The sequence below is a fragment of the Phacochoerus africanus genome, chromosome 16 (genome assembly GCF_016906955.1).
Source record: "Phacochoerus africanus isolate WHEZ1 chromosome 16, ROS_Pafr_v1, whole genome shotgun sequence".
NCBI classification, from domain to species: Eukaryota; Metazoa; Chordata; class Mammalia; order Artiodactyla; family Suidae; genus Phacochoerus; species Phacochoerus africanus.
This window is the reverse complement of record NC_062559.1, coordinates 52695529-52767617: the sequence shown is the minus strand read 5'-3', so window position 1 is coordinate 52767617 and position 72089 is coordinate 52695529.

The following is a 72089-nucleotide window of genomic DNA, read 5'->3' as shown; positions in this document are numbered from 1 at the left end:
TATTCTTGATTAAAACCTCATGAAACTTGATAGGTTGATTTTAAGTGTCAGTGAAAGAACAAAGGACTAAGAATGGCAAAAACACTTGTGAAGAGAAAGATTATGAAAGACTCATTACAAAACTATAGTAATTAGGCAATGTATTATTTATCCAAGAATAAATAAAGTAACCAGTGGAAGAGAATAGAGAATCCAGAAAGAAATGCACCAATATTTACAGACTTTTGGTATATGGCAGAATGCGGCATGTCAGATCATTAAGGAAAGAGGGACGTTTTACAAATGAATATGGAGAAGTTGCACAGTTTATACCTCAGTTATACACAAAGATCAACTCCAGTGGAATTAAGTGCCTAAGTCTCAAAAGCAAATTTTAATTTAATTTAATTTAATTTAACTTTTATGGCTGCACCTGTGGCGTATGGATGTTCCTAGGCTAGAGGTCAAATTGGAGCCACGGCTGCTGATCTATGCCACAGCTTGTGGCAACACCAGAGTCTCAACTCACTGAATGAAGCCAGGGATCAAACCTGCATCCTCATGGACACTAGGTAGGTTTCTTCACCCACTGAGCCACATTGGGAACTCCTCAAAAGCAAAATTTTAAAATGCTTTGGAAGATATTAAAAAGAAATCTTTCAGACTTTTATGAATCCTTAAGCAACTACAAGAGCATAACTATAAAAGTGAGTATTTTTTTAAGTGTAACTTTATTTAAAATTGAGAGCTTTAGTTCATCGAGTAACACCATAAACTTGAAAAAGTTATTTATAACATAGCAGTAAAGAACATATCAAAATATGTAAAGAACTTCTGTTAAGTAAATCATGGAAAGAAAAACAACTTAACAGAGAAATATAAATGTATTTAAGCTGACATTTCATCTAAAAGACATACATACAGCTGACGAAACACCTAACAAGGGACCCACATTCACAACCCATCAGGGAAACACCAAGAGTGTTTAAGGATATGGGAAAGTAGGAAATCTTACACAATACTGGCAGAGAAGTAAATTAATACAACCACTTTGGAAAACAGCTTGGTACTATTTAATGAAACTGAGGGTGTGAATTCCTTTGACCCAGCAATTCCACTCCCAGGCATATGTGTGTATTTACAGACAGTCCTTGCTTTGCATAATACTGTGTTAAGTGATACTTTTGCATATTAAAGCTGTCTCCTCACTTCACAAAGTTCCATGGCAACTGAAGTAGCATTGGTAACAGTTACCACAGAACCTGCAAAATGAGGACACAGTTCAGATATGTACAAGTTTCAGTTAACATGGTTTTGTGCAAAGCAAGTAGTGCCTGTGTGTGTACATATGTGTGAGTGTGCATACACTCCATGGGTGTGGATTCATAGGAGATTTATGTATATGTGTGCCAAGATAAAGGACAAGAAACAAATTACAATATTGTGAATAATATCTAAAACCTGGGGGGGAATCGATATGTTCATCAAAAGGAGAAGGATGACTAAATTGTAGTCCATTTAGACAATTGCACATTACACAGCAGAAAAAAGGACTGCGCTATGGCTACGCAATAATGCGGATAAGTCTTAAAAGCACCATTTGAACAAAAGAAGGAAGACAAAGAAATCACATAATAAAAACCAGTTTACATATAATTCAAAAACAAACTGTTGTTTAGAAATGGCAGTAAAACTATAAAGAAAAATCTGAAAATGATTATCACAGAAGTTAGAATCATGATTATTTCTTCTTGGAAGGGAGGCATTGTGCTTAAGAAATCACAGAGAGGTTTCTCTGGCTTTGGGATTGTTCCATTTCTTGTCCTAGGTGTTAGTTATATGTTATACTATAAAGTGTGGATTGTTCTAGAAGTTGTTGCAACCACAGAATCTTTTAATTTAAGTGAATGGTTTCCTTTGCTGTGCAAACGCCTTCAAGTTTAATTAGGTCCCATTTGTTTATTCCTGCTTTTGTTTCCTTTGCCTGAGGAGACAGATTTAAAAAAATATATTGCTGCAATTTATGTCAAAGAGAGTTCTGCCTATTTTTTCCTCTAGCACTTTTATGGTTTCCGGTCTTACATTTAGGTCTTTAATTCGCTTTAACTTTATTTATGTATATGCTGTGAGAAAATGTTCTAATTTCTTTCTTTTATGTGTAGTCGTCCAGCTTTCTCAGCACCATTTATTGAAGAGACCATCTTTTCTCTATTGTGTATTCTTGCCTCCTTTGTCATAGATTAATTTTTTGTTTGTTTGTTTAGGGACGAACCTGCAGCACATGGAAGTCCCCAGGCCAGGGACTTGAGTTGGAGCTATCGCTGCCGGCCTACACCACAGCCACGGCAACGCGGGATCTGATCCACATCTGCTACCTACACCACAGCTCATGGCAACACCAGATCCTCAACCCACTGAAAGAGGCCCAGGGATCAAACTCACGTCCTCATGGATACTAGTCCGGTTCATTACTTCTGAGCCACAGCAGGAACTCCTGTCATAGATTAATTGCCCAGAAGTGCATGGATTTATTTCTGGGTTCTCCATTCTGTTCCACTGATCTACGTCTGTGTTTGTGCCTGTACCATGCTGTTTTGATTTCTCGGCTTTGTAGTGTAGTCTTAAGCCAGGAGCATGCTACCTACAACTTTGCTCATTTTCCTCAAGATTGCTTTGACGATTTGGGGTCTTTCCTCATTCCATATAAATTTTAGGATTATTTGTTCTAGTTATGCAGAAAATGTCATGGGTATTTTGATGGGGTTTCATCAACTCTATGGATCGCTTTTGCTAGCAGGGACATTTTAACACTATTACTTCAACCAAAAGAGAAGACAACTACTCAATGACAGAAAATATTTGCAAACAATACGACTGATAAGGGTTTAATACCCAATATATATCTGCAGCTCATACAACTCGATATTGAAAAAACCAAAAATAACAATTAAAAGTGCAGAAGACCTGAAGACATGCAGACATTTTTCCAAAGAAGACATGCAGATAACTAACAGCTATATGAAAATATGCTCAACATCATTATTCATCAGGAAAATGCAAATCAAAACCACAAGGAGCTATCATATCACATCTGTGAGAATAATTATCAGCAAAAAGACCACAAATACTGGGTTGTGATGATCGTGGTACAACCACAAATACAGTTAAATTCATTGAATTTAAAAAGAGGACACAAATAATAAATGTTGGTGAGGACGTGGAAAAAAGGGAAGTCTGGTACACTGTGGATGGGAATGTCATTTGGGAAAGCCATTTGGGGAGGCAGTGTGGAGGTTCTTCAGAAAATTACAAATAGAACTGCTATGTGATTCAGCAATTCCCCTCCTGAGTATATAGCTGAAGAAAATGAACACACTAGTTTGAAAAGATATACAGACCCCTATGTTCATAGCCACATTATTTACAACTGCCAAGATACAGAAGCGACCTAAGTACACATCCACAGATGAGTGGATGAAGAGCAGGAGCTATACAATACGGGTACATACATATAGTATATACAATCACAGTGGAACGGAACCTTTGCTCAGCCAGAAAAACAAGGGCGTTTTGCCATTTGCCACAACATGGATGGCCCGTGAGGGTATTGTGCTTAGTGAAATAAGTCAGACAGAGAAAGACAAGTAGTGTATGTTATCACTTATGTGGGGAACCTAAGAAATGAAACAAATGAATGAACATAACAAAACAGAGACAGACTCACAGATACAGAGATCAAACTAGTGGTTACCAGTAGGGAGAGGGAAAAAGGGAGGGGCACAATAGAGGTAAGAGATTAAGAGAAACAAACCGCTATGTATAAAATATAAGCTACAAGGATATATTGCACAGCAGAGAGACTATAGCCAGTACTTTATTATAACTTTAAGTGGAGTATAATCTATAAAAATATGGAATCGCTGTGCTTTAAACCCGATAATATTGTAATATCGTATTACTATACTTTAATAATAATAATAAAAGAACCATCAACTACGATTTAGGTCAATCCTCCCATTCTAATTCTAAATGAACAAACAAAACCCCAGGAAGCTTTGAATTCTGTTATTCACAAACTTTATGACTATCCAAAATACTTGAAACCATAAAAATAGATTTCTGGTTTCACCCTGGAAATTCCAATTTAATGGATTTCTGGTAGGGGACCTGTAACCTACATTTTAAAAAAAATTTCCAGTGATTTTGATGGAGCCAGTTCAAGGATGACATTTAGGAATTAAAGATCTGGAGTTCCTGTTATGGTGCAGCAGATTAATCCGACTGGTATCCATGAGGACACAGGTTCAACGCCCGGCTTCCTCAGTGGGTTAAGGATCTATCTGTTGTTGCTGCCCAGCTGCAGCATAGGTCGTGGATGTGGCTCGGATCTGGCATGGCTGTGGCTGTGGTGTAGGCCGGCAGCTGCAGCTCCAATTCAACACCTAGCCTGGGAATTTCCATATGTCGCCGGTGCGGCCCTTAAAAGAAGAAAAAAAAAAAAAGAGGAATTAAAGATCTGACTGACAGCTGAACACCTGTAGCAGAAAGAAACTCTGGGCCATTGGACCTTGAAAGAAAGCTTTATAACCATCAACACATTTACACATTTAAAAGTGTTTAAACCAAGTAAAATAAGCGTTTAAAATCCTCCAGAAAAAAAAAAGCTTTTATTGTTGTTTCAGGGGAATGGTCTGCCATCAGATCCACGAACTTTTAAATGTGTCACTTCATTTCTCATGATAGAGACAAATACTTTGGGCTTAAAAAGAAGATATTATTTTATTTTTAAAATTGCAGTTTGTTGATTTTTCTACTAATTATTTCCTTTAGTAAAGCAGCTATATAGAACATTTGCTCAAATAACTTTCATAAAATGTTGATGAGAATTCAAATATGAGCAGGAGAGTTGACTTTGTTTTGTGGGCAAATTAGAAGATAGATTTATTAGATGACAGATTTCTTAAGATCTTCTCTGAGCAAATTTTTTTAAGATTACTTTTTTTTTTTTTTTTTAGGGCCGCACCCACGGCATATGGAGGTTCCCAGACTAGGGATCGAATTGGAGCTGCAGTCACCGGCCTACACCACAGCCACAGCAATGCAGGATCCAAGCCACAGCTTCAAACTGCACCACAGCTCAGGCAACGCCGGATCCTTAACCCACTGGGTGAGGCCAAGGATTGAACCTGCATCATTATGGATACTAGTCAGATTTGTTTCTGCTGAGCCGTGATGGGAACTCCTAAGATTCCTTTTTAGGAGAGTTTTGGTTCACAGCAAATTTGAGGGCAAAGTACAGTTATTTCCCATACAGTCCATGTCCTCACACAGGCATAGGCCCCCCCATTTTCAATATCTCCCATCAGAGGCTACAGTGGGTACAGCTGGTCATGGTACACTGTCACGCTGGAATCACCCCAAGTTCACAGTTTGCCTTAGGGTTCACTCCTGGTGTTAGACTTTGTGTAAGTCTGGACAATTATATTATGACGTGTATCCAGCATTATGGTACCATATGTAAGAGGCCCACTGCCCTAAAGCTCCTCTGTGCTCTGCCTATTTATCCCTTGTCACTTCTCACCCCTGCAACCACTGATCTGTTTCACTGCTGCCCTAGTTTTGCCTTCTCCAGAAGGTCATACGGTTGGAAGCATACAATATGCAGCCTTTCCAGACGGGCTTAATTATTTAAGTTTCCTCTAGGTCTCTGTGGCTTGATCATTCACTTCTCTTCCGTGCCGGATGATCTTCCATTGCCTGGATGTGCAAGAGTTTGCTTATCCTTTCACTTACTAAAGGTGTCTCGGCTACTTCCATCGTGGGGCAATTATGAACAAAGCTGCTATAAACATCTGCATGCAGATTTTTGTGTCGAAGTAAGTTTTCTTTCAACTTGTTTGGGTAAATATGAAGGAACACCATTGCTGGATCATAGGCGGTGAAGGTATACTGCATTTCGTAAGAAACTGCCAAACTGTCTTGCAAAGCGGCTGTGCTGTTTCGTGTTCTTACCAGCAGGGCGGGAGAATTCCGGCCTCACAGTTATTTTCTGTTGTCTGTGTCCTGGATTTTGGCCATTCCAGTAGGTGTGCAGCGGTGCCTCGTTGTTTTAATTTGCGTCTCCCTGTGTGGAGCGTCTTTCACTTGCTTCTTTGCCATCGGTCCATCTTCCCTGGTGAGGTGTAACTAATCTCTGTTAAGACCAAGTGCCACTCTCCGGCGACCATGTCATTCCGCCAATTCTTTTGCAAGATAGAAATGTGCAAAGTCTTTCTAGGAATAAAACCCAAAAAGAGTAATTTATCAAGAGCTGGGAAGCTCCACTGGTTGTCCTGATAGAACTGCCAATGACTAAGGGGAGATTCTGTGGGACATATAGTAAAGGCCCTGAATGGTGCTTTTGCTGCCAGTCTCCCCCTCCTCTGCTTCCTTAGAGTGTCTTGAGCAAAACACGGCCATCAGTCATTTTTTCCCCCTTTGGCCATGCCGCTGCATGCGGAAGTTCCAGGACCAGGCGTCAAACCTGTACCACAGCAGTGACCTGAGCCATAGCAGTGACAACACCAAATCCTTAACCTACGGAGCCACCAGGGAACTCCCACAAAGCTTTTTTTTTTCTTTATTTTACTTTTGTTAACACTTCTTAGTTGGAAAAAATGTGGACTCCCTAAGTTCTCTACCCTAAGTTCCTGCATCTCCGGTGGTCCTGGAGGTATTTTACTGTAGCCATGAAAGGCATTGACCTTGGTTCTGATAGATTTGGTTTGAATTTGAGCTCTTTTGTTTCCTAACACCCCGACCTTGGTGAAGTTACTTAACCCTCTTGTCTTTGCTTTATTCACCTGTAAACTCTGGACAACGCTCTCTACCCTGAAGTGATATGGTGAGGATTAAGGAGATTGCACACGTGAAGAACCTAGCCCTGTGCCTGACAAGGACTGAGACACACACTGCCACTACTGCTGGGTCCCACAAAGTTCGGAAAGTTCACGGGCCAGCGCTGCAACTGGTTGACCTTCCCAAAAGATACCTCTCTCAGCCTGACTTGAAACAACCGTAATGGTGTTTCCTCTGGAGCTCAAGAGAACGGGGTTGAATTTCTGGGCACATCAGTGCTACAGAGTAAGGGAAATAATTACCCTCTTGTAATGGACGTTGCTCACGCAACGTGGTGGGTGTAGTGTCATAGTTCAAAGAGGGCACCCATGCTGGTTCAAAGTTTGTGTTACGGGTGTGTGATCTGAGCGTGTGCATTTCCTTGATTACCTGAGCTTCTACGCTATATCGGGAATAATTTCCGCCCCATAAAAGATGGGGGCAGAAGCCATAACCATTTGCTACCTATATATTTCTTTCTTTTGTCTTTTTTCTTTTATCTTTTTAGGGATGCACAGAAGGCATTTGGAAGTTCGCAGGCTAGGAGTCCAATCAGAGCTGCAGCTGCTGGCCTACCCCACAGCCACAGTAACGCCAGAGCTGAGCGGCGTCTGTGACCCACATCACAGCTCCCGGCAACACCAGATCCTTAAGCCGCTGAGCGAGGCCAGGGATCGAACCTACCACCTCACGGTTCCTAGTCGGATTCGTTTCTGCTGCGCCACGATGGGCACTCCAGCTCTATTTCTACTCCATACCGCATCGCAACAACAGTCTTAACTCCCTCCCTCTGATTGAGGCAGTTGGCTTTGCCCAATACTGGTCCGTGTGCTACGGTAACCTGACTTACAAGAAATTATAATCCAAGAATTTGTCTCCCCCCAAATTAAACCAGTGTCTAACGCCTCACATGCAGCCCACCCTCTCGGATCAGTGCTGAGAAAGAGTGAAGAGCAGCGAGAGAGACTGGCCTTCAAAACTGAGGAGATTAAATCTTGCTGTGGCTGTTTTCTCCGTTGTGGCTGGACCTGCTTGTGCTGAGCAAAGCTTTTCCGACTGACATGGGGGCTTATATTTCTATCTCGAGTCAGCTGGGATTTTACTGTCCAAGGCCGATTCTTGACATTTTCATGCTCAAAACATTTCTTTTGAGGAACGCGTACCTCCTTTGTATTCTTGTTGCTGTTGTTTTATTTTGAGAGCTCAGGAGCTTGCATCCTTGGTGTAAACGCTGGCAAATTTCCAAACTAGGCCGCAGGCTCCCATGCCTGGCCCCATGAGAGAGTCGCTAGACCCCATCAGACCCTGTCTCCACCTCCTCTGCCCAAGCAAACCCCTCTTTCACATCTTCCCATTGCCTTCTTTGGAAACACGTTTCCAGGAACAGCAGGGCCGGATGGAGAAATCAGCTGGGAGCTTTATGCCTCATTGACAAGCAAGGAGGTGGGGAAATCCTTCCAAACTGAAATGTTAACTCATTGTCTATTGTGGTTACTTGGGACTGTCCTCAGGAAAGTTTCAACGGGTGGGTAAGGAAGTGGGATGTCTTTCAGCTTTCATGCTTGTGCAATATGATTTCAAAAGAAATAAACAGAGAAAGCTGATATGTGTGTGTCTGCGTGTGTGTATCTGTGTTCACAGCAACAGAAAATCATCAGGAAGGAGCTGGACATGGAAGAGAAAGTAAGTCAGTGGAAGAACCATCGTGGCACATATGCTCACGAGCACGACCCTGGGCTCTTTCCAGAGTGCGTGTCTTCAGCGTCCCCGCAGTTGGAGCCCAGACGGAAGGCAGGAGCTGCCTGGTGACAGGGTGTGGGATGAGGGTGCATTGCAGACAAGTTTAGGGGAAGGATGCTCTGGGGTCCACATGAAAAATGGCGCACGGTTGCCCCGATCAGTCTAGGAAAGGGAGAGTCACTCTGGAGGGGTGGCTGATCCAAGCCCCCCTTTCCCTGCGCCACGCCACCGAGGGTAGTGTGAGCACATGTGCAGAGAGAAACTTGAATTGAATACAAGTGAGAGGTGACGGAAGCCCTGCTGACCTCTGTTTATTCAAAGTGCGAGGAAGGAGACTCGGGCCTGGCCCTAAAGGGAATTCCCTGGGTTAAAATTCATTGTCTCCAGGCTTCTAACTGGCCTGCGACATGGAGCAGAGTGAGGACCCATCTGGATCCCTCCGGGCTTTGGGGCCACAGGACAGTCACCAAGGTCAGGAAATAGCCAGCAAAAGAATCCATGTGGCAAAGCACTCAAGTCAAAGGAACCCAGCTTTCTACCTCCAGGCCCTGATGCACGGCCTCCCAACTCCTCCTCCTTCCCAGCTTCCCCTCTCCAGAAACTTAGCAAGTAAATCTCAAATAAATTTAAGATTTCTGCCTTGTGCCTTTTCCTCAAGCTTCTCCAGAAACTTCCACAAAGGCAAAAAGAAGAAAAGTATAAATTCTACTGTCTTCTAGTGAGTACCCTCACAGCACAAAATTTGAACCGCGATTTTAGTGTCACTTGGGAGCTTGGTAGAAATGCAGCATCTTTGGGAGTTCCCTGGTGGTCTAGTGGTTAGGATTCAGCACTTTCACCACTGCAGCCCAGGTTCAATCCCTGGTCTGGGGACTGAGATCCCACCTAAAGCCACTGCATGTTGTGGCAAAAAAATAAAGAAAAGAAACAGAAAAAAAAAAAAGAAAAAAGAAATGCGGTATCGGAGTTCCCGTTGTGACACCGTGGAAACGAATCCAACTAGGAACCATGAGGTTGCAGGTTCGATCCCTGGCCTCACTCAGTGGGTTAAGGATCTGGCGTTGCTGTGAGCTGTGCTGTAGGTCGCAGACATGGCTCGGATCCCGCGTTGCTGTGGCTGTGGTGTATGCCAGTGGCTACAGCTCCGATTAGATCTGTAGCCTGGGAACCTCCATATGCCGAGGTGCGGCCCTAAAAAGACAAAAAAAAAAAAAAATAAGAAAAAAGAAATGCAGCGTCTCTGCCCCTCCTACCTACTGACTCAAAATCTGCATTTTAACAAGACCCCTAGTTAAATCCCATCTGAGAAGCACTGTTGGAGTAGCTTCTCCACACTGTGCTGAAACCCTTCATAGAACTTGGAGTCTTTGAGCATGAGCCACTCATTCGTTCTTTTTGGGTGATGACTTAAAAATAAACACGGCACTTGTGTTCATCACAACCCAGTGTCAATAGATGGGCTTTATTACAGGTGGGCAAGGGGACCCAAGCTTGTTTCGGTAACAAAAATATTTGCTATATTTATTTTTGGTTCGGTAACAAAAATGTTTGCTATATAAATCAATATGGTTCAACTCAGGACGTCAACAATACACTCTGGGTAAAGAAGCCATGTGGCTCTTCTGAAAGCTCTGCAACCTCTTAAAAATACATGTCTGAATGCAGCATCTTCTCAATCAGTCAGGGAGAAGAATCCCCATTATCATGATTGCTCTAATAAGGAAAACAGAGCAAAGGCTTCGTGTAATTTACACCAACCAGACCAACCGACATCTTCTGGGCTTGCTTATCTAAGAAGTCCATTCCAGGTGAAATAAATTCAGCTGAAAAGCGCTCATGCTTGATTGTATAAAGTCAGTTGTGCATTTTTATTTCATTTCATTTAAGTCGCTGACAAGAAGACCAGATGAGTTAAGAGGCGGGAAAAATGATAATTAGGAGAAGGGAGATGGAAGCAAGCAGAAGTAAACTTAGTCAAAAGGAGAGAAGACTTTTTTTCTGACTCTCCTGTCTCCAGGATTCTAGTTCCTTAAACTGTAGTTATGTTTATCAATGCTGCCGTGAAATATGAGATGTCCCCTGTTGCCATGGAAATCGGATTGTTCCAAGAAGTGTAAGGCTGGGAAGTTAGCAAAGCTGCATCAGGACCTCTCAAACCGAGAGCATGATGCTTGATGCTTCATGACGATCCTCTTATAAAGGGGGAATTCCGATTTTTCGATCTTTCTCAAAGGCGAACAATCTAAGTCCTTGGCCTAATCGAGTCCAAATAATTCCTAGGAAGTGGCATCCTAATGAACCTTTCTTCTGAACACTGAAGAATTTCCAAGTAAAAGAATTTGTACTGGGTAAGACTTCTGAAGGCTTAACCAGCCTACAAAGAGCAACAGATCTCTTGGAATCCAGGGTGTCTTGAGGACCAATCTACGACAAAATATCAGCATGTTTCATAAAATCTTTGGGACCAGATTCTAAACTGTTTTTCAAATTTCAGCAATGTGTGTGTGAAATAAGCTTCATTTAGTCATAGGTTACAGTTCTGTTGGCCATGAGTTCCATGTTCATTAATCAATAATATATATTAAATAAGATATCTTTAGGAGTTCCCTGGTGGCTCAATGGGTTAAGGATCCAGGGTTGTCACTGCTGTGATTTGGCTTGTTGTGGTGCAGGTTTGATCCCTGGCTGAGGAACTTCCACATGCCAAGGGGAAAAAAATGCCAAAAAAAAAAATGTCTTTGAACAGAAACACACTTCAAACAAGTTTACGTATTGATCTGTTGATGAAAATTATGCACCCAGAGGCTTGCAGGACCTAACCTTGCATTTCTCCTGGAAGCAATGGCTCAATATTCCCTAATTCAGTGTTTTCAGTGCTTTATAGACCATGACAGCCACAGACAAGGAGAATCGACTATACATACACACAAGGCAAAGAGGAGAGAAGAAAGCAAATGGTTGGCAGATTACAGCTTTCCCTCCCCACTTTTTCCTCCAAATTTGTATGATTTTTAATTGGCTTTGGGAAGAAAGGTCAAAAAATGAGAGAAAAGTTATAACAAAAAAGAGTACATTTTAGGAGTTCCTGTTGTGGCTCAGTGGGTTAAGGACCTGATGTCTCTGTGAGGATTCAGGTTCAATCCCTGGCCTCACTCAGTGAGTTAAGGATCCAGCGTGGCCACAAGCTGTGGCATATCTCACAGATAGAGCTCAGAGCCAGAGTTGCTGTGACTGCGGCGAGACCTGCAGCTGCAGCTCGGATTTGACCCCTGGCCCAAGACCTTGCACACGCTGCAGGTACGGCCATAAAAAGAAAAAAGAATCCATTCTAATGATTCTACTTGGAAGTGAATTTCAAGCCTTGCACCTCTTACAGTCGAGAAGTTTTATTTGACATCCGTGTCAGATCCCATCTTTTGCTAAGGCTCCCCGTTGGGCGTGGGGAGCACCGAGAATAGGGTCCTGCCACGTCCACCACGCGGGGCCCTCAGACGGACCGACTTTTATTCGGCAGTTCGTGCTGAGAACATTGGGTGATGATGGTGTGTCTTTGATTTTCACAAACTTTGTAAAACCGTTCCTGAAACACACACTTGTGAGCTCTTTTAGCCTGTGAGACATTCCCTTTTTCATGTCAACTATTTTTCCCCCCCAAAGGGAAATTTCATTAACACCAAGCATGTTTTTCAAATTAAGTAAGAACTTGTGTTAGAAGGACCATTAAGATTCCTGTTTGATAATCATTCTTTGTTAAGCTCACAAAGCTGACCGAGGAAGAAAAATTCAAAAGAGAGAAGAAAAGTAAGAGAGAGAGAGGGCTTTACCCCCAAGGTTCCCTTTTAGCCAGACCTCAGGACCTAAAAGGTTGTGAACAGCTCTGCTCTATATTTAGTTTCCCGATATTTCGAGTAGCTCTGAAATTGGAAAGCAATGTTTTTCCACAAGTGCCCTATAATAATTTTTCCTGAGGCCACTCTAACCAAAACACTCCCTTTTTATTCTGTTTTTCCAAGCCTCTGGAGAGTCACACAGTTTCTCCTGCTACAATTAGATCTTCCCTAGAAGGGTGGGGGAGACTGCCAAGCAGGGCGGCTCTGGTCTAGTCAAATCCAGGACTAAATTCATGATGTATGGATGGACGCTGGTCCCAGACGCCCTTTCCTGAGATGAAAGGTGAGCCATAGGGTGGCTTCCCATCCCACAAAATGCAACAATTTCTCAGAACTTCCATTAAACACAACTGACGCTTCTTCCTTGGACGTGCGTCTTTCCAGATGGAAACCCATGATGTCACCGTCACTACGCCCCGTGTGGCATCTTGGACCACGTCTCTTAGTGCCACCTACAGATCCCTCCCCTAGGGTACCCCAGGAGCACAAACAAGTAACAGTTTCTCAGAGGTAGTTTCTGACTCAGAAAATTAAGCGCCAGGTGGAGAGTATCCTCAACAGCAGTCCTGGAACTGCAAGAACTCACACAGGTGCTCTTGGCTGCCACCTGTCCTCCAGCCCAGGATGCGTGTGCTGCCATCCTATTGGCTGTGGACAGGTTGCTTCAACAGTCGTTGCCTTAATTCTCCATCACGTTTCCCCATCCATGGAAATGGAAGCCAGCCAGTCCTCCTTGCTTCCCATGCCCTCACACACTCCAACACAAGTGGAAGGAAGGGAGATACAATTGTGGCTCCCACCTGTGAAGATGTGGGTTTGATCCCTGGCTTCACCCAGTGGGTTAAGGATCCAGCGTTGTTGCAAGTGGCGGTGTAGGTCACAGATGCAACTCGGATCTGGTGTTGCTGTGGTGTAAGCTTGCAGCTGCGGCTCCCGTTTGACCCCCAGCCTGAGAACTTCCATATGCTGCAGGTGCTGCCCTAAAAAGAAAAACAAGCAAACAAACAAAAACAAGTGGAAGGAGGTTATGCCCTTTATCTTGCCTTGGGTACCCAGTGGGAGGTAGCACATGAACACCAATAAAGCCAAGGACAGAAGTGATGGCATGAAAAAAAAGATAGGGCAACAGCTTCTTGCAGGAAGTATGCTGTCAACCCCAGTGACGAGAGTCAGCAGCCAGGAAGGATGAAACTCTAATGTGATCGGAGAGGTTCCTGTGAGTATACGGCGAATGTCAGGATGGAGGCGAACAGACTCGGAAAACTGGAAACGTGGGATCACATCTAAGGATACCTACGAGTCCCCTGATACAAAGGGAAAATCATAGTGGGTAGAAGACCAATGATTTCAGGTGTGTAAGTAAAGGCAATGATGTTTGGAATTTTTTTTTAATGTTATTCTGATTCTGATTTAATGAAAATCAAATCTTATCTCTTCCCTATGTACACCCCTCCAGCATGTCCCAGGGCTTTTTTCAAAATTTATTTATTTATTTATTTGGCTGGGCCGGTAGCCTGCAGAATTTCCAGGCCAGGGATCAAACCCACACCACAGCAGTGACATGGGCTGACACAATGACAATGCTGGATCCTTAACCCACTGGGCCACAAGAGAACTTCAATTTTTAGAAGTTTTTTTGGCAATACCCACGGCTTATGGAAGGTCCCAGGCCAGGGATCAAACCTGCTCCACCACAAATGGCCCAAGCCACAGCAGTGACAATGCCAGGTCCTTAACCCCTAGGCCACCAGGGAACTCCTCCCATTGCATTTAGAAAAGAATTCATTAAGGGGAGGTCAGTTACTTGGAGGAAGAAGTAAAGAGATCGAGCACGGGAAGATCCACCTTCCTTTACGGCCTAAATTTTATTCTTGCCTGGCTTTTTTTCTGGACTCTTGTGTACCATGCTCTTGGTTGGGGACAGAGAAGATCCATGTTCATAAAAGATCCCATCACACAACTGTCCATCTGCTCCCAGGCATCTGACTTCTCCTTTAAACAATGTCGGACCTAATTTCTTAGTGGCGGAATCCCAACATACAGCATTTATTTATGATTCTGTACCCCCCATGAAAAATAATCAAGAAACGCACATACACAAGAAAAGAAGGTATGCTTCTTACCAATCTCATCTCATTCCCTACACGCCAGCTAAACTGGATCTGTTCTCTCCCCAGAACACGCCAAGCTCCTGACTGTCTCAGAGCCCTCCTGCTTGGTTCTCTCCACCAGGCATACTGGGATCTCCGCATAGCTGGTTCCTTTCTCTGGCTTCCATCTGGCCACCCCCACCCCTTGTCCTGCTATAACACAAGCCTCTCCTGGTCCAACCACTGCCACCTCTCCTGCTCCTCACTGGCATATCCCACAACCGAAAATCATCTTCCTGATTCGATTCTTAAACTCGTTTGTTACGGAATCCCCGTGGGTGGATACATAGCAGAAAGGCAACACATATCTCTTGAATGAACACATGATACATGAGGACTGAAAAAAAAATAAATTAATTTCTATTAGGCGAGTGTGGCCTGGGGAAAAGTAAGGGTAAAGCTGAATTAGGAAATAAAAACAAAGAGAATAAGAGTTATTCAAACATCATGCAGTCTGGAATTTTTAACAAGAGGCATCGTGTGAAATCCTAGAAAAACAAGACCATTGCGATACATCCTTGTCACTTGGCACTAAAAGATTTATTTAGAAATGCACAAATTAACCAGTTTCTTAGTTCCAAATCTGACTCATCTCCTCCCAAATGTGAACTGCTTCTTCTAGGAACTTCGCATGTGAACCTCAACCTAAGAAGAATTTTCACCGGCAGACGTCTGATGACTTCCACGCCAGGTCGATCTGAGCAAAGAGATTGCTATGAATATGAATCACCCTTCACGACTTTGTCCCTGAACCCACCGTGGTGCATGAATGAGGGTCCCACTCAGGTTCAAGGAGGACCTCACCCTCCTTCAAGTGGAATGATGTCTCAGCAGCAGGAGAAAAAGTAAAAAGAGAAGTTTGTCCAGTAGAGAGAATCCCACCCCACCTGGGACCAAACTTGCAAAACTTTGGAAATTCATTTCTTTTGACCATTATTTTTTTAAAACTCAGTCTTTAGAAAATATCTTTTCTTAGGTCATTTTTTATTTGATTTTTAGCCAACGACTCAAACATTTTGGCCTCTGTGACAAGGTTCTGAAAATATTTCCTTGACTTTAATTTATTTCAAAATAAATGCATTTCCAGCCAGTCCGCACATGACTCTAAAACAGACTTTATATCTTCAGAGAGGAAAAAGATGCTGGCTTGCATGGACCATCCTCCTGCCCTTTTGTCAAACCCTAAATGGAGGAGTTCAACTTGGGGCGCACTTGGTTAAGGAGACAGCTGCAGTGGCTTGGGTGCCTGCAGAGGTGTGGGTTCAATCTCCAGCCTTGCACAGTGGGTTAAATGATCTGGCGTTGCCACAGCTATGGCCCTGGTCTGGGGACTTCCATAAGATACAGGTGCAAACATTAAAAACCAGAAAAAGAAACTAAATGCAACTGATAGTCATATAAATAATCACAAATTGGTATCTCCCAAGTAAGGAAAATCTGGCTGAGTCTATGCATCAGGGAGTTCCCATCGGGGCTCAGTGGTTAACGAACCCGACTAGGATTGGTGAGGATGCAGGTTCGATCCCAGGCCTCGCTCAGTGGATTAAGGATCTGGCATTGCCGTGAGCTGTGGTATAGGTCACAGACATGGCTCGGCTCTGGCATTGCTGTGGCTGTGGTGTAGGCTGGCAGCTGTAGATCCAATTGGACCCCTAGCCTGGGAACTTCCAAATGCCTCAGGTGAGGCCCGAAAAAGACAAAAAAAAAAAAATATATATATATATATATATGCATCAGTACAGAAGGATATAGACAGGCATGTAGAATTGGAAGCATTCATTTCCGAAGCCTAATGGTGGGATTCATTTAAGTCAAAGGAATAGAGAATTTACAAATACCAGTAGCTATATTCCAGGTCCCTGTAGTTTCCATGGTTAAGTAGGTGGGTTTATTTTTTAACCGTGCAAGTGAATAATATTTAAATTATTTAAAATTTTCATGTAACAGCACCCAGATACCTTATAAGCCCCATGAAATAAATATGAAGCTAGTTATAATGCATTTTTGAAAAAAAATTCCTGTCTTTTGGAACCCGTTTTTTGTTTGTTTGTTTGTTTATTTGTTTGTTTGTTTTAATAATACAGGAACTTCCCTAGGAAATATACACACTTTTTGTAACCCCTTAAAATGTTACTCGTCAAAGCTAACCATTTGGAGTTAAAATTTCCAATGCAAGTACGAAAGCAAGCTGGCGGATTTAATATAATTTATTGAGATTTAAGGAACAAGGAAGAAATGATTACTTTTGCAGCTTCATCAGGAGCTCGTTTCCACAAAACCTCCATCAGAAGCTTTCCCACCGCGTGTTCGTTTCCATTATTAGGAGCTTGGCTGGGATGTGTTTGGTTTGGTACCCTGCCAAGTAATGTTCACTGGGTCTCAGTGGTACTGGATTTGACAGAAAGCAAAGCACAGGGGGGAAAGGTATTTTCAAATCGCTGTTCACATCAAAAATAGAAGACCAAAACTCTCTCTTGCAGAATGAGGAACTCGACTGTGTTTCTTTGCATTCTTCTATGACGGCAAACCCAGGCATCCTGCTTCTCCCCATCCCTTCCAAACCCTGGCTGCGGGAGGAGGGTATTTCTTGTGGCCACAAAGAGGGTCCCTGAGTTCCCATGGCGGCTCAGTGGGTTCAGAACACGACAGTCTCCATGAGGATGCGGGTTCCGTCCCTGGCCTCGCTTAGTGGGTTAAGGATCCAGCGTTGCCACAAGCTACCAGCATAGTTCACAGAGGCGGCTCAGATCTGGCATTGCTGTGGCTCTGGCGTAGGTCGGTAGCTGCAGCTCTGATTCTACCCCTAGCCCGGGAACTTCCATATGCTGCAGGTGTGGCCATAAAAAAATAAAAAAGAAAAAAAAATAGAAAAGAAAAGGAGGACCTAGATTCTGCAAACTCACAAAGTGTGGTCTGGTGGACTCTCTTTGCCACGCCTCCTCCCCACTGCGGATTTTACTCAACTCCGTCTTTGCACTTGGAACAGGCTTTTATCACATATTACATAAGGCGTTGCATGCGTGACCTTTGATTTGATGTTATTTAACTGATGCCAGTGAAGTACGAAGTTGCTGCAGCCCTGGCACGACTATCGGCTGTAAAAGACTCTGCATTATTGCTCATCGTCACCCACTCCCCTCTGCCCGTAAGAGAATCACACATCCCCGCCGCTTCTCTGGGCTTGCAGACCAGTGTGCTTACATGAGCAGACAGAACATAACCCATCACCAATTTCCATGGGCTCTCTTCCCTTTCCCTCTGCCACAAGGATACACCCAAATGAGGGCAGAACCCTAAGCGTCCGTCCTGAAATGAGAAGATACACAGTGGGAGCCACAGCGGATCACTCAGAGCTGCCAACCGTAACGTGAATGAGACCTAATATCGGCTTTTGTTAACCACTGGTATTTCAGAGTTGTTTGTTACTTCAGCAAAGCTAAGCCCTACCTCCATTAGCTCTGCAGTGAGGAGTTGTAGCGCAGAATATGACAAAATATTAATGCTAAATAAATATCCTAGTCTCAGACTGTGAAGGAAGAAAAATATAAAAGTGATCTTCAAGGCATTAGGCTCTACAGACAGATCTGAGTCTAAAAAAAATGCCATTTACTGTACCTGCGAAGCTTTTTTTGCGGGGGTGGGGGGTGTCTTTTTTTGTCATTTGAGGGCCGCACCCACCCTATGGAGGTTCCCAGGCTAGGGGTCCAATCAGAGCTGTAGCTGCCAGCCTACGCCAGAGCCACAGCAACGCAGGATCTGAGCCTCATCTGTGACCCACACCACAGCTCACAGCAACGCTGGATCCTTAACCCACTGAGTGAGGCCAGGGATTGAACCCGAGTCCTCATGGATGCTATTCAGGTTTGCTAACCACTGAGCCATGACGGGAACTCCCTTTTTTTGGGCGGGGGGACTCCTGTGACATGCAGAAGTTCCCAGGGCCAGGGATCAAACCTACACCACAGCAGTAACAATGCTTGCTCCTTAACCCACTGCACCACCAGGGAACTCCTATATCTGTGAACTTTGACAGATGATTTCAGATATCTCACCCTTTGAGGCAGATCCTAAGAATGGCTATACCACAGGCTTACTGAGTCGGTTTAGAGCACTGATCTGTTGTGTGCTGGGGAAGAGCCCAGTGGCCACTGCATAGACAGTGGTGTCATAGATGAGGTTCTCTGGGAACAGGCGCTGAGAGCGGTACCCGCGATACGGCGACGGACGGGTGAATGCACTCCAAGCATCAGCATCCGCTGTGAGGGTGTGAGGACCAAAGACTGGGCGGAGGAGGGAGGTGAAGGGCAGTGGAGCTCCAGCAGGGCCTCAGGGGATGCCACAGTGAGCTTTGGAGCTGGGATGGCCCTTCCCAGATGTCCCAACCTGAGGCAAGGGAGCCAGGCTTGGTGCCATCACATCAGGCCAGCCCTCACCTGGAGGTTGTCCCCAGGGAGGAAGATGATGGCTGTGAGAGGGCTGCTCTGCCAGCCCAGGGCTGTTCCTGGAGAGACTGGCTGTGAGCCAAGCCAGCAGCCCTCCAGCAGCTGGAGGACTGCATGCCTCGGTTCAGGAGGGGCTGTGTGGCCGGGGTCAGCCCGGCTCTAGCACAATCCACCACGTGTGATTACCCCAACTCAGAAGAGCTCCTCCAGTGTCCTGAAGGCTGCCCTTCCGGCATCCTGGGAGGCTGCTGCTCCAGGGAAAGTTACAGCAGGATGGTTAGTGGGATGGAAGACACACTTGCTTTACCTGGTCCTGGGATCAGCACTGATGCTCGCATTCTCTAAGCTCCTGGAAGATGCCTCCTCCTCCAGTTGTTCCCTGGGTGGGGTTTCTACCAGGCCAGGTCGCTACATCTGCCCATTGACTAACACACTGGGTAGAAGCCCACTGAGAAATGCTCTCGCGGGCCATGTACTCAACTCCGTTCAGTAAAACATTACCCATTACCAGGCTAACTTCCCCCTGCGGCCACGTTGCTAAATTCTTCCCTTGCCTGCAGGCCTCCTGACACAAGGACCTGTAGTGGCAGGGCAACAGCTGTAGCATAAAGCTTATTGTCTCTTGCTGAAAACGTTCCCATTTGGGAACCATGAGTTCCAAACCCATAAGGTCTTAAGGTGCATTGATAAAAAGCACAAAGTTCCCTTAGGCATGTCCCTTGGCTTGTCTTAGGAGAAGGTCGTGAATTTTTGGACATTGATCCTTTCGAAATGTGAACCCAGTGTCCCCTCGTCTTGGCTGTAGACCAGACTTGGTGACTAACTCTTAACAAACAGGATGCTGCAGAAGTGACATCAGAGGTTCAGTGATGAAAAAGATAGCTTTGCCCTGGCCTAAGCTCCCTCGTGTTCAATGGGAAGCTGACCAGCAGGTCCGGAAGATGCACAAGCAGCCACTTTGCTTCTGACAAATCTATTTTGTTACCTGAGATCCTGCCACGCTCATTGCTAGCACTTCCATTAACAGCATGTCCCGTGGGTGCTGCTGCTGCTTCTTTTTTTAAAGCTATTTCTTTTTCTTTCTTTTTTCTTTTTTAAAGGCCATGCCTGCGGCCTATGGACATTCCTGGACTTGGGGTCCAGTCGAAGCAGCAGCTGCTGGCCTACACCACAGCCACGATCTGGGACCTACACGGCAGCTTCCGGCAACACTGGACCTTAACCCACTGAGCAAGGCCAGGGATCAAACCCTCATCCTCTTAGATACTGTGTTGGGTTCTTAACCTGCTGAGCCATGATGGGAACTCCCCCATTGGTGCTTCTAAATGATGTTGCGTTGCTTTCACCAGCACGTGCCTTATCACTCTGGGGAATCAACCTCCAAGTTGTCCTAAGGTATAGAGTAGGGGGCTGGGGTTTTGGGCTTTACTCCTGTATGTCCATTTCTCTGAACTCTTTGGTACTTCTGCCTTATGTGTGACCAAAACACCCAAGGTTTCCACTCTGCTTGGTGTGGCCACTGCTTCCTTCAAGCCTCAGGAGTCACTGTAGCAATGTGTTCACACTGTCTCTTAGGAGGGTCCTTGCTGGGGCAAGGCCCCTGCATCCCAGGAGAGGGCTGCTGTAATGAGAAACTCTCTCTTTATCCAAATTCAGGCTGCACCTGCTTTGAGCCAATACCCTCAGCATCCAGCCTGTACCTACACTCCAGCTTCATGCTGGACCATGTGGGCTAGCCCAGGAGCTCCAGGAGGCAGCGTTCCTCTCTTCCTTTCGGACTGCAACACTTCTCCAGCCTCGTTCTATTTTGGCAAGTGATTTTGACCATCAACGCTTGGTCTGGCGGCAGGAATGGAGATGGGGCAGGTCCTAATGGAAGCAGTAGCTTCTCTCTTACCTTCGAGCAAGAAAGACCCTCTAAACTCTTACAGGGAGAAGAGGGGATTTCTGCAGGCCCAACATGTCAGGGGACTTAGGGTAATTCAAGAGTGTAAGTGCACCAACTTGGATGTGCCATCTCAAACCTCAGGGTCCTACTCTGTCCCGAACAGGGCTCTGCCCTGGACACAGCCACGTCGTCAAGTTTAAGAAGCCAGTCTTCTCTGGAGCTCCACTGCTCTTTTTTTTCTCCTAAGGTCGAAATCACTTTTTTTTTTTAATTATAGGATAGTTGATTTACAACGTTCTGTCATTTTCTGCTGTACAGCAAAGTGACCCAGTCATATGCGTACATACACACACACACACACACACACCCCACACACATATGTGTTCTTTTTCTCATATTATCTTCCATCATATTCATTCCTAAGAGCATGGATACAGTTCCCTGTGACACACAGTAGGACCGCATTGTTATCCATTCTAAATGTAATAGTTTGTATCTACTAGTCCCAGACTCCCTGTCCATCCTACTCCCTTCCCCCTCCCCACAAGTCCATTCTCTATGTCTGTGAGTTCTCTTCTAACCCTGGGACTTAACCTCGATTTGTTTCTGTCTGCCATCTACGGACGATGAGGCTCTTTACCCTGTCCGTGAGGCCCTATGGCTCTCATACGCCACTGGAAATTGGTGATGAGTCCCTCCAAGGATGTCACTGCCTTTTCCCAACACAATATCCATTGCGGTGCACGGTCTTTTTACTGAGCACGTTCCTTAAATTCCAGAGGCATTTGCCGGTATATTTCTCTCCCATCCCTGTTCACGCCCAGTGAAAGTCGGAACACTGGTCACCCCGCTGCTGCATGCCAGGGGCGTTCAGCACGCCACTCGCTGCTGGGCGAGGATGGGGTCCTTGTTACGAGTTGGCTGGTGGTGAATCCAGCTCCCAACTCCCACGCGGCATGTGCTCACTAGGCCCCTGGCAGCAACCAGGTCAGTTTCCCAGAGTAGTTGGTTAAGTAGTGGCCCCTCATCATAAGATCTGTCCACCCAAAACCTGTGAATAGGACCTCATTTGGGAAAAACGGTCTTTGCAGGTGTAATGAAGTTAAAGATCTTGAGGTGAGATCATCCTGGATTTTACCCACATGGGCCTGAAATCCAGTGACAAGTGTGCTTTTCAAAACACATGGATGCTGGAGTTCCCTGGTGGCTCAGAAAGTTAAGGATCTGCTGTTGGCACTGCCTGGTGGCTCTGGTCACTGCCGTGGCACTGGTTTGATCCCTGGCCTGGAAAGCTTCCGCATGCCTTGTGTTCGGCCCATAAATTTTAAGCAATTCAAAATAGGGAGTTCCCACTGTGGCTCAGTGAGTTCAGAACCTGACTAGTATCCATGAGGATTCCGGTTCAATCCCCGGTCTCACTCAGTGGCTTAAGGATCTGGTGTTGCTGTGAGCTATGCTGTAGGTCACAGACCCGGCTCAGATCTGGCATTGCTGTGGCTGTGGTGTAGGCCAGTAGCTGCAGCTCGGATTCGACCCCTAGCCGGAGAACTTCCATATGCCGCAGGTGTGGCTTTTAAAAAAAAAGAAAGAAAGAAACCTAAAAGAATGCATACTGTGGCCACATCTATAGAAAACTCTAGAAAAGACACATCTAATGTGTGGTGATAAAATTTGGATCCGTGCTGGCCCGGAGCTGGGAGTAAGAGGGGCACTTCCTCGGAAGAGGCGCGAAGACCCTTTGGGGTGGGAGTGAAGAGCAGCTTCTGTATCGTGGGTGCAGTGGTGGCTACCCAGGTGGACACCTTGTCAAAACTCTCCAAATTGTGCCCTAACACGGGTACAAGAGAAGGGATGTTTTTAAGAACCAGACGACACAGAGGGCCTTTCTGCCACCTGTTCCAGAGAAAACTGGAGCCGTGGGTGGGTGGCGAGATGACTCGTCTTGTCTTAGCTCTCACAGTGGTCCCAGAGCGGCACATCAAGGGGCTCGCCTCCTCACCGCAAAGCTAACCTGGCAAAGCTGCCTCCTGCAATGACGATGACTCTCCAGACTCACGAAGCCACCAAAGGTCGTAAGAACTCGTAACGCCAACATCCTCGTGTGTTTACCTGGGAGACCTCGAGGCCCGTGTCACCACAGGCCTTTTTCCTCCTGCTGCTTTTCTGTGTGGGTCATTCATTAAGCCAGCAAAAGGTCATGAGTCTTACTCAGCGCTGGTGCCAGTGAGTCAGTGGTCATCTTTCCTCTGTTTCCAGCCTCTAGTCTGGGCAGCAACTGCGGTCAGGCCGATGACTGGGAGACTTATTTAGAAATTCCCACCCCCCCCCCACACCCTCTGCACTCATTCTTTGTCTTCCTTTTCTACCGTGTTGCAGAACATCTAAGAATACCCTAAAATAAATTTACTCTGGAAAAGTCAGCAAATATGTTTTCACGAAATAAACAATTGCCATGAAAGCTAACTGGCTTGGGGCCGCAAGAAAGCTGCTGAGAAGTTCCCGTTGTGGCTCAGCGGGTTAAGAACCTGACCCAGGGTCTGTGAGGAGGTGGGTTTGATCCCTGGCCTCGCTCAGTGGGTTAAGGATCTGGCATTGCCGTGAGCTGTGGTGTAGGTCGCTGACACGGCTCGGATCCCGCGTTGCTGTGGCTGTGGCATAGGCCAGAAGCTGTAGCTCTGATTCCACCCCTAGTCCTTAAAAACCAACAACGACAAAAATGCTATGTTTTGTAAATATTTAAAGTAACCTTCACCTGGAAAAAAAAGGACATGCTTGCCTATGAACTCATCCTAGCACTTTGGCCTGGTGAAAAACCCAGTAGTATCTACGTGGCATCTTTGCTCGAGCTGACTTCTAAATTGCATCCACTGAGCAACCAGCTGTGTAAATGCCAGCGTTATTAGATAGAACTGGGGATCCAAATGTCAGGATAAATCATCTCACTCATATGGAAGCGCTCACTGCCCTTGCTCTGCCTGAGCTCATTCTTTGTGCTAAATTGGTGATCACTCTTAGAACGTACTCAGCACCCAGAGGAAGGAAACGGAAGAGGCTCTAGCCCACTGTTTGCAAACCTAGTCTAGACATAAAAAGGATTTCAGGGGGTTCCCTTTGTGGCTCAGCGGTTCACGAACCTGACTAGGATCCAGGACAATGTGGGTTCGATCCCTGGCCTTGCTCCATGGGTTAAGGATCCAGCACTGCTGAAAGCTGCAGCATAGGTCAAGGTATTGAAAGGCATTGCCACGAGCTGTGGTGTCCGTCATGGATGTGGCTCAGATCCCCGTGGCTCTGGCTGTGCCGTAGGCCGGCAGCTGGAGCTCTGATTCAACCCCTGGCCTGGGAACTTCCATATGCCACGGGTATGGCCCTAAAAAGAGAGAGAAAAAAAAAAAGTTTCAAAAATGCAGGTTCCTAGGTCTCACTATGGAGTCCCGGTGACAGGTGCTGAGGGTAAATTCCAAGGTCTGTAATTCTTCAAAGTTCCAAAGGTCACTGTGAAGTGCAGATGCCCTGAGTCCAGTCTTGGTCTTTCTGTGCCTTTCCTCTTCCTAAATGCTGTGCTCAAAGGAACTCTGCCATATGCTACCGTCTACGGGCATGGTACCCAAATGTGTGGGGGTCTTCCACCCCTATCGGTGGGCATCCCTGATTTAGGTATATTTACCTAAAAACAAATTTAAGCATAAGTGCATCATGTCACGTTTACATCCAGAAGAATTTGCCCCCAAGAGCAAGCAAGTCTTTCGGTTCTTCAGACACAAACATTGTCAATGGAAAGACTCGGTTTCCCAAGCTCAGGGTCAGGATCGCAGCTGCATATTTTTCTAGGACAAGACACACACCGTGTCCTTGTACCCTGCGCCTCTGTCATTTTGACATGGCATTATTTTCCGGTGAATGTCAAGATTGCTATTCAGGTGGGAAAAAAATTAATCAAGTGATTTTTGAAGTGAAATTCAAGGGATTTTTTTTTTTTTGAATGGCTGCACCTGCAACAAATGGAAGTTCTTGGGCTAAGGGTCAAATGAGAGCTGCAGCTGCCAGCCTACACCACAGCCCTGGCAACATGGGATCCGAGCCACATCAGTGACCTACGCCACAGGTTGTGGCAACACTGGATCCTTCAAACACTGAGCGAGGCTAGGGATCAAATCGGCATCCTCAAGGACGCTATGTCAGGTTCTTAACCCACTGAGCCCCAACGGGAGTGCCTGTAAATTCAAGGGAATTTTTAACCTTCTTCCTCAAAAGATTTTTCTGGGTTTTGTAATCCAACCATAGAAAGATAAGTACCAGTGTTTACTTTTTAGTACTTGGTGATATGTTTCTAAACAACCAAGACAAGCGTGACGAAAGACAAACTGTGAACACATGCCTTGGAGAAGTCCAGATCGTTGGTCCTTTGGACTTGGAGTCCTGGAGTTCCCCGGTGACTCAACAGGTTGAGGATCTGGTGCTACGGCTGTGGCGAGGGTTCCAGCCCTGCCCTGGGAACTTCCACATGCCGTGGGCACAGCCAAAGAAAAGAAAGAAAAATACAGACTTGAAGTCTTCCATCTTTGAGTATGACACGGTTGCAAAGTTTCATCTAAATTTACAAACTCCTAAGTACATGCCCTCGTGGCAGGGCCCTAGTGCCACAGAGGGCAGCAGCCAGAGCAAGAATCTCCCACCTTTGACCTTGAATGCCTGCCATCGTCCTCCCCCCCCCCCATCAAGGGTCATCCGGAGGAACCGAACAGAGCAGCCCCAGCTCCCCACAGGCCACTGGGCACAGCCTTTCCTTGGGAAGGTCTCCAGATTCCAGGCAGCAATCCTGAGCTCCCTTCTCACTGCTCTTTTGCTTTTTTTTTCCCCCTTTCTGGTACCAAAATACAACTCCCTATTAAAAATAAACAGCACCGCCTCACCATGGATCTCTGTTCCCCTTTACATGGCCTGCGAGGACCAGTGAGTCTAGCTTCCTAGCGTTCTCCACCCCAGGACAGATCACCGGGGCCTCCTGTCCCTCCCTCCCTCCTGGCTGCCTGTTCCTTTCTCTCTGCTCCAGTTTCTACCCTCATCTAACTGCTTATTTTCTGGCCGGTGATCAGCTCCTCTCTCCTTCTGTCTGGGCGCCTCTCTCAGATGCTCGCGTGGCCTCACTTTTTCTGTGTATTTCTGTGTCTCGCTTTTGCCATCACTCCAAGGGTCCCTCTGTTTCCCCAAACACAAAACCAGCCTGAAAAAGTGAACCCCAGGAAGAGTAAAGCATTTCGTCTGTGCCCTGTGCTAGAGACACCCGGGGAAGCCCACAGTCCCTTCTGGCCCCTTCAGCATCTCCTGTCGAGGGGACCCTCTTGAGCTGTTCAGAGAGGCCCAAGCTCCCTCTCCCGGTATGCGCATCCTTAATGCACATCGAAGACAAGCCCTTGGCGTCCAGGCAAAGCCATCTGTGCTGTGTGGAAGATGCTATGGGCTCTAACCTAAGGTTGAACTAAAAAGCACTGGAAATTGTTTAGATCTTTCAGGGTCATTTAGGATGCAGAGCTGCCTGGCCGTGGTTAATGCCGCCTTGCTTGAGCTCCAGTGCTGTTTTTTAAGTCTCTCCTTAGAAGGCAGCCAAGTTAAACACATTTTCTTTTCATCTCTACGTGCGAGTCCAGCCTTCAGCCCCGGGGTCCTCGGTCATTCCTGGTTCTTCTCTGGACTGGCTCCAGTCTGTTGACAAACTCTCCAACTTCCATCCAAAATTACTTCTTAATTTCTCCCCGATAGTATCTCCCCACATTTCCTCGAGATCAGCATTTTATTCTGCTTCTGCCCACACATCGAGCTGACTGTGGGAGCAAAGGAGAGAGGAGAGCACAAAGCCGCTTGGGGCGGGCCAGGCTCAGCCAAGGGCCTTTTCAAGAGGCAGATGCACGCGTGCTCTCCTGCGGCTGGTGGGCTCCTTTGTCCTTCTTTGCTTTTTTGAAAATGACACCTGTGGTTGCGGAGGGAGGGTTGGGCTGGGGGTTTGGGATAGGCAAGTGTTCCAAAATTAGGTTGTGAGGATGGTTGTACAACTATACATATAATAAAAGTCATTGAATCATTAAATTAATACTTATTACAAGTTAATGAAAATGTAATAATAAAAATTAATTAACAATAAAAACAGATAACTAACAAGGACCTACTGCAGAGCAGAGGGAAATCTACACAATATCGTGTTATACCCAATCTGGGAAAAGAATCTGAAAAAGAACTGATTCATTTTGCTGTACACTTGAGATTAACACAACGTTATAAGTCAATTATATGTCAATAAAATTTTTAAAAATGAAAAAAAGCAAAAAGAAAACGTGCCCTTCCTTGATGTTAAAGTCCACATCAGACACTGCTGAAAACTTGCAAAATGCAAATAAGCAGATGAGTGTGAAAACACATGGGCAAATCTGTAAACTACAGATATTTCTGTGTTCTTTCAGTCCCTTGGCTTGACAGATTATTTTTTACTTTATTTTTTTATTAAGGTATAGTTGATTTACAATGTTGCGTCAATTTCTGCTGTACAGCAGTGACCCAGCCATAGACATACTATGTGTGTATATATATATATATTCTTTTTCTCATGCTATCTTCCATCATGTTCTATCCCAAGAGTGGACCTAGTTTCCTGTGCTGTGCAGTAGGACCTCATGGCTTATCCATTCCAAATGTAACAATTTGCATCTACTAACCCCACTAGTCCATCCCACTCCCTCCCAGATTGTTTTTTATTGAAATACAGTTCCTGCACAATATTATTTAAGTTGCAGGTGCACAATATAGTGATTCATGGTTTTTAAAGGCTATACTCCCTTTACAGCTATTGTAAAATAGTGGCTATATTCTCCATGTTATACAATGTACCCTTGGAGCTTATTTCATGTTCCTAGTTTGCACCTTTTAATTCTGTGCCCCTATATTGCCCTCCCACCCATCTCCCTCTCCTCACCAGTAACCACTGCTTGGTTCTCCGTGTCTGTGAGGCAGCTTCCTTTTTTTAATGGCTGCATCCACGACATATGGAAGTTCCCAGGTCAGGGATTGAACCCATGCCTCTGCAGCAACCCAAGCTGCAGCAGTCAGATTCTTAACTCACTGCGCCACAGCCAGAACTCCGAGTCTGCTTTTTTTTTTTTTTTTAATATTCATTAGTTTGTTGTATTTTTTTAGATTCCACATTTAAGGATGTCATACAGTATTTTTCTTTCTCCGTCCGACTTATTTCACTTACATAATACCCATCAAGTCCATGCAAAATTTTATTCTTTTTTATGGCTAAGTACGAATTCCAGTATATATAGAGAGTGAGTGTGTGTGTGTGTGTGTCTCATGTGTGAACGTCTTTTTTGTCCATTCGTCTGTTAATAAGCACTTGGATTGCTGCCACATCCCGGCAATTGTAAATAATGCTGCTATGAATATGGTGGTACATTTGTATTTTCAAATTAGTGTTTGGGTTTTTTTAATAAATAGCCCAGAGTGGAATTGTGGAATTGCTGGGTCATATACTTCTTTCCACAGGAGCTGTACCAATTTACACTCCCACCAACAGTGTCCCATGGTTTCCTTTTCTCCACATCTTCGCCAGCATTTGATATTTGTGTTCTTGATGACAGCCTGAGTAGACAGATGTTCAAAGTGGTTGTTATTTATTTCCCTTATATATAAACATATGTAAATATATGTATTTATTAATACACATTTATTTGTTAATAAAAATGTTTAATTACCTTCACATATTCCTCTTCTAATGCCCTTCCTCTAATGTGGGCCTGTTTTTGACCTGTACCATTTTCCTCTTCCTAAAGCGCTTATTTTTACATCTCTTATGAGACAGGTCTCCTAGCAACAAATTCCCTCGAGGTTTGTTTGTCTAAGAAAATCTACTTCTCGGAGTTCCCATCGAGGCTCAGTGGTTAACGAATCCGACTAGGAACCATGAGGTTGCGGGTTCGATCCCTGGCCTGGCTCAGTGGGTTCAGGATCCAGCGTTGCCATGAGCTGTGGTGTGGCTCGGATCCCCTGTTGCTGTGGCTATGGTGTAGGCTGGCGGCTACAGCTCCGATTCGACCCCTAGCCTGGGAACCTCCACATGCCGCGGGAGCTGCCGAAGAAAATGGCAAAAAGACAAAAAAAAGAAAAAGAAAAAAAAAAGAAAATCTACGTCTCCATCTCTATGACAGTGTTCATGTCTCAGGAGACAAAATAGTTAACATGTCAGAGAAAAACCACACCAACCTAGAATTTTGTCTCCTGAGACGTGAACACTGTCATAGAGAGATGGAGACGTGGAAGCAGACTTTCTTTTTTTAATCTGTGGTTTGGTGTCTTTTTGCTTATACGGTTCCTGAGGAGAATACGGATTGAATTCTTATCTCTGCTCCTCTTTGCAGTAATAACGGAGAATTTATCAGATTAAGGCCAGACACTGTTATGGACTGAACTGTGTTCCCCCCAAATGTATGTGTTGAAGTGCTAACCCCTCCTAGGACAGCCTTTGCAAACAGAGCCTGTAAGAAGGTAATAATGTTAAGTGGGGTCAAGAATGGTGACGTAATCTGATGGGACTGGAGCCTTTTTTGGTTTTTTTTGGTTTTTTGGGGGTGTTTTTTTTTTGTCTTTTTGCCATGTCTTGGGCCACTCCCTCGGCATATGGAGTTCCCAGGCTAGGGGCGAATGGGAGCTGAGCCGCCCGCCTACACCAGAGCCACAGCAACGCGGGATCAAAGCCACAGTCTGCAACCTACACCACAGCTCGCGACAACACCGGATCCTTAACCCGCTGAGCAAGGCCAGGATCGAACCCGCAACCTCACGGTTCCTAGTCAGATTCGTTAACCACTGCGCCACAATGGAACTCCGGGACTGGTGTCTTTTTAAGAAGAAGAAGGAAGGCAAGAGAGATCCTCTCTTTATCTCTGTGGCATACGCACAGAGAACAGGCCAGATGAGGACAAAGAGAGAAAGCAGTCAGCTACAAGCTAGGAGTAGAGGTCCAGCTAGAAACCAAGCCTGATCGCAACTTGATCTTGACATTCTAGCTCCAGAACCATGAGAAAATCAGTCTCTGTTATTCAGTCCACCCAGTTTTTGCCTTTTGTTAAAGCAAACTAAGCAGGCTAGTAGACACCAAACCACAGATCTAGGAACTCAGAGACCATTAAGCAGGTTAAGGGCAAATATATATACGCAACCTACACCCTACACCACAGCTCATGGCAACACCGGATCCTTAATCCACTGAGCGAGGCCAGGGATCAAACCCAGGTCCTCATGGATACTAGTTGAGTTCATTTCCCCTGAGCCAGAGCGGGAACTCCTTGGTCCCCCATTTCAAAGTGCTAAGATTCTACAACCCTTTCCGTGGTCAGGAAGAGTGTGATGGAATCCGAAGTGTCTTACTCCTAGCAGCTTCGCCAGAGTCATTTCCTCTTTTCTCTTGTATCAGGTCAGAACTCCCTTCAATTTTTGACTCCATAAAACCCTACTTCTTCTTTCTCTCTAATCTGAGTCAGAAGGAAAGGTTTTCTTGGGAGAGCAGAGCCAGGAAGTAGACCATTCTAAAAAAGATGTCAGGGAGTTCCCGTTGTGGCACAGAGGAAAAGAATCTGACGAGGAACCGAGAAGTTTCGGGTTCGATCCCTGGCCTCCCTCAGTGGGTTAAGGATCTGGCATTGCCGTGAACTGCAGTGTAGGTTGCAGACGTGGCTGGGACCTGGCGTTGCTGTGGCTGTGCTGTAGGCCACAGCTGTAGCTCTGATTCGACCCCTAGTCTGGGAACCTCCATATGCTGCGAGTGCCGCCCTAAAAAGCAAAAAAAAAAAAAAAAAAGTCAGAATCCAGAATTGGGCAGCTCTCTAGAAACATTAGGCAGTGAGAAAGGAAGCTGGAAGGGTAAGTTTGGCTGCTGCCATTGCGAGCAGAGGGACGGTAGAAGGAAGACTGAGGTTGGAAGGAATTGGGTTAATTTTCCTGGTAACTCAGGAAACAGTACCTCTGTATCTACATCATTCCCTCGTTGACTTGCCCTGGGTTATCAGAACCAGCCATTAAAACTGCTACTGAAACGGCAACATCTATTGCATTACGAGTGGATAAGAAATGAAGTCCCGCTGCATAGTGCAGGGAACTGTACCCAATCACTTGTGACAGAACATGAGGGAAGATAATATGAGAAAAAGAATATATATGTATAACCGGGTCACTTTTCTGTACAGCAGAAATTGACAGAACATTGTAAATCAACTATGATTTTTAAAATTTTAAATAAAAAATGTGAAATTGCAACATCAGTTTGGAAGTCAGACGTTTTCTACTCAGATTTTGGCAAGACCTCCTCCATCCTGGAGTTGGAAAGGGGAGCGGGAAGACAGCTGAGGCTTAGCTAACATTTAAAATGGGAATGAGCCTATCACCCCTGTTCCCTCTGGGTCCTTCTTAGGGTGAAAACAATCTGGTTTTTGGTTCCTGAGCTGACCCTCTATAAATCCAGAGACGCCCCAGTCCCTCAAGACCTCTGCTTCCAAAGGACACCCAGGTGGCTCAACACCCACCTCTTCAATAGGTTTTCCAACTTCCCTCGTCCCCCCACGGTGGCCCTCTCCACGTGGGAAACCTTGCTATGTATGGGTCTTTCATTCTGCTGCCAAAATGGATTTAACTTGTATTTGAACAAGCACACCTGTTGTGTGGTCAAAACACAACTTCATGTTATGACTGTTATTCACCTGACATTATCTCATTACAGTTATTTAGGGAGGTGGCCCTCCATTACTCCTAGATGGAAACTTTATTTGCCCCAAGAAATTTCTGCTTAAATAATAGACATGTAATAGATCTTACGTAATGACTTTTTTTTTTTTTGTCTTTTTGCCTTTCTTGGGCCGCTCCTGTGCCATATGGAGGTTCCCAGGCTAGGGGTCGAATATGAGCTGCTACGCCAGAGCCACAGCAACGCGGGATCCAAGCCACGTCTTCGACCTACACCACAGCTCATGGCAACACCAGATCCTTAACCCACCGAGCGAGGCCAGGGATCGAACCTGCAACCTCATGGTTCCTAGTTGGATTCGTTAACCACTGAGCCGTGACGGGAACTCCCAATAATGACTTCAAAGTCTTGATTCTGAAGTCAGAACATCCAGACTAAGATTTAAGCAAAACACTGAACTTTTTTTAATGCTCCACATCCTCGCTTTAGTCTTGAGAGCTGCAGTTCTAAGGAAGACGTAGGCACTTCTTTTTTTTATTGACACCACCCTCCCCGCAGACCCTGTGCTTGCTGCATGTGTTCTGATCAGGTCAGAACAGACCCTGTGCTTGCTGCATGTGTTCTGATCAGGTCAGAACAGGCAGAGGAGAGTGCAGAAAGCAGAAAGCCTTGTTGGCATATGTACTAAGGAGGCTGAACTTGCCCCCTTGGGCCTGGCAGATGAATAAGGCTGACTCCTTGCCGTGTTGACAATTTCTTTGTTCTCAGGAGTTTCCATCACCAAGGATTTTGTTTATGCTGTTACCTTGATCTTGTAAGACACAGTCTATTCCAAATGGACAACCTCTAGGGGACTTATGTTAAATTTCAGCTTCCTGCTGTGGGGTTTCGTCCCTTTCTTAGGGACAGCTCCCTAGACAGCCACATGCCTGACCTCACTCTCTTTTTGTCGCTGTGCATCTGTCTGTCTCTTTCCCTCTCTCCCTGCTCAGCTCCATGGGAAATGAACAAGCGTCCTTTGCCCCAACAAGGGCTGGGAGCACCAGCAAATTTCACTGCAGCCACTTCCATCCTGTAATGACCGGCTGACAGAGTTCTGGTGATCAGACTCGGGTCTCCCGAATGCAGAGGACACAGTGCAAGCTCTTCAGCTGGTCCATGGAAGCCTCTCATTGGGCTTGTGATGAAGTGGCAACAGCCCATCTCTACACCCCCTCCTATCTCCTAGGAGTGGGGGACCCTGCCACAGGGCGTTGCAACAGTCCTTTCTAAAGAAATATATTTTCAAAACTTTCCTTTTCTCAGTTCCCAATTCTTGTTTTATTTGAAGTCACTGAGGGAATTAAAATACCAGATAATCACCAAACAAACAATCCCTCTACATTTTCCAAGTGGGAATCAGTCACCCTGACATTCCTTGGGTATATGATATCTCTCGAGTTCACACCCAGGTCAAAACTTTGGGAAGAAGAGTCTTTTAATATCTTGATCCTGCTACCAAGGAAGCCTCACTTTTCTCCAGTATCTGAGCTACTTCCTAATAGCCTCTCTCTCTCTTTTTTTTTTAATCAGCTTGGAAGTGGAGGCTCAGAGAGGTGAAGAATCTCTCCCAGGTCATCCAGCCATTAGATTGAAGAGCTGAAATTTGAATCCAAGATGCTGTCTCCATTCCCATGCTTTAAACCTCTTGGCTGTGATGTCTACTGTGGCTCACGTACGAAAGGCATCCTTTCTAACTTGGAGAAAAGCACCTATTCCCCAATGCTGTAAAGATTTGTTGTGTCCCAGACTCCCAGCAGGCATTGAGTTTGACCTTGCCCACTTTTCTTTTGGCTAGAAGGTATCAAGCGTAGTGTCCTGGGGCTGACTCAATCCCAAAGTCTTCAACACTTTGCTACTCAAAAGATGACCCGAGAGCCAGCTGCAATATCTGAGAGCTTGTTACAAGTATGTTAGCTCATTAACCTTCCCTTTGCAAATCTGCATTTTAGCAAACACGTTAAGATTAAAGAGGCACTGGTCCATGCCATGCCTCCCAGGAGATCTAGTGAAACTTCTTGCACATCTGTCTCCCATAACTTCCCAGGTGTCATTGAAGAGACCTGGAGGTGAAGCTACTCTCTGGAATCCTCACCACATCTGTTATTCTATCATGTCAGGTTGTGATACTAACATGCCTTTATCCTGGATGGGTAAGAAGGGTCTACTGTACAGCACAGGCTCATCGAGTCCACACTGTGGTATAACCCGTATGGGAAAAGAATCTGAAACGGAGTAGGTATATGTGTATGTCTAACTGACTTACTTTGCCATACACCCGAAGCTAACACAACTTCGTAAGTCAATCATACTCCAACAAAGTTTTCTTAAAACAGGAGTTCCCTTTGTGGCTCAGCGGGTTAAGACCCCAACTAGTATCCATGAGGATGTGGGTTCAACCCTAATCCAGTGGGTTAGGGATCCAGTGTTGCCACAAGCTATGGCATAGCTCAAAGATATGGCTTGGATATGGTGTTGCTGTGGCTGTGGCGTAGACCAGCAGCTGAAGCTCAGATTCAGCCCCTAGCCTGGGAACTTCCATAGGCCACCAGTATGGCCCTAAAAAAAAAAAAAAATTACTAAAAATAAACAAACAAAAACCCATACCTTATCCTAAAATGTCACCCTGTTAATCTAAAGTTTTTGTCATGCCTTTTCAGAGTCTATTCTCAAAGTAAATGCTGCTCTTTGTCCTAAAGAATATAAACCAGTTCTCTAAATGAAAAGTAAACCTCCACCGGTGAATTGATGTTGTAGCCCAGCAGGGCAGGGAGCCTTGAGGAGAGTCAGGACTAGCTTGAACTAGAAAATGAGCTCGTTCTGCCCGGTGTCCATCACGGCCCGCCCGCCCCCAGCCTGCATGCTCCCGCCTGTGCATCACACACACACGCACTTCCTACCATCACTCACCGGTCTGCTAAGTGAGTCAGTGAACAGCTACTGGATGCCAGGCCCTGTGATGACAGTGCTAAATCCAAAGATGGGTCCCGCATGGGTTCTAGAGGGGGCTCGTGTGCCAACAGGGAAGAAAAGACACATACACACATTGGGCATTTTTGGCAGAATATGCAAGTTGTTGTATAAATCATCTTTTGAGAGACCAGGTCTTGATAATATCAGCACAAGCTCTCAGCTCTCAACAGTCCCTCGTGGGTCAGTCACATTTCTGCTCTATATGCTGCCATCACTGCTGGAACCAGGCAGAAGGAGCAGCTCCTTCTGAGACATGTTGGCCCTCCGTATATGCCATGTGGAGTCCCTGAAAGCTTCTACGCAGAAGTGGCCTGTCACTCCCTCTCACATTGCATAGCTCTGAGGAAGTCACTGGGTCACATCTCATGTCGATGTGACACCAGGAAGGGGTCACAGAGACGGTGTGCTTGCGAAGGCAGTGACTCTGTGGGAAATAGAACACGACTGATCACACTCAGGATGAGAGAGGGTTAGATGAAGAGCTTGGGAATCTGCAAGTCTGGAGAACACCTCTAACTAAGGGAAAGAAGGGGGACTTCCTGGAGGAGGTGATCCCAACTGGGTTTTGAAACTTTGGGAGTGGGGATGAGTACAGGGAAGGAACTGGGGAGCCTGAAGGCTTGCAGGCCACGTCCTTCGAGCAACATTCTGCAGATGCAGCAGAGGAGAGGATGGGGTCGGGGTGCAATAACAATACAACTGAGGCATGATCGTGTGTGAGGTCTTAAAGTCCAGCTGAGGTTCAGAACTGTACTTCAGAAGCAGCGGGTGAAGAGTAAGAGCAGACAGTGACGTTTCATAAGCGGGGGTGGGGTGGGGTGGGGGACGACATGGTTCTACTGATGCTGTGATAGATTTATCTGGTCTGACACAGATCTTCCAGGACAGTACATAGATTTCAGAGAACTAGTGTTGGGAGACGCTGTCCTGGCCCAGCAGAAACGAATCCAGCTAGGAATCATGACGTCGTGGGTTCTATCCCTGGCCTTGCCCAATGGGTTAAGGATCTGGCATTGCCGTGAGCTGTGAGGTAGGCAGCAGACGTGGCTTGGATCTGGCTTGGATGTGGCTTAGGCTGGCAACTATAGCTCCAATTGGACCCCTACCCTGGGAACTTCCATATGCCACAGGTGCAGCCCCCCCCAAAAAAAAGAAAATTAGTTTTGTTCTCTCTCTTTCTCTCCCCCCACCTTCCTAAGACCAGCTCAAATGTTCCTCCTTCATTTGTTCTTGACGACCCACCCCCTTAAGAAAAACTGATTTTTTTCTTTACAGCCATGGTCCTTTTACATTTATAGTTCTCCTAAATTGTGTGCGTGTATCTTTTGCAGAAACATGAGTTCTCAAAGACAGAAGCCTTGCCTTCTCCATTTTCCCATCTTCTATTCCAGCCCTGGGCTGCATACAGCTTTGTTTGTCGAAAGGACGTTCAGAAGAGAAAAGAGATAGAAGCCCACGTTGAAGAGAATTGCAATAGTCTACTAGCCGAGTGAAAACAGACATAAAAGAGTCCAATGCAAAACATGGATTAGTCTGTATGTATTTGCGCGTGTATCCTTTTTTTTTACTTCCAGTAAGATCTGGGCAGATGTCTCCATATTTTGACACACTGCCCTTTGTGTTCCAATGTAGCACTGTCTGAATGAAGCCAGACCCTTACCTAAGTCTGAACACACATGGTTCGTTGGACATAAACTGAAAAATCTCGTGGGAGTAAAATGGCCCAGCGAAAAGAAACCTGCTTCTCACATCATGTCTCCCGCGCAATCGCCATGGAAGAGGTCAAGGGGGAGCTTGAATAGGGAAGTAATAGCCACAAGGTTAATTAGCCATAAATATCTTCTTGCCTGAACGTCGCAGCTTGTCAGAGACGGCTCAGTAATATTTCTCCAAGGGCTTCTGGATTTTTCAGTTTTCTGCCTCACTGGGACTGGAAACATTTCTGATCTCAGGGAAAGCCTGAGTGGTGGGGTTCAAGGGGAAAAAAGTAGTCTGGCCAGAGGTGATCTCATTTCTCAACATTCTTTCTCGGAAGGAAATAAGAGGACCGGTGTAGATGACAGAAATCCATGTCCTGTGTTTGGGTGTCAGTGAGGATTGCTAAGGGAATACAAATCTAACTGGCCCTAACAGCACAAAGGACCGTCTGCATAACCATGGCCAAATGCCCATGAACTTGTATGAGCAAGGAAGACCCTATTTCCAAAGAGGGTCATGTTCACAAGCTGTAAGTGGGGTTGAATTTGGGAGGATACCATTCCCCCCAGGACAGCGGGATTGGAAGGACCAAAAGATGTACAGGGAGGTGGATAGTGGGCTCTTTGTTGCCCAACATAAGTGAAAGCCAACCTCATAAAAGGCCGGCACTCAAAGGGCCGGAGATCTCAACTCACGCGGCCATCTTGACAAAGTCAAAGAAACGTTAAGGAAACTAAATGCATGTTTCCAACCACAATCCTAGAATTCACTCCTGGACTCTATACATCCGTGAATTTATGCCCAGTTTATTCAAAAAGGATTTGAAGTAACCAAGTCACATATTTTAGAAGGATTTTAATATTCCTCAAGGAAACCAGCATACATGAGTACGTAGTGGCTCAATCCTAGATGCTTCCACACCTCATCTCATAGAACTCTCATATCAGTCATAACAAATTAAGAATTACTTTCCCCATCACACAGGTAAAGAAACTGAGAGTGAACATATGGCTTCTTTTTTCCAAGGTTAGTCACACAGATGTTTGATTATGCTTTGTATTCAAGTAGAAGCAAATACAAAACTCTTTTTTTAAAAAAATCCTTGATAACATGTTATGAAAAATAGTATGTGAACTGACAATTTCTGTGGGTGACGGATCCTGACATTCACATCGTTATTTAGTTCACATATTATTTAGGTCATAGATCTTCTTACTCTTCTTCCTAACCTCTATGAAATCTCAGGACACAGTACAGACACCGTTGGATGGCAGAATCGTAGATTATTTTTTAAGTCCTTAAGTCAGAATTCACAGTTTAATCTCAATCCAACTGGAAAAGACTATGGGGGGTGATATTGGGAGTTTGGGATTTATACACCCACACAAACACGCTGCATGTAAAGTAAATAATCGGTAAAGACTTACTATACAACACAGGGAAATATATTTTGTAACAACCTATAAGGGAAAAGAATCTGAAAAAAAATGTATATATATATATATAAACATATATATAAAGTTTTCAGAATCACTTTGTTGTATACCTGAAACACAACCTTATAAATCAATTATACTTCCATTGAAAATGAAATAAGGCTATTAGAAGTCATAAAATTTTTAAAGGATATTGTCTTCCTAGATATTTAGAGTTTGAACCTGTATATTCCTAAGGAGAAGATGCTTGCTGAGGGGTCATTTTTTCTGCTTCTGGGAAAAGTTATTTCCTGGGACTACCCATCTGATCGCCTCCCCGTGGGGGAAAACCTTAGGTCCATGTGTTTGGCAGGTGATTAAAGCAACCTCTGTTTACAAGTTTTTCTCTGGACCCAGTAAAATCCGGGCGAAGAGAAAGGACGCATTAGTGACTTTCTCTCTGCAAGGAATTTTCACCCTTCAGAATGTGATGCCCAAGGATGAGCACTTTGGAGTTCTATTGGCAAGAACTCTTGGCCAATAGACAGCCAAGCTGGAGCGTATGCCTTTAATAAGGCTGTCTTATTTGCAGCACTTGAATAGCTCTGCTTTCTAGATGTAGGATAAGATTTTTACAAGGGCTGAGGTTGCTAGGAAGGAGGGTTACCCAGGGAGGCTGGTGTGTGGATTCTGCTGTCTTGCCTTAAGAGTGCCAGGAAGCATCTTATGGTCTCTGCATTCACTCACTACAAACCTTGTATCTGAGCTCTCAGCTTCACTGGCTACCCAGAAGTCCCAGCAGAAATGTACCCCTTTTAAAATGCATGGAGGAGTTCCCACTGTGATGCAGCAGAAATGAATCAAAGAGTATCCTTGAGGACACAGGTTCAATCCCTGGCCTCACTCTCACTTAGTGGGTCGGAGATCCGGCGTTGCTGTGAGCTGTATAGGTCGCAGATTCGGCTCAGATCCTGTGTTGCTGTGGCTATGATGTAGGCCAGCAGCTGTAGATCTGATTCAACCCCGAGCCGTGGAACGTCCATACGCTGAGGGAGAGGCCCCCCCCCCCAAAAAAAAGATTAAGAAAACAAAATAAAATGCATGGAGATTGAAGTCATTCAAAACAGATCATCAGTTTTCTTTTCTGTTTTTTTTCTTGTCTTTTTGCCTTTTCTCGGGCCCCGCCCGCCCCGAGGCATATGGAGGTTCCCAGGCTAGGGGTCGAATCGGAGCTGTAGCCGCCGGCCTACGCCAGAGCCACAGCAACGCAGGATCCGAGCCGCGTCTGCAACCTACACCACAGCTCACGGCAATGCCGGATCCTTAACCCATCGAGCAAGGCCAGGGACCGAACCCACAACCTCATGGTTCCCCGTCAGATTCATTAACCACTGCGCCACGACGGGAACTCTGACAATCAGTTTTCTATCATCAAATTTTTAATGGATCTCATTAACTTTTATAAAACTCTAAAAGCACGACTTTATCTAGTTCATCTAACAATCATGTGTTTGCCTTGTGTGCATACCGTTGGGAAAGTATATTTATTGGCCAAATAATTACTTCAAAAATTAGCTCTGATTGAAAAGTAACTAACTAAAAGAGAAAAACTAACTTACCTGCTTTGAACCAGTTTTCTCAGGCACTGGGATATTCTGACCACAAAGAAAAGTCCAACAATTATAAGCGTTCAGATTGGAAGGGAATTTGGGGACTTAATTGTGTGTTACACTGAAGCTTGTTCCTAATGCACTGGGTGAATCGGCTACAGAAACTATTTCATCATTTTAGGAAACCAAAATCTCAGGAGAAGCCATGAACAGATCACATACAGAAAGCAATAGCAAAATTTTAATGTCAAATCTGAAGATGATCGTAATTGTACAGACAAACCATCAATTATAAGAATACCAAAACTTCAGGAGTTCCCTGGTGGCTGAGTGGTTAAGGATCCAGTGTTGTCACTGCTCTGGATTCCATCCCACTGCTCGTGGATTCCTTCCCTGGCCTGGGAACTTCTGCATGCTACGGGCATGACCAAAAAACAAAACAAAACAAAATGCACAAACAAAAAACAAAAAACCACTTTTTTAAACCAAAGAATATAGGGAGGCCACAATCTCCATATTGAAGAGAAGAAGACAAGGAACAAACCAGAGATATAGTCGAGAGGGTGTCATTCCCAGAATCACTAGTTTCCAACAGGTAGTTCCACTAGGCACCACTTGGGCATCTGCTCAGCTGTATTTTGTGTTGTGTGATTTGTCCCATCCAACCACAGCCCTAGGGTGTGCTCAGGCCCCTCAAGATGACAGTTCTCCCGCTTTCCGTACATCCCCTGCTGGACCAGTCCCTGCCTCCCCACGCCCTACTCACCTGACGGAACTTTTCTTTTTTTTTTAACCATGTCCATGGTATGTGGACGTTCAGGGACTCAATCTGACCAACAGCAGCAACCCGAGCTGCTGCAGTGACAACGCCGGATCCTTAGCCCTCTGCACCACCAGGGAACTCTGACCTTCCCATTTAATCATAGAGCCCAATCAATAAATGCCTGCAGACTTCCTCCTGGCCCCAGCTAGTGATCCTTCTAATCCTCAAATAGAACTAGCTCTGCGAGGATAGTTTATCAGAGGAAACCCTCTGCTGGGTTCCTGGTAACTGATGAGCCAACCTGAGGTCAATTCCCTTTGTATCTGCTACCTCTCCCCCCACCAGAAAGATTCCTGCTGTGTCCTGCCCAACGCCTGCCACACCCAGTGGGACACCCCTCCAGGACCTTCCTTCAGACATGAAGGTCCCCACAGGAATTAAACCCCTGACGTCTCTATCGCCACCTCAGGGCTCTTTCCTGGGTCGGGAAGGTGGGCAAGCACCTAGCTCACAGGCCAGAGGCAGCTTACTCACCCTACTGGCCTTTCCCTTCCAGTAGGAGAGAGTCCCTCTGCAAGGCTTATTACTCCAGAGAGGAAGCATCGGTCGTGACACCTGTTTCTTGAAAAAAGGAGCTGTCCTCAAAGCAAACAAGTGAGAGGAAGGCCACCGCTTATCCTCGGTGAGCATGCGAGCTGAGTCACGGTTAAGGCCACCCGGCTCAGCCTCCTTCACCCTCGGTCCCTCGGTTCCCATTTTGAAAACCACATCTTATGGATAATGGGCAGTTGAGATCAGTACCACTTGGAACTCGTCCGGAATTTATGGCTTCCCCCAGCTCCTGTCTTCTGGATTCGGATTCAGTTTCTGGCTTGGAACGCAGTGTTTCCTACAGGAGAAACTTCGAAATGGTGCAGAAGAAGAAAAGGCTCTTGGAGAATATTAAATATCTCTTGCAAAACACCAGGCTGATGAGTACATGAGAGTGTAAATGAATCCAGATAAAAAGTATTGTGTTTCCATTGAAATGCTCAGAGGCTTAAGAGTTAAAGGGAAATGTTTCGGAGGAAATGTGTTTTAGGTTATGCACCAAATGCAAAACGTGTGCAGCAGCGCTGGGGATGTTTTTCCTAGATTAAGAGGCCGCCACATTACTCCCTCTCAGTAATTAGTAAATGGGACAAGTAACATTTATGTGTAAATTCAATGCAATTCATGAGCATGAATAACTCCAAACTGCAATTAAATACAGACTATTGGCAGAGTGGCCCTGGAGTAAATTCCAGATTCTAAAGAAGTTGTGAATTAGGCCATGAAGAAAGAGATGAAGGCATTGACTTGTGGATTTTGATTTGATTTTTAATGTGGCTTTCAAATTATTTGGAATTTAGTCATTTTAGGAATGTTGATGGGAGAGTAAAACTGAGTAAACTGTTTTAAGTGGGAACACAGGGCAAATTGTCATCCTTTATGCCCAGAAGGGGACAAAAGCAATTGGAGTGTGGCAGAGTTTGAGGAGGCCTGTGAGGGTGACACCCACACACTGGCCATCCCCTGGGGCTCTTCCTTTCACAGGAGGGCCTGCAGGATCCCCCCACTTCACGAAAGACCTACGTTAGAACTTGCTTTCGCCAACCGAAAGAAATCTGAAGAGGATTTTTCCTTCTCTGAAGAAAGGCCAAAAGCGACACTGGCATCAGGTTCCCTGAAACGTGTCACAGCCCCTGTGAGCTCCAGCGTGGAGCAATGCGTAGCTTCTGCCCTAGCAAAACGGAGAAATGGAGCAACATGGCGATCTGGAAGAGGGTATGAGAACTCACTTTTCTCTCCTCTTTGATGAAGCATCTCTAAGAACTTTAATCTACACTACATTTTCCACGTTTTCGGAAATCCACATTTCTCTACCACTTAAAGAACATCTGGCAACCACTCATTGTCACAATCCTTGCGTAGGACTTTTGCCTCTGTGCTTCTTGGTCCCAGTCGAAGCTGCCGGGACATAGTGTAAATTTCCTGTGTCAGCCTTCTTTCTTTGACTCCCCACCTATTGTCGGCACATCGTAAGGTTTGTTGTTACTGTGTTTTAATAAGCAAGGGGCTGTTGTGACACATTCATTAAGCGTCATAATTTGTTTTATTAGGTTACATGCAGAGTCTTCCATGTGATAGATTCACATGTCAAGAAGACTGTTGGGCAGCATTCTTGAAAGGATGGAAAGTTGTTGCCCGTGTGGAATGCACTTAATTCTTGTGGGAGTCTAGACAGAAGTGTGCGTGCCTTCATTTGGTTGGTAAGGATAATCCCGACTTGAATTTTCAGCAAAGCAGGGGATTCCTCTTGGGAAGACAAACCTTAAATGAAAATTGTACCCCTCACATTTTCATTATGGCATCACCAACTTTGACCATAATTTGCTTGCAGCATTTCCAGGCAAAACCCAGTTCCATGGAGGAATTGCAAAGCAAAGAGGAGTTCCCGGTGAAGGTTTCTGAGGAGTCAAGACCACAGTTGGACCATTTTGCATCAAGTTCTTATTCTAAACATAATCTAGTTACGTTGTCAGAGGGGTGGATAAAGTCAAAACCAGACCAATTTTAGCCTCATATCATCAGCAAGAAGAAAAAGCTGCCGGGATCATGTGGGTGGGCTTCCCAATTGCCTTTTCAAACCGCTTCCCTGGCGAATGGCTGGAGTCCAAGTGGATACGCATGGAGGAAGTCTCGAAATAGCATTTCCCAAAGCTCCCAAATAGGGCCTATTTATGGGGCATTCTGAAACGCTCTCGCTGACACCAACTGCAAAGAGACCATGATTTGGAAGAGCTGGCATGAAAATAGAAATCAACCTTTAGTGTGAATTGTTAGGAGCCAAGAAAAGGGCAGTGAGGTAGAAGCTACCTCTCCCAAGGCGTAAATTACTTTCCAACATGGTGCTGCTGGTTTGGCTCCATTGGAAAGAAATCTTTTTGAAGTGGAAAAGGTGGAGGGATGACGTTTCCTTGAGACTGGGCCATCTCTTTGAGCTTCTATCTCAGAGTGTCATGACCGGGAACAAGCCATGCCTTGGTTTTCGTAATTCCTTAGCGAATGATCAGCAGGACATCGTCTCTTTCTTCGAGGCTCCATTTCCTTCCACGCCCATTGAGCATCCTGTCCATGCCCAAATACGGAGCACCTATGAGGTGCTAAATGTTTGGTTATGTGGCAACAAGGTAAGTGGGCGCTTCCAAACGGAGGCACGTGTGTGTCCGTGGAAGAGCACGGTCTGTGCAGGGAACTGCAAGGCATTTGATATCCGTGAGCTGTGCTGTGTGGGATGGGCAGCGTGAAAGTGAAACCAGGGCACAGAAGATGACCTACTGCATGAAAAGCCTTGGGCCTCATGCCAAGGGGGTTAGGAGTTTGGAATTACCCTCTGGGTGTTGAGAGGCTACTGAAAGGTTTTAAGCAAGACTTTTTTTTTTTTTTTTTTAAATGCATGATTCACATTGACTATGTGTGTGCTGTTGGCAAGACAGCCTATTGAAAAGTCAAACATATCCTGTCAACTACCGTCTGCCCCACACAAATGGCTGTTGTGTCTGGACCTCCTCCCTGAATGACTCTCCCAGATGATGGCTCAGCACCGCATTCCCAGGGATCCCAGCTCCTTAAGGAAAAGTCATTTCTTCCCCTTCCTCTGGAAGCCTGGCCTTTACCCCAGCTGTGAGATGACGCATCGTGGTCCAGAAGCACGGCCATCAGAGCTGGAAAAGGAGGAAAGAGAGACGGAGGAAAAACCCGAGCGGACAAAGCCATTTGCAGAGCTCTCGCTGTTCTCCCCACGCCCTGCTGTCCAGCTCCCAGCCTATAAGTTTTTCTTTTGGAGAAAGAAACTCTGCTGTTTGGCTCTGGGTGGTTTACGGCAGCCTGCCAGGCTCCCAGATTAAGTGAAAGTCATTACAAAATGTTTTACACACATGGGACGCACGGGGATTGTTTGGTGTTGGTTTGGCCTTCCAACATTAATTCTAATTATCTCAAAATGCAAACATGCTCCCATTTCCAGCAAATGACAGTATTTTCTCCTTGACATCAGACATAAAAGAAAGAACAATAAACACAGGACAGTGACAGCATTAAGCTGGAGTAGTCATTTCTCCTTCATATTTCAAATTCAGGTCCAGGCCAGATTCTCTCTGTTTTGTCCTAGAGATTAAGGTAGGGAGATTGCCGTCGTGGCCTGATGAGAGCCTTTCCTTTCCAGTTAGTTTAATTAAAGGAAAAAGGGAGGGAGCCAGGAGGAAAACAGTCTGGTTTAGATCAGGGTTGGAGTCCTTGTTTTTTAACAAAAGCACCACAGATTTTCGTTGTTTTATATTCTCAGCGTTTTTCTGGATCTTGGTAGGACACCCAGTTGTGTTTTTGCCGTGAACGAACCCTGTGGGTCCCAGGACTTTGCCACTTTGGGTAAATGTTTGGTATTGCTGATGACAGCAAAGCAGGCTCGGAAGGAGTCTGTAGGTTCCAACGTGGTCTCAGAAGCTTGGGTGATGATGGAGTCCCCTCGGCCAGCTCATCCACACCGACCTCCTTCCCCTCAAAGTCTATAGCCACCACCAGGGAGGCAGAACTAGACTCCGGATCAAAACGCTCTTACATCATTTTGTAAAAAATCACTCGTTGTGTAAATTCGACCTGCTGTAGAGACTATGCTACAGTCAGGTTATAACCTGAGTCTCTAACACGTCACCTTAAGGCTGGGCTCATCCTCTTCCTTGCTATATAATAAGCTGTTTCCCATCTCTGATATAAAACATGCTATATGTGCTCAGCTCGAAGGGTAACCAGCTCATCCTGATATGACTAAGACTTTCCAGATTTGCCTAAGACTTTTCTGGTGTTCGCATGAAAGCCCCTCATCTGGGAAATCCCTCAGTTCCGGTCAGACCAACTTACCGGTCGCCGTATTACACATTACATTGCAAATTATAATTTGTGGGGAGAGGGTGGTGGTACACAAAGTGTATTCAAGAGATGGGTGTAATTCCTCTTCGACCCTGGAGGTAACAGCTCTTTCCTGCTTCCTGTTCTCCCCGCATTCCCACGCTCTGCGAAATTGACACACTGGTCAACACTGGCCTGGATGAGCGCTTCCGTCCCCCTTAGCAGACAACACGCAAAAGACGGAGATCAAGGCAGGCCTGTGTCTCTGGCTTCTGAGGTCCCACTGATACAAGGGGAGCGTTCTTGTCTCATGAGTAATTGGCCTTCCTTCCCTAAGTATGCACGGGTCACTAAAGGGCCAAAGTCCTACAGTGGGTGTGTTGCATCAGTGAACTTGACATTTGAATGAGGACAAGCCCACCATCCATTCCAAGGTGGTGTCTGTTTTTTAAGTATCCATGCGTAAGTATACATTTATTTAAATATTTACTGAGCATTTGCCCTGAGCAAGCTGTACATTAAAATGAGAGAGAGGAAGGGAGGTCCCACTGTGTCTCCATGGGTTCCAAATCCAACCAGTATCCATGAGGACGCAGGTTCAATCTGCAGCCCCACTCAGTGGGTTGAGGATCCACTGTTGCCCTGAGCTTCAGTGTAGGTCACAGACGCGGTTCATATCCTGCATGGCTGTGGCTGTGGGGTAGGCTGGCAGCTACAGCTCAAATTCGACCCCTAGCCTGGGAGCGTCCATGTGCTGTAGGTGTGGCCCTAAAATGCAAAATAAATAAATTGATTAAATTAAATAAGAGAGGCATGTGGGGAAGTTTGGAAGACGTTAAAATAGTTACTTTCTTCATCAGGGACATTGGCTGATTCTGCATCAGTTTGTCAGTTTTACCCCCCAAATAACCTATAAAATCAATGAAATTTAAATAAAATACAAATGTACTGTTTTCCTTGGAATTCGACAAATGAATTTTAAAATCAGTCTGGAAAAACGAATAGACAAAGATAGCAAATAATGTACCGGGCGGGGGGCAGAAGATAAGGGAAGTGGTCTGAAAAGGTGATGCTGGAGTAACAAGAATATGTAGTCCTGATACCAGAATAGACAGATCCATGGGCTAGAACTGAATGTCCCGAAGAAAACCTGCAGGCACACATAGAAGGGTGACATTCTTTTCTGATTTTATTTAACATGGCTCTAAAGTCCCAGCTACACATATTAGACATGAAATGAAAATTAGCATATAACTCTTTAGAAGGAAGAAGAAAAACATTCCTTGTACCTAAAATCGTGCATCCAGAAAACCCTAAGATTAATGGAAAATCCATCAGGACAAACGTGTAAGAAAATAAAGCACAAACAACTCTTATATCCTGTCTTATAACTTTCAGGCCTAGATTGAAATTTGAAGATGCAGGATGCTTCTACACACACCTGCCAAAAATGTAGTTGGAGACCAGAGTAATTACACAAAGAGGTGCCTTGGACTGATTCTTGACTCCTTTCTAGCCTGGGCATGTTTCTCTCGCTCTCTCTTTCACACACACACACACACACACACACACACACACACACACAGAGCCCTGGGCGCTGGCTAAATATCTAAATAGGAGGAGAACAGAATTACATTTTGTACTATATCCTTTAACATATGAAGAATAGTAGATGCGGAGACCTGCCTAAGAAATTGTTATCGAGTGCAAATATTTTAAATGACAAAAAGAGCTCAGTCTGAAGCTTCATCTAGCTTGATCTTCCTATGTTTAAGGATGGAGCCCTTTCAGGTTTAGCAGATCACGTTAACATTAAGACACCAGGATGGAGCAACCGCAAGACTCTTCTCTTATGTCTGGGAGTCTGTTTCTATTTCATAGGTAAGTTCATTTGTGTCATAATTTAGATTCTACATATAAGTGGTTTCACATGGTGTCTGTTTTTCTCTTTCTGACTTCACTTAGTATCATCATCTCTATGTTCATATCCGAGTTGCTGCAAATGGTGTTGCTTCTTTCTTTTTTATGGATGAGTTGTATTCCATTGTGTATATGTACCACATCTTTATCCATTCTTCTGTCGATTGTTTCCCTGTCCTGGCTATTATAAATAATTCTGCAAAGAACATTGAGGTGCATGTATTTTTTGAATTATCGTTTTCTCTGGTGGATCTCTCTTGTTTATCCATTTTTTTTCTCATAACTTCTCCTGGTATTATTCCTGCCACATCCTTGGTATAACATTGTTTTAGGCAGAAGACATGTGTTTTGTATTGGAACTAATCAAGAGACGTCTCTGCTTGTCACTGTCTGGAACCCAAATGATGCTTTCATAAACTTCCATACAGAATGAGATTAAAAAGTTTAAGTTGAACAAGAAAGCCACAAAATAATTGACCACTGACACAGCGTGGATAATGCCCAAAGCAGACACCAGCAAGTCCCAAGGCAGCCTGGGTGCACAGCAGACCTGTCAGGGTGAAACCAAAAACACCTCTGAGGCGAACCCAGCCTAAACCCAGATTGGGACTTGAACCCACAGTTTTTACATGAGAATCACTCACCTGGTGTCTGGACTTACTGAGGTTCAGGTTCTTTGTGTCTCAGCACAGAAAGAATTCAGCCCGAGACAAAGTGATAGGCAAGAAATAGATTTATTAAGATAGGACACTTGTGAGCGATGCAAGTGGGCAGGCATGGAGACTCTGGCCCGAGGGTTAGGTGGGCTGCAGTTTTACAATCCAAGGAGAGTGGGAGGGGGAAAACCGCCTTTTTCCTCTTTCTTCGAGTGAACGTCAGGCTGACATCCTTAGCTCCTCCTTCACATCCGATCAGAGTATCTGACCCTCTGAGGTCAAACTAGGACTGTCATGGTGCTTCTTCGGATCAGCAGAAGGGTGGTAACATATGCTAAAATACAGTGAATCACCTTGGGTTTCTGTGTAATGAGGATCTCCTACTTTGTTTTTTGTTTGTTTGTTTGCTGGCTTGCTTTTTAGGGCCGCACCTGCAGCATATGGAAGTTCCCAGGCTAGGGGTCGAATCGGAGCTGCAGGGGCCGCCCACAGCCTCTGCAACAGCAATGGCAGGACCCAAGTCTCATCTGCAAGCTACACCACAGCTCACGGCAATGCCGGATCCTTAACCCACTGAGCAGGGCCAGGGATTGAGCCAAACCCTGCCTAGTATCTGCCATGGGAGCTCTGGGGGCCTCCTACCCTAGACGGTCATTTTCCCCCTAAATTCCTCTCCTTGGTCCTAAGGATTATCTTGCTGAACTTGAATTCAGGTCTCATTTTATCTTTCGCTCAAGGACCTGAGGCTTATCTCAGGCTTTTTTTTTTTTTATGGTTTTATAATTAAGCAAGCCTGCTTTGTTCTGATGGCTTTCTTAATTGATCATTATTTACAGCGGGAGTTCCTGTGGTGGCTCGGTGGAAATGAATCTGGTGAGCATCCATGAGGACGCAGGTTTGATCCCTGGCTTCATTCAGTGGGTTAAGGATCCGGTATTGCCTTGAGCTATGGTGTAGGTCACAGATGTAGCTCAGATCTGGTGTTGCTGTGCCTGTAGGCCAGCAGCTACAGCTCCGATTGGACTCCTAGCCTGGGAACCTCCATATGCCATGGGTGCGACCCTAAAAAGACAAAAATATAAAATAAAATGAAATAAAATAAAATATAAAATAAAGTAAAGTAAAATAAAATAAAATTAAAAAGTAAAGGAAAATAAAATAAAATACTTACAGTGGTCTCCCCAAATTCCCTAAGTTTCCCGCGTAACTATTCTACTCCATCCCTGCCAAGGACAGAGCCAACCAAGCTCCAGTTTCCCTCTGATTCGGCAAAGACTGAGCATCAGGGACTGGTTGTTTGGGAAGCCGAGGGCATGTATGGCCTCAGGACCACGAGAGACATGTTTCCCCTGAGAACATTCATAAGGACACGTGCTCCCCAAGCCTTCCTTCCATCCTGGGGTCCTTGTCTGCAGCCTTCCGGTCCATCTAAATTTCTCCATGCCCATCTGTGTGCAGCACCCCCCCCCCCAAGCACAGTAAGAGCTGTTAAAGCCATTCTCCTCGCCCCTCTTACGACGGCCTGGAAGGGATGGAAACTCCAGCCCGCATTTCAGTTGTGTCCACACACCATTTCCCCAGGCGGCTCCACTTACGGTGACTTCTGTCCCCAAAGACCCACTTCTTTCTCATTCCCCACTTCTGCCACCATCTGGTTGTGCTGGTTATTTCGTGTGTGTGTGTGTGTGTGTGTGTGTGTGTGTGTGTGTGTGTGTGTGTCTAAGAAGTTCCCAGAGTTTAGACCATTTATCAGCAACTGGGATGACTGGATCTGGGATTTTTCACATGCGAGTTTATGTTTGGGTTCAGGGTTTACCCTAAAGCGTTAAAACTCTAAAGTCTCCTTCTCCAGGCGACCCGCCTCACCCCAGCCTGTGAGTGCCCGCCCTCTGTGAGACTCTGCCCCCCAGTGGGCATGCAATAACCAACTCCGCTCTCAACAACTGCTTACTGGGGGTGTGGAAACGCTTTTAGCTCATCTAGGTTTTGAACATGAAACCACATGTGGAAGTTAGGACATAGCTGGCCAAAGGCTACTTCCAGGCTCTAGGAAGAACACATTTAAAGCACCATGAAAAATTTCAGAAGACTTCTTGAACATCAAATAAAGTCTTACGACACAAGGTTCTGATGAGTTGCTATAATTGCCAATGAACCATGAACAGAAGGATTAAATTTCCTCTTAAAATACACAAGGGAGGAGTTCCCGCCGTGGCTCAGTGGTTAACGAATCCGACTAGGAACCATGAGGTTGCAGGTTCGATCCCTGGCCTTGCTCAGTTGGTTAAGGATCCGGCGTTGCAGTGAGCTGTGGTGCAGGTCACAGACGCAGCTTGGATCCCAAGTTGCTGTGGCTCTGGCGTAGTCCGCAGGCTACAGCTCTGATTAGACCCCTAGCCTGGGAACCTTCATATGCAACAGGAGCGGCCCTAGAAAAGGCAAAAAGACAAAAACAAACAAACAAACAAACAAAAAACCCACAAGGGATTGAAAAAATAGAAAAAAAAGTGATTGACAAAATATGATGTGGGCTTTGCCAAAGGCCAGTCATTTGGAAACATCGGGTGTAGTATGTGCCACATCCAAAGTGTCACCAGGTCAGCTAGTCAGAGGCTCTGTGCAAGTCCCGTGTTGGGTGGTGGATGCAAGTGGGACTTGGGGCCCTGGTGGAGAGATCCTAGAACAGAGCTGGAAACTCAGAAGGGAGCATGGAGAGGAGAGATATGGAGAGGGTGGGGTCCAGCAGGGAAAGCTTTGGAGAGGGCCCCAGAGGAGAAAGTCCATGTGGAACCCAGGCCGCTGATTTTGTAGAAACCCCTTCCTCCCCCAGCCCGCAGTGCCCCCTGCCTGCCAGGTATGAGAAAGTCAGCTCGGTCTTTCGAGGGGGTCCTGGACTGGAGGTGGCTAGGCACACACGTGTGTGTGTCAGTCGCAGGTGACTGATTATAAGATGTCTGAGAGAGGACACTGGCCCTGGAAAGTGGGTTAGAATTTTTGATTCATTTGATTTGTGTTTGAATAAACACAAATTCAGATAAAATGAATATCCAAGGACTTCCCACTGTGGCTCATTGGAAACAAACCTGCCTAGTATCCATGAGGATGCAGGTTTGATCCCTGGCTTCCTTGTGGGTTAATTATCTGGTGTTGTTGTGAGCTGTAGCACAGGTAAAAGATGCAGCTTGGATCTGGTGTTGCTATGGCTGTGGTGCAGCCTGGTGGCTGTAGCTCCAATTTGACTCCTAGCCTGGGCACTTCCATATGCTGCAGATCCAGCCCTAAAAAAAAAGAAAAAAGAAAAAAGAAAAAGAAAAAAGAAAATTAAAAAGAAAAATAAAGGAAATGAATATCCAATATAAATACATGAAAGAAAAAAATGTTGGTTTGAAAAGTTAAAAATAAAAAAAAAAAGGCACAATTTGTTGCAAGCAACGAGATTTTCCTGGAAGGTGGAATCATCAGATGTGACTAAAGACGTTGGCATGGAGGGCTCTGGCCCAAGAGAAAGAAAAGCAAGAGAAGCCCACTCCACCTCCAGGAGGAGACGGCTTAAAAAGTCCAAGCCAGGCTACTGCACAATCTGGAAGCAGCAAAACCTTCCCTTTGCCTCTCAGTCAGGCCCGCCTTCCTCCTGCAGGTGCCACAGAAAGAAATCCTCAGGCTGAGGCCAGTCTATCCCCTTCTCTCCAGAACTGCTGGGTGGCTCGTTGCAGGCTCTCGGTCCATCAAAGTCCTGGACACGGACTAGATAACCGGTGGGGGCTTCCGGGGACCCTCTGAAACCCTCTGCCAACAACAGATTTGTGTTTGAATAAACATGAATTCAGATAAAATGAATTCTGTGGGTTCAGCACATTTCTTGCCTTGTTAAATCATCACTCTCATCCTTAGCCTGCCAATGGCCCTGCCGTGGTGGTTGGCCCACTCCCCCCACCTCACAGAGAACAGACGCTCCATGTATAAAATGAAAGCGTGGCCAGAGAGAAGACAGAAAAAGAATAGGCCCAGCTCTTGTCAATGGAAGGATGGTTAAATAAGAAACATATAGAAATGGTCACTTCTTGAACAGTTTGCAGCAATTCTATGCTTCTGTGATTCATCTTTTGGCACAGATTTCCAAATCGCTGAGGCCACTGCATTGGGGCTACATTTAATAATGTCATAACCTCATAATTAACATTGCGAATGTTCCCGTGTTTTTCTTCTGCTCTGCCTCACAGCAGTGCTTGGACAAGGGAACTATAGATAAGAAACTATTAATTATCTGAAAGAAAAAGAAAGGTTGCTTATCTTTGGGGGCAAAATAGATCTGTTGAGCATATCTAAGAGTTATAACTATTTTTGCATAAAATAAATAGTCTCCTTTCGTGTTCTCTAGAAGGCGTGGTGGGTTGTCATTTATCTTATGCTCCCATCCTGCAGGCTTGATCCTACTGTAAACTTTATTATTTACAAGAGATGAAAGCAAGATCAAATTCTGTAGAGCTGAACATGGGACTGTAGTTTTGTTGGAATAACAGTCCTTGAAAGCAATTCACTCTTGAGGGCTGTCGGGGTTATTGTGATTCTCTGATATTTGATACTTTGTATCAAGTCCAGCTGCGCCATATTGTATTGAGGAAATTATCCTCAATCCCATGTCTTCCAGTGGTCCCAACGCCCTGTTAACTGGTGGGCATTTAAATAAGCCTAAGAGGAGTTCCCGCTGTGGTGCAGTGGGTTGAGAATCTGACTGCAGCACCTTTAGGCCACTGCGAAACCTTGGGTTCAACTCCCATCCCTAGGGAGTGGGTTAAGGATCTGGCGCAGGTCACAGCTGTGGCTCAGATTCAATTCCTGGCCCAGGAACTTCCATATGCTGCACGTGTGGCCCTAAAAATAAAAATTAAGGAGTTCCTATTGTAGCTCAGCGGTAATGAACCTGACTAGTGCCCATGAGGATGAGGGTTCGATCCTGGGCCTCGATTAGTGGTTTAAGAATCCAGTGTTGCCTTGAGCTGTGGTGTAGGTGGCAGATGCGGCTCTGATCCGGTGTCACTGTGGCTGTGGTATAGGCCGGTGCCTGCAGTCCCTATTTGACCCCTAGCCTGGGAACTTCCATATGCCATGGGTCCAGCCCCCCCAAAAAAAGACAAAAATTTTTTTTAAAAAAAAAGAGGAAGTAAACCTAGGAGTCCCGGTGACTTGTCAGCCCTGACCGAGCCCAGTACACCTCAGCTGGCTCAGCTCCCAACCCAATCTCATGCGTGCCGCTTTGAACCTGGAGAGAAGAAGCCAGGAACAGCATTCCTATCAGAGTCATTCCTCACGGTCAAGTGGACGGAACCATGGTAAACTTTCACTTGCTTCAAGGGTAGGTACATGCCATACCTTGCTGGGTTTTTAGGATTCCTCCTCCAGCTTATCTAAGTAAAGTAGCATTGGAGACAGCAAATTTGAAGTGCAGATTTATGTACATGGACTCATGGCTCTTGGGAGTGAAAAGGCAAGTGGCTTTATTTCCCTGACCAGACAGAGAGCCTGGGCTGGGTGGGAGGAAGGTGGAGGGGTGGGCTTCAAAGGAGGCCCACTGGATATCTGGAAGAAGAAATAAAACGCATGCATTTAGGGATGCAAATAAAACACATGCATTTAGGGATGCAAATAAAACTCATGCATTTAGGGGCGCAAATAAAATGCATGCATTTAGGGGTGCAAATAAAATGCATGCATTTAGGGGTGCAAATAAAACGCATGCATTTAGGGGTGCAAATAAAACACATGCATTTAGGGGTGCAAAGGAAGCTGTTTTCATCTCCAACCCCGCCACCCCACCAAGCCAATCACAGGAGAGCTTTGCGAAGCTGTCCAAGGGCATCCTTAAAGAATGATAGATGTAGCATTTGCTTTCTTTGGCCTTGAAGTTTCTCAGGCTCTCCTTCTCGAAACCTGGTTTGCGTTCTAAGAGGTTGGGAGTAGGGACGGTAACGTGGCCCAGGTCTCCTAACGTGTCAGTCCCTGCACTAAAGGGGAAACTGGGGGAGACACTACACACACAGAAGATAGGGAAGGAAACAGAGGGGAGAACACAATCTGTAAACCAAACTCTGGCTTCATTTCGTTAACAATCCTGTGACTAGTTAAAGCGCCCACGAAATAAGCACGATGGGCTTGCCTGAGAAGGCTTTAGTTATTCTGGTAAAGCAACCATCAGCCTCTGCTTTCTCATCACCAGCGTTGCTGCTAATAATACCACCACAGGAAATCAAAGCGTATCAACAATGGCACTTCCTGTTTGTTTTGTCACATGTGATGGGGACGCTTGAGTCACAAATATAAGCTGAAGTCTATTTATAGAGACCGTTTTCTTGGCCGGCTAATCAAGAGTGAGAGAAGCAGTGAGCCAACCTTGATGAATGAAGAAGAGAGAAGAAACAAGTGACTCCCTCTGGGCTGCTTCCCCAGCTCTGGCCTTGAGAGAAGGAACAAAATGGGATGTCGTGGATTTCCCTGGTGGCACAGCAGGTGAAGGATCTGGCTTTGTCCTTGCAGCAGCTCAGGTTGCTGCTGTGAGGCAGGTTTGACTCTTGGAGGGGAATTTCCACATGCTGACCAAAAAAAAAGGAAATAAAGAAACACAGGAGTGTCAGCAAGGGCGGCATGAGGGTGAGAGGGGCAGGAGGGGATCTGGACGTGCCTGTGCCCAGACCAGACGGCCACTGCAGCTGGGGTGTAGGCTGAGATGACCAGATGTTCAGACTGGGAGGAAGTCCAGGGTGGGCACTCCGGTTGCAGCCCTCTGGCCGGTGGACCAACATGGGGATGTGTCGTGGGCTCCTTTAGCATCTCTGGTTCAGCGCCTGCTCGGAGCCAAGCAAGGAGCCAGCCACCAAGGAAGTGAGGCCCGCCATGCTCCTGCCCATCAAACCCCCCAAGCCCAGCTTCTGTGAAAAGCCAGCGGTGACCACCCAGCGCCCTCGTGGCCACCCTACCTAACTCTAGCCCTGGCAGAGTCTGCCTCGCTGCGTGATGAAGAGTCAGTAGAAATTTAGCCAACAAACAAATACTGAAAAAAGCATTGTCATCAGTGAGCACCTGCACGATCAAAGGAGGTGAGGCCAAAGAAAGCAGCGTGGTCCAGGAGCCCTGGGGGTGTGCCCTGGATGGGAGGACAGCGCGTGAAGTTTCTGCGGGGGGAAAAAGTCCCCTGAGAGTTCAAATCAGGCAGAGGCTACCGCTAGGCACCTCTGCTCTAAGGGGCCAGCCTGGCTGCCATCTGCAGGACAGTCCGTGGCTTAGGCAGATTTTTCTGGGGCCTGAAGATTATATAATTTGGAGAGCCCTCTTCAAGCCAATGAACACAAAAGTAAGAATATACCACTAGGTACAAAAGCAAACATTTTGTTTGTTTGTTTATATTTTTATTGTTTGTTTATGTTATTTTTTTGGCTGCACCCATGGCCTGTGGAAGTTCCCGGGCCAGGGATCAAACACTTATTGAGAATGAGAATAAACCACAACAAAATACAGACTTTAGAGTGCTTTAAAAAAAAAAAAAAACCCACAAGTTAAAACATGGCAATTCCAATAAATCTCTTTTGCAGCAGCGCTCTCATTAAAGGAAAAAAAAAAAAAATGTATGGTGTCTCTACAGCTGTATGCGGAGCATGTCGTGTTCTATTCGGGGAAGGAGAACATGTCTGTTGGGACTAGTTATTGGAAACAAAGTCCTCTGCTTACAAGTTATGTATCTGACGTTTGTAAGAACCTTTACAAGCTGGTCTCCTGGGGCTTTCAAAACATTTATCGACATAATGCTGATTTTAAAACGTCTTACTGTCCGCACAGCGAAGTGATTCAGTTATACCCTCATGTTCTTTCTTTTTTCTTTTAATCCCATGGCATAGGGAACTGAACCTGTGCCTCTGCAGTGACCAGAGCTGCTGCAGTCCGATCCCTCACCCACTGTGCCACGGCGGGGACGTCTCTTTTTCAGACTCCTTTCCCCTATGGTTGATCTCAGGATATGGAGTACAGCTCCTGGTGTTGCACAGAGGACCTTGATGTTTCTAGCGTCCTGCTTTGACGCTGCATGAGCTTCTTGCGTCAGAGACTCCAGGTCCCACACTTCTCTAATCACGACCCAGATCTGGGTGCTCAGCACCAGAGGCCAAAGGAATATTCCTAGCAGGCATTCCTCCACCAGGACGGCGAGTGATCCCGAAGCTGCCGTCGGGAACTACTGTCCCACTCAACCCAAAGCAAATGTATTCCTAACTCCACCTCCCTTGAGCTGAAGCCCCCGGATGCCCGTGACTCCACCAACAGCCCAGCAAATAGAGATGAGGGAAGTGGGAGTGGAAGCAGAAAACCGTCTCAGCCCATGTACCTCTTGCTGTTCATACATTTAAAAAATACACATGACCTCGCTGAACACATCACTAAGGCTCCTCTGGCTCTTAGAAGGGGCCTGGGCAAGCCAGAGACCCTGAGTCTGCAGCTTACTCATTTACTAGCTGCAAGGAGGCTCCTTCTCTGAGGATGCTGGGTATGGCCAGACTGTGGCTGGGGACCCCCCACCTGAGCAATAGGAAGGACCGAAGCCGAGGCAGTATCCTTGCAGTGAAAGGGCAGGGGACCTGGTGAGGCTTAGAGGTGGAAGATGACAGAGCAAAGAGTGTGGCACCATCCACTCTGGTACTTGCCCCCTCGCCCTGGTTTGTCCAAACGTCCAACACCCTGTTGTGCTGTGCCAGGCAGGGAGCTCAAGCAGGTGGGAGCGCGTGTCCTGGGAGCGCTGCTCTGAAGTTACGTTGCCCAATCTCAGCCATGACGTCTGTTTCTGCGGTTCCTCAGCAAAGATGGGGCCTTCTCTCTGTCCTTGGGAATGACGCCACCCAGTAGGATGCGTCCAGGTGCTCTGCCTCTCAGGGCACATCCATCTGTTGGCTCTTTTTTTTTTAATTAAATGTTTTTCTTTCTTTTTAGAGCTGCACTTGGAGCAAATAGAAGTTCCCGGGGTAGGGGTTGAATGAGAGCTGCAGCTTCTGGCCTCCACCACAGCCACAGCAACATGAAATCCGAGCTGCACCCATGACCTACACTGCAGCTTGTGGCAACACCGGATCCTTAACTCACTGAGCGAGGCCAGAGATGGACCCTGCAGCCTCACAAACGCTGTGTCAGGTTCCTAACCCGCTGAGCCACGACGGAAACTCCTATTAGCCCTTTTTAATGCAAGGTGTACTGTTTCCAGTAACTGGCCTCAGCCCACTCTCACACGGAGGCAAAAAGGTCATTGGCACCTCAATCCGTAGGGGCAAAAGCTGAGAGTGGTGCAGTGTGAACGTGTTGAAATTACACCTTTTTGGCCTGATTTCCCGCATTCCCCGCATTCATAAAAGCACAAGCTAGGTACAGACGGAAGAGAGAAAGCCCATCCGCTAGCCCATGGACGTGACCCTGGCCCACTGGAGGAAAAGGGGAAAGCGTTTTTCCATCATTATGGCTACTGAGGAATCCATGCACCTGAGGACAGGAAAACCCACGGAATATTTTAGATCGGCTATATAGGGATTACGCGCCCACAGGCACTCAATCTTTGCACCAAATCTTAGAGCTAATATGCTCTTTTCATACGAAGTTTTTGCTGCTTCTCAAATAATCCCCAAAGGAGAGTGGCTGGAAGTCCCATAATGACTAAAACTGCTGATATAGGAATGGAAAAAGTTTATGAAGGATTTTTCAACCCCAAATACCATATGTGGAGTCAGAACATTTTATTTATACCTTTGTGCCTGATACTTCGCCCACGCACACAGGATTAAGCAAGAAATATACGGCCGCCTGCTGGCCCAAAATTCTCTTAGGCTTTTCCCTCCAGGCCTGAAGGGAGCACCGTTGACCCAGGGCCAAATGGTCATGTGCAGCACAGACATTCCTTTGCAAGTTGAAAGGCAAAGTAACAGGGAATAAAGTTGAAAATAGTAAACATAGCCCCATATATTTTGTTTTTGTTTCGGTCTACAAATAAAAATAAGCCTAAATGGTCCCTTCTGGCATAAGATTATAGGTTAAAAAATAAATCCACAAAGTATTATATAATAAAAAGATAAGAACAATTAAGACTAATATACTTCCTTTGAAAAACCTTGATGGATAACCTTGAAGATGTTTTGAGGGTTGTTTTCAGGCCACACACATGATGGGTGATATTTTTTTTCTTCCTTTTTTTTTTTAACAAGACAAGAAAGTGCATTTTGCTTAAAATAGAAGGAGGTCTATGGATCTCACATTTAAGCTGTTTTTTTTTTTTTTTTTTAAACGCACAAATTTATCTCTCTTTCAAGGAATTGAGAACAAAAGCCAAAGGCACAGCACCATCTGTGCACATACGCCCGTGATGGCTTCAGGCTTGTGGGCCCCTTGATGGAAACAAAAGCTTGGGGTCTGGTTTTCTGTGATTCCAAAGCTTGTGTGGAGCCAGAGCCTGGATGGGGTGACAAAATCTATTAGGAGCAGAATTCCAGTTCCAGGCTAGCTGTCCTCTTCCTTCCACTAAGGAGTCTATGCGTGATTTTGACTTGAGCAACTTCTAACCCTTCAACCCCCTTTTCCAAGGGGTATGGAAATGGATTGGAGGAATCACACTCGGCCAGCCTCGGGAACAGAGGAAAGAGGGTGTCCTCCTCAGGAGCCCCCTCCACTGAGATGGCTGTGGAAGGAACAGGAACTACCTGGCACTTGGATTCCGCGGCCACCTGGCCCTCCCTTTGGGGCAAAGCATGGTTGCAAGAAGGGTGAGGCTAGAAGCCGAGACTGTTGCCCACGCTGATGGAGGCAATGCCAAGGCTGCTTATCAGGCAAGGTCGCCTTTAATTCTAGCCACATCCCTTCGAGGTGAATGCTCCGTCATCCCCATCGGTGGGAAGCAGAGGCTGGGAGACATTGAACAACTCACCTGGATCACCTGTGTGATGGTTTATTTGATGTGTCAGTTTGGTCAGACCAAGGTAGCCAGATGTTTGATCAAGCACCAGTTGAGTTGCTGCCCTGAGGGTATTTGTTAGACGTGATTAACACTGAAGTCAGTAGACTTTGAGGCAACAGATGACCCTCCAGACTGTGGGGGGACCCCCATCCAACCAGCTGAAGGACTTAATGGAAAAAAGACTGAAGTCTCAGAGGAAGAGCAAGCTCTGCCTCCAGACTCTCCTTGGGCTCAAGCTGCAGTACTAGCTCTTCCTGGGGTCTTTAGCCTCTACCAGCGTGCCCTGCAGAGTTTGCACACACCAGCCTCACTATCAAGTGAGCTAATTCCTTAAAACAAATCACAACCGTCATGGTCTGCGCATGTGGGTCGGAGGGAGAACTTCCCGGTTCATATCAGGGTGAAAAGAAAGAAGAGTTTATTGAGAATAGAAATGCTGACAATCAGGGAGAGCCGACCCCTGAGCATTGGTCATGTCTGTTTTTATAGTCCAGGGAGAGGCGTGGTCTCAGGGTACCCCTGCTGACCTGCTGATTGGTTGGGGAAAGAAGGGGTCTTGGGATACACTTGCTGGTTGGTTGGGGGGTGTACAAGTGCCCTCTAGAGGCGGGGTGAGGAGTGGGCCACATACATTTCCTAGTAGGGTGTAGGAAGGAATAGGCCAGGTTGCTCAAAGTGGGGGAGGGGGCATTACGATGAGATGGGTGGGACAGTGATAAGCCTTTGGTAATTCTTATCTTGGCCAGAGGCTATTTGTTCAGCCTTCTCGAAGGGGTCTTGAATCCAACATCAACCTCTCCCTCCAAATACATCTGCTCTACCTCCTCCCCTCTGCCCCCACCCCAAGTATGTCTCTCTAACACATGCTGCCATCCCTGGACCGAGGATTCAAGTACAGAGATCTTGCTTTTTCAGGACATCCAGTCACTGGAAGGCTTCTAAACGTTTAATCCACGTTCTCACTCATTCAGGATCAATTTATAAAGCACCTATTAGAAAAGAGTTTAGTCCTGTATTTGATTCGAGAAATCCCACAGAAGTGTGTAAGCATGGTCCCTGCCCCCCCCCCAGTTTGGGAACCACCACCGAGCCCATGTATTGCAACACAGGGGACAGCAGTAGATCACCGTAAGTAAATAAATTGCTCAAAAAAGCCATCAGAACTAGGCAGCTTTGCTAGAATAGTGGGAGTGTGAGAATGGCCCCAGGTCATTGGGTGGGGGATGGGATGAGGGCTGCATTCAGATTCAGACCAAGGGCAAGAGTTTGAGGACCACCCTTCTGCGGATTTGAATACACAGCTTAAGGGATACCAAAGAGCAGCTACTCCTCCCAGAAAGGAAGAGAGACAGGCTTTTCCAACCCCCACTCCCCTTGGATGATAAAAAACTGCAGCCCACTGGATCCTTGGGGCAGAGCTTCCGTGCCTGCCCGCTGGCACCTCTCACAAGCGTCCTCTCCTAATAAATCGATTTCTTGCCTATCACTGTCCCTCGCTGAATTCCCTCTGCGTGTGGAGACATGAAGAACCTGAACCTCAGGATTCCAGACACAGAGTGAGTGATTCTAAATTAAAACTGTGGGTTCAAGTCCCAATCTGTGTTCTGGCTAGGTTCAGGTCATTAGCGCTGTCAGTTTCAGCAGGAGTAGCTGGTTCCAAAGGAACTTAAATTAGAATCTGGAGAACAGACTTGAAGTAGCCAAATGAGAATGAGAAAGGTTGTTCAGGCAGAAGGAACTGTGTGTCCCAAGATTCAGAGGTGAGAGAAGGCGAGAAACAGGCAGCTCCGTGAGCCGGAGGTGCTGAGTTCTCCTTCGGTGACCTGTGAAAGGCTATTAGGCTCGACTTTACCCTGGAGGTGAGAGGGGACAGGGCAGCGAGAGGGGACAGGGCAGCCCTTCCTGTAGAGTCACCGCGAGAGATGAGATTGGGAGAGGGGACCCCGAGCAGGTGGTGGGGATTGGACATGAGAGTAGAACGCAGGTGAGACTGAGCAGGAGACGCAGCCGGACTGGTGACTGGACTGTGGATGTGGGGACAGGAAGGACGGGTCATAGGGCAGGGGAAGCAGTTTGAAGGATAAAGACCCAAGTGAAATATGGCGGCGTTGAGGTAGGATTTCTGCGTGATACCGGAGAGAACTGGCCAGATGTCCCTTGGTCCCCACGTCTCTCTTGACTTCTCACTCTATCTTCTGCTCCGAGAACCACCCAGCTGACAGCTGAGAGCAGCCCAGCACACGTGAGGAGGATGGGAGAGGACCACATCTCCTCGGGCCGCTGAAGAAGCAGGGCTCCGACTTGTGTACCAAGTCCTAAACCACCACCTGCTCAACAGAAACAAACCCTTCTCCCCGGTGGTCAGCCTTTGCTTCTGCTGGAGATTTACCCAGCTGGAGACACACATACTGCACAGAAATACACACACGGGGTCTCCCTACCTCAATATGATCAAAAGCCAAGCACACTAAGGTGCTTCCTGGGTGTGGCTGAAGGTCAGGACAAAGAAACGCCCCGACCTGGTGAACGCGAAACTGTCAGTTATTAACAGCCTGAACCCAGCCGAAACCCAGATGGGGTCTTGAGCCAGAGGTTTTAAATTAGAATCATTTACCCTGTGTCAGGACTCACTGAGGTTCAGGTTCTTCATGTCTCCACACGCAGAGGGAATTCAGCGAGGGACAGTGATAGGCAAGAAATCGATTTATTAGGAGAGGACGCTTGTGAGAGGTGCCAGCGGGCAGGCACGGAAGCTCTGCCCCAAGGATCTAGTGGGCTACAGTTTTTTATCATCCAAGGGGAGTGGGGGTTGGAAAAGCCTGTCTCTCTTCCTTTCTGGGAGGAGTAGCTGCTCTTTGGTATCCCTTAAGCTGTGTATTCAAATCCGCAGAAGGGTGGTCCTCAAACTCTTGCCCTTGGTCTGAATCTGAAGGCAGCCCTCATCCCATCCCCCACCCAATGACCTGGGGCCATTCTCACACTCCCACTATTCTAGCAAAGCTGCCTAGTTCTGATGGCTTTTTTGAGCAATTTATTTACTTACGGAGATTTCTCAATGTCCCCTAAGTTCACATTTTTAAATAAGGTCCTTTACTGGGACTTCTACAACTACCTGTGTCTACTCCATTCCCCCACAAGTAAAGGGACCCAGCAGGGCCCTGAGAGCCTGGGGCAGAGAAGGAATATTCCTTGCCCAGCTGCTTCCCCCTCCCTGTCGGTCTCTGCACACACACACACACACACACACACACACACACACACGCGCGCGCGCGCGCGCGCGCGCCCGCAAAGCAGGGAGCTTCCCGCTGGAATCTGCATTGTGCTCCCCAAAACGCCAGGCTCTCTTCTGACCACCTGACTGAGGCTCCAGACACCCCTGAGGGAGTGGGGCCTTTAGAGGGTGACTCCTCATCCTTTGTGCAAGTGGGGCTGGTCTCCGTGGAGGCTGGGTAGAGCTGCAGCTGCCGGGCAGAGTAGGAAAACAGCATCCTTAGGAAAACAGCATCGTTTTGCAGGTGCCAGAGCCCCACATGCTCTGGCTGTGTTTGCCTTAGCTCTAGAGGTGGGGCTCTCAAATCCCTGGCCCTCTCAGGCTCCTCTTCCTCCCAGCCAGGTGGCTGCAGGAACAGCGAAGCACCCCAGAGTGAGGATGGCTCCTCCGGGAAGGGGTGGAGTCCCAGAGCAGAGCCCAGCCTGGAATGGGCTCCCTGGGCGCTTCCATTCCCCGGGCCAGCGGTCCCAGGCTCAGAAGAACAGAGGCGAAACTGGGATGGCTGGGCTGTTTCTCCTCCGACGGCTCCTCGGCAGCAGGCCGGCCCTTGCCCCGCCCCTCAGGAAGCCTAAGCCACCCGCAAATGCCTCCAAGGGCAGGAGGCCAGGCTTCCCCACTTCCTCTGTCCTCCCCTGGGCCAGGCCAAGTGTGAGGTGACAAGGCAAGGTCTTCATCCGCCTCTGTGTCACCATGGATGTCGCAGGTCATCTGACTAGTTCTGTTTCCCTGCTCACGGGTGTAAAGCCGCAGGCAGGGTCCATTCTAGAAAATGCATGGAAGCCATAGCATGCATTGTGTGCAGGAAGCTTCCTTCCAGATTCCTTTTTCTCTGCTTTATTTTTTATTTTTTATTTTTTTTGTCTTTTTGTCTTTTAGGGCTGCACCTGTCGGCATGTGGAGGTTCCCAGGCTAGGGGGTTGAATCGGAACTGTAGCCATCAGCCTACACCACAGCTCACAGTGAAGCGGGATCCTCAACCCACTGATGAGGCTAGGGATCGAACCCGCATCCTCATGGATGCTTGTTGGTTTCATTAGCCACTGAGTCACAACAGGAACTCCGATTTTTCTCTGCTTTAATTTAATTTTATCTTGCTTCTTTGTGTCCTTTTTGCTTCCCTGAACTCTCCTTAGCAACAAGACCAGAAATCAGGCCCCCAGGCCACCGTCAGTCTGGTCTCTGGTCTTTGGCCTCCGGGCTGCCGGAACCTTCTATAATGCACAAAACTGGTTTCCTCCAAACTCACTTCTCCAGACCTCCCTCTGCTGATGCCGAGCTGAAGGTAGCAGGTTGAGTTTCAGAAGACAAATTTTAAGCCTGGAGCTGGATGACCTTGAGCTGTGACTTTGAGCTGAAAACCTCAGATTAGCTTCTGGCAGGTTTATAGCAAGAAGAGCTACAGACTCAGTCTGTCACCAATCCTGTCTTTTGCCAAGCTTATCACCTTGGCTCCCACCTCTCAAGTTGGATTTGAGGGCAGCCCACCCACCTCTCGAGACCACGCCCACCCCTGCCTCCCAGCAACACCCATGTCTCCCCACCTGCAAGGCAGCAAGCCCACCTGTCACTGGTGCTTCTGGCTCAGGCTTCTATACCCACCTTGTTTGTGAAGGCTTCTCTGACCAAGGTTAAAGGACAATATCTGCATAGGACTTTATGGGCTACAAAGTCACAATCTCTTGGGATCTTTATTGGCTCTTCCCAATCAATCCAGGTAGGTGGGCAGATTTCTGACCTCTCAGGTTTGTCAAAAATCCCACAATGGACTCCCCTCCCTTTATTGCTTTCAGGGAATGTTTGTCTTGTCTCCGCGACATTCTGAACACTGGGGGATAAAGATCACAAGATTCCTTATTTTTCACATATGCCACAGCATCCTCACACATAATTCACACTCAGAAGAAAATATATGTTGCAATATATTTGATTTTTAACACCCAAGCTTCTGGTGGCAGGTGTCCTTCTTCTGAGCACTGATGGGGGGACCAGACGTTTGGAAGAGGCGAGAGAGTTTCTTTTCTTGACTTTCCTGAACTGGACACTGTTGTCATCGAGGCTGAAAGTAACACACCAGTGTCACGGACCACCTGTTGTTATAGGTAGCTAAGCCGAGAAAACCTATAGTGCTGTTTCCTGGAAACAACAAATAATCCTCTCTCCTAAAGTTTCCTTCTCTTGAAGGAGGGGGAAAAAAAGAAGAAGAAAAAGAAAAAGAACAAAAAGCAAGGCCAAGTGGAGTATGTATTGCTTCTCTCTTCCCGATGAAAACTAAGCAAGAAGTGGTAAGCCACAGCAAACGTCTCGTGACCAGCTGGGGACCAAGCTGTGCCCTAAACCCAGAGCTCTGGACTCCAAAGGCAAGGGCCTGCTCATGAAAAGCTTCCTCTGCTGTGTCCTGCTGCGTTCAGGAGTTTGCCGTTAGAGAAAGAAGATGAGAGCATCTCCCAGGTGGAACCCAGCTGGCCCAGGCCTGATGGGCTCTCTGTTCCCCTGGCCTGTGGGGCCGCGGTCTGCAGCCTGCAGGTGGGGAGGGGTCCTCTCTGTCGACCAGACACCACTGACCAGGACACGTGAGGGCTCCGTGGACCAGAACTACAGAGCTTGGCCCCCTGCTGGCCGGACGTCCCCTCCCCTCGGAAGACCCCTGTTCTGCATCTGTACCCGTACCTCCGTCTCCCAAATCCTCCCTCAGCTGGCTCCAGTGTGCACTCAGCTCGCAAGCAGTTCGTACCTAGGTATGCGTCAGCTAGAAAAGTTGGGCTCCTTCCAGGGACTCAAGAAAGAGTAGGGGGCCTTCCGGAGGTCACGGCACAAACCACCGACGTGATGGAGAGACAGCAGGGCCGGTGGGGAGGACCGTGGCCCTGGACTCGAGAGGGGAGAAGTGCCGTGGGCCTGTCCTTTTCTTTGCATCCCCAGATGTAGCAGAGGATGTTGCTTGGTCTGTGCACTCAGGTCGGAAAGAAGAATTTTCTAGATGTCAAGCAAGGTGAAGAAAAGACACATTTATTGAGGCGAAGGACACCATTAAAGGCGGGGGGCGGGATTTCCTGATCATCCGGGAGAGGCGACAGTGAGCACGAGGTCATGTCTGTGTTTACAGCCCAGGGTGAAGAGATGTCTTGTGATACACCTGCGGACCCGCTGGTTGGCTGGAAGAGAAGGGTCTTGTGATATACTCGCTGGCTTGTTGGGGCGAATAAGACCCTTTGGTGGGGGGTGAGGAGTGAGCCAAGTACCTTTCTGGGTGGGAGCAGGAAGGCATAGGCCAGTCGCAGTGAGACAGGTGGGGCGATGATAAGGGCCTGGCCATTCTTGTCGTGGCCAGAGGCTTTGAGTTCTGTCTCCTTGAAGGGGACTTGAAGTCCAATCGATGTGACACAGAATAACACAGAAAATGGGAAGTAAGAGTCATTATTTTATTGCTACTGACTGAGCACTCACTCTTAGGTGGAAACTACAAGGAAGGCCTAAAAAAGAGTAACTGTGACGAGTGACTCCCTGACCCCCCCAGCCCTACCCTGCAGGCTCCTCTTTGTCGGGCCCCCACAGGTGAAACAACCAAGCCCATGAAGTGGTTGACTTCCCAAGGACAAAGCCAGCCCCAAGGAGAAAGTTAAACTTTTAGACCGTGAGCTCAACCGCCATCCTAGACCCATAGGGCTCAGCACATGCTCTCCTGCCTATAAAACCGGATTCCCTCCCAAGGGGATGTGTGTGTGTGTGTGTGTGTGTGTGTGTTGGGGGGGGGGCCCTCTGATTTCCTCTTGCTCAGGGCTCCCGGCCAATAAATCTTGCTTGAGATCTTGTTGCTCCAGTCAACTGTGCTATAATACTCACCATGCTGTGACTTATTTATTACTTTTTTTTTTTTGTCTTTTTAGGGCTGCACCTGCAGCACATGGAGGTTTGAGGGCTAGGGGTTGAATCAATGCAGAATCCAAGCCACACATCAGCAACCCACACCACGGCTTGTAGCAACACAGGATCCTTAAGTCACTGAGCGAGGCCAGACATTGAACCCAAATCCTCATGGACACCCACTGAGACACAACTCCTTTTTATTTTTACGTGAGTTTTACTTTCTCGACCGCACCCCCAACATGCAAAATTTCCCAAGCCAGGGATCAAACCTGAGCCACAGCAGTAACCAGAGTCACAGCAGTGACAATGCTGACTCCTTAACCCCCTGAGCCACCAAGGAACGCCAGAGGCTGTGCTTTGTATTGAGGTGCAGTTCAGGAGCATAACCTAAGGTATGTACTAGCAAGCTCTCCACTTTGCAGACAAGAAAACAGGCACAGAGAAGAAGCTAACTGCTCAAAGCTGCTAGCTGGCGCAGCTGGGGTTTGGATCCAAGAAGCCTGACTTCAAGGCTCTGTTTCTGTGGGGGACACTGCCAGGGGACCCCCGTCCATTCTCTCCTCCCTCGGTAAAGAATATTTTACTCTAGAATATTGCCTCCTAGAGTAGAAGACATTTCTTAGCCTCCTGCAGCTGTATGTGTGCATATGAATAAGTTCCACCCTTTGAAATATCAGTGGCAGATGGAGCTGGGCACTCTGAGCTGTTCCCTTAACAAGGAGGAGGCGTGCACGTACTTCTTCTTCCTCCTGTTTGGAACAGAGATGTGATGGCTGAAGCTCCCGAAGCCACTTTGCACTGTGAGGTATGTGACCTGAAAACTGGTCCTGGCCATCACTCGCCATCTGCCTCTGCATGGACTGAATCACTGCAGCTGCCGGCTCGCAGCACCCCCTGAGCAGAGCTCAGGCGGGAGATCAGGCGTGAGGCTCTCTGTCCTCTGGGAGGACTGGCAGAACAGGGCTTCAGGGTGAGACATCTTTAGAAGATTTCATGTACCCAATGCTTGCCTCTCCTCCTATCTAGAAAAGCAAGAATCCTTCATGGTGGCCGACTCTGCTCGTTGTGACTTGTAGTAACCATCACCAGACCCGCAGCCAACTTCTGTAAGACGTGTGCAGGGCTCCTGGGAGCCCCGAGGGACCTCAGGAGGGAAAGGAACACCTACCTTCTAGCAGCCGGCAGACCGCAACCAGTCCTGATGGAGAGCCCCGAGGAAACGCGGGCTGTGAGAACACAGGATACTGGCCCCGGGCAGCTGAGATGCACATCAAAGAAATCATTTCATTGAGCCCAGACCTTTGCATCTTCCCAAATAAAAGGGTTAAATTCCTTAACTTGAGACCTCTGGTTTTGTTATTAGCAGCAACCTTTTGTCCCTATTTGCCATTTTGCAAAACTCCTATGGATCCTGGCTCCCCCCTGGGCTCCTCCAAGCAGTTTTCTCAGGGTTACTTGAGATGCTGCCTCCTGGGCTTAAGTCCCCATTTTTCCCCAAATGAAATTTAACTCTCTTTAGATTGCGCCTTTTTTTTTTTTTAAGTTGTCGGGAAAGGTTCCTGGCGGGGGTAATACTACAAGTGAGATGCCAAACCTCGGCCTCTGTGCACCAGTGATGGACAGAATCTCAGAGACCATTTGGGGTGAAGCAGAAAGAAGAGCTTTATTGCTTTGCCAGGCAGAGGGGACCGCAGGGGACTAAAATGCCCTCACAACTGTGTGTCCCAATCCAGGAGGTTTGTGAGGCGTCTTAGAGTCAAGGGTTCGAGGCGGCAGTGTTGCTGATAAGGATCAGAATGGGGGAGGGGGACTCCTGCAACCCAGAAAGCAGCTGGCCTCAGGGGGTCTCCTAATGAGCGTCCGTGGTTCTGAGGTTATCAGACTGTGACCTTCTCTCTGCAGTGAAGAAGGCTTCGTCAAGCAGGTAACGTCTGCCATTCGCTGGAGGTTTCAGTTCTGCCCGAGAGCTCAGAGACATACCTAGCTGTGTCTCTCGAGGAGGGACCAGGACCCTGACCCCAGGCTGCACCGTTGTTTCTCAACCGCTCCTCCCAGGTCTCTGCATCCCCTCCCTCTCCCCTGATTAGCATCTACCCTTTGGAACTCAGGGAAGGGGGGAGGCAATGACTGATGCCTATTTCCTAAAAGAAGAAATGGGATGGAGGGGTGGTGGGGGGCATGGTGGGGGGAATGGCAAGGCTTTCGTGCCCAGGAACATAGGGATTTCATTTTATTTTGATATATACTCAGAAGTGGAATTGCTGGGCACCTGATCGTTCCATTGTTCATTATATATTTTTGTAACACCAGAAGCATATGGAAGCTCTCAGGCCAGGGATGGAACACGCACCACGGCAGTGACAATGCCAGGTCCTTAACCCACCTCACCACAAGGGAACTCCCTTTTTAATTTTTGGGGGGCTCTCCGTATTATTTTCCACTTCACAGTCCCATATAAAGATGTTTTTCTCGCCTTCAGCTCAGCTATTCACTCATGCTCTTCTGATAGGATAGGTCATCATTGCAACATTTTCCTAAGGACAAAACATTCAGGAAACCAACACATGAAGGATGGAAGGAGAGCGAAAGGCTCTTCCTCCTCAGCCTCACCTTCTCCTTGACCTTGGCCACATGCATCTTGGCGTTCACGCGGACTTCAGCCAAATTCCCACTTAAATACTCGGGTTAGGAGTGGAAACGTGCTGTGCCTTCAAGGAGTGTCCTGGCTGGTAGAACTAATCATTGCAGCCTGAGAATCAACATGCGTTTGGCTACCACTCCCAGGGCTTTGCCAATATGTCGATGCCAGAAGAGGAAGAAAAGGATGAAAGGATGGTCTCGTTTTCTTCGTTCTTTTTGGGGGGTCTTTTTAGGGCCACACCCATGGCATATGGAGGTTCCCAGGCTAGAGGTCGAATGGGAGCGGTAACCGCCAGCCGACACCACAGCCACAGCAACACCAGATCCAAGCCGCGTCTGTGACCTACACTGCAGCTCATGGCAATGCTGGATCCTTAACCCACTGAGCGAGGCCGGGGATCGAACGCACATCCTCAGTTTACTATCACTGAGCCACAATGGAAACGCCACAGCTGGTCTCATTTTTAAAAAAAGCAACGGGATGGGCCAGGGAGCAGCAAAGCTTTGCCTTCCTGAAAACTCTGGTGCTTCTGATCCAAGGACACAGCCATTCGTAGACCTGGTTCCAGCAGTTCCCACATGCCTCTGCAGACAAGTTGGAAGGGTCTGCAGCTATGCGGGGGAAGTTCTCCTGACAGTGACGGGAGAAGCACAAGAGGGCAAAAGCAGAAACATGTGGTCAGGCCCAGACTTGAACTCGTGCATTCCCTTCCTTCATCCCATTAGCCAAATAAGTCACCTCGGGATCCCAGACCAATGGAGCAAAGAAAGGCACTGCACCTGCAGCCGGAGAGTCAAAGCGCTGGACGCAGGAGGCAGTGAAAAACTCGGTCTTCCAAAAGGCCCATCATGCTTCTTCACTGAACTCCCCTCCTCAAACTCTTTCCTTTATTGAGTCTTCTCCAGCCACGTTGGTGTCCTTGGGGTTCGCGGATCACATTGCCTCTCCCTTCTGCCTGGAATACTCTTTCCTTTATCATCAGAGTGGCTTTCTTCCGCATTTCTTTCAGTTCTATTTTCCAATTGTCTTCTTCGCTGGAAGTTTCCAGCCAAGGATTGAATCTGAGCCACAGCTGTGAACTATGTCAGATTTTTTAACCCACGGCCCTGGGCCAAGGATTGAACCCTCACCTCCACAGCAACCCAGGCCCCTATAGTCAGATTCCTCACCCACTTGGCCACAGTGGGAACTCCTCCTCCTCCCTATTTAAAATTGCATCCCCTCCATCCTGGTAGAGTCTTCACCCTGCTTAATTCTCCTGCTTTTGCTTCTGAACAAACTATGCTTTGTTGTTACGACTGTTGTCTGCTTTCCTTCCACCAACGTATAAAATGCACAGGAGAGTCTCCGCTTGTTGTTTACTGAGTTATCCCTATTACCTCTCTGGCTTCCCATACGTGCTTAGAAATATTTGTTCATAGGAGTTCCCATTGTGGCTCAGTGGTAACAAACCCGACTAGTATCCATGAGGATGTGGGTTCAATCCCTGGCCTCGCTCAGTGGGCTAAGAATCCAGTGTTGCTGTGAGCTGTGGGGTAGGTCACAGATGCGGTTTGGATCTGGCATTGCTGAGACTGTGGCGTGGGCCAGCAGCTGCAGCTCCGATGCCACCCCTAGCCTGGGAACCTCCATATGCCACAGATTAGGCCCTTAAAAAAAAAAAAGAAAGAAATATTTGTTCATAAACAGACATAATAATAGAAGACAATGCAAACAGAAAAGAAATACAATTAGAAATTCCAAGAAGAAGAAAGATGCTGTGTATTACAGAAAATACAATTCATAGGATCTGGAACAAATCATGTTTTCCTAGTCACATTGCTATAAATACCACTTACGAATTTAACTAAAAACAATAATTTAACTACAATAGATGTTCTCCTCACTGACCTCAATATAATTGACTGGCCAGTTTAATTGGCACTTTCCATTCCACTGGCAAATTTTACTGACTAATTCCCATGCACATTGAACGCAAGATCCCGGTATATCCTTTGCTTCCATTTTGCTTTTCCTTTTATAAGCTGTGCCTGTGGCATATGGAAGTTCCCAGGTCAGGGGTCAAATTGGAGCTGCATCTGCTGTCTGCACTGCATCTTGTAGCAATGTTGGATCCCTAACCCACTGAGCGAGGCCAGGGATTGAACCCACACCCTCACAGAGACAACATCAAGACTTTAACCCGCTGAGCCACAAGAAGGACTCCCTGGTTCTTTTTCTAACATCATTGTCTAATGTTGTTTCCTTGGACAAATACTAACCACTCTTTGCCTTATTATCTTTATTTGTAGAATGGGGTGCTACAGTCTAATTTTTGAAAAGACAAAATCATATCTCTCAGACAAATAGAAAGTGAAGAAGTATCTATCACACGTTTTATTGAACTCACTAAAGTAAAAGATACTAAAACAGCTCAGCACATTACGTATTTAATGATTAGACTATTTCAATAAGATTAGAAGAAGACTGCTGGATTAAATACAAAACTAGTAATGCCCAACACAGTCACAGAGCATAGTCTTTGGGATTATTTCTTTTTCCAAAAATAAATTATTTGTGGAGTTCCCTGGTGGCGCAGCAGGTTAAGGACCTGGAGCTGTCACTGATGTGGCTCAGGGTCAGTCCTGGCCCAGGAATTTCCACATGCTGCAGGCATGACCAAAAAGGGGGTGAAAAAAGAGAACGAAATCAGTAACTTGCATCTCTACCGGATAAAATTCTATCGCTTAACCTCTTCCCCGACCCGGTTGTGAAATAGCCTCCTCAACAGAATGTCACATCTGTGCTGGGTGTTTCCAAATTTCAGGTCCTTTTTCTGAGAGAGGTAAGTCTAGAATCTATGTCCTAAGACAGTTCAGCTTTTTACGTAAGTTAATCTGTTGAGAGCAAGTGCTGGTCCGTGCTCAGTGGATATCCACTAGCCAGCTGGATCCCAAAGGAAACTGAGCTCCAGGCAGCACACTTGGGCTCCCAGGGGCGAGTTCCGTGCTCTCCAAAAGTCAGTGGTTTGTTTCCAAACCTGCTTGTTATACTTGGATTCTGTATGGAAATTCTTTGATTTTGTGTCACGGCACAAAAATTAATGAAATAAGGGTGTGACCAAGAGTTCTTTGTTTCCAATGAGGCAAAGTTGAAAGATGTGATAATAGCAAATCACTGAAACTATTGGCAAAAATCTGAAAGGCAACCGTTGATGACTGGGGGACAAAAACCCCAATTCTAGAAGCATTCTGTACTCGGTTTGCCTTGCAAAGGTTTTTAATTTCTGGTACCACTTTAGAGAAGCCTCAGCTGGAAATCCATCATAGAAGATGTATCCTGGGTTTGTTTTTTTTGCAAAATTCAAGAAGGCTTTGACCCTGCATCAAAATATCATATGCTTTCACTCCATACTTAAAAATCTTTTGTATGCAATGCTCATGATTACCTGCTTTAACACAATTTTTCAGTTAAATGATCAACTAATAGTCTGACGGTGTTGGTAAGGAAGTCTTCACAGTACATGGGAAAGACGGAGAAATTAGGCGTGGCTGAAGGGTAAGAACGCTCACTCTCTACCATAGCAATTCATAAAGAGAACCTGTCTCAAACAGATAAACTAAAAAATCACGGTCAAAACAGATCACAAGAAATGTGGAGTTAAGTTATATGAG